Here is a 60,948-nt window from a genome sequence, read left to right on the forward strand (position 1 = left end):
GGGTATGGAAACGAACCTGGGTCTAGGGTTAGGTCTAGATTTACCCAAACTTGGACCTCACCCTACTTGTGACCGAGCAACTCGTGTGGAATGGGTATAATAAGACTACAGGTTGTGCCTCCACCACTACGCCTACAAATTGTTCGACCAACCGACTTCATTATAGAGGTGTCTAATAGTAAAATTGCATCCATCATGACACTGACATTATATAGGTGTTTAATAATGTCCCGAATAATAAAAATTGAAGCATTAAAACTATGATCCTTCCCAAGGACAGAACCATGACTGCAACAAGCAGGAGCCCAGCCTACATCTCCTCCTCGCAGGTGCGGAACCATAGGACGGCGCTTGCGGTGCGATTCCTTGGCTAAGCAGGGCACGAGGGTCCATGAAAGGGAGCATCGCCATTACTGAAGCTCCCATGGGACTCAGACCCGAACACGGAACAACCATTAGAGGCAGGGTCTACCCCCAGCCGAGCTCAACCCGAAAAAAGAAGAGGCTCCTGGACAGCCTCAGATCTTACATCTTGATGGCTCCTCGACCTCAGGGGGTAGCGGCGTATGCCTCGCCCATGTCAGCCCGGAAGAAATCTATGGGAGCCACGAAAGCTACAATGATGCCCCGGAGCCGAGCTCAGGGCGCCGTGCAGTTCGCGCCCAAGTTAAAGCCTACAAAGATCTACAATGTCAAAAGGCATCAAAACTCACGACGATCTTCTACCGAAAAGATATCCTGCAAAACTATAGTAAAAATTAAACAGGGTTCCGAGCTCAGAGGCTTGAAGCAGACCTGATGTCCGACCTCGACGCCTAAAGTGCGCCAGCAGTCGAGCTCGAAAGCAGTGAGCTCTTCATTGACTTTGCAACACTCTTATCCTAAGTCTAAATTGGAAGCAATTCCCAAGCACTAAAATCCAACACAAGACGAAAGGCAAGAAGAGCTCAAACACTTGGAGAAAAAGTCTACTTTATTGATGTTAAAAGGCTAAAGGCTGAGTACAAAAGATACTGACCTTGAGGTCGGATTGAATACAGAAGAGGTCTGTTACAAAAGAGGCCTAAATGGCCGACCTCACAAGTATGACAAAGAAGAAAAAAAAAAGAAAACAAAGGGCCATGCTTATACGGCTGGGGCGACCTTAGTCCCGACCTCGGCAGCAGCTTCAACTCCAATTCCAGTGGCTTCCTCAGTGATATCTTCATCCATTACGTCGGCAGCGGGCTCGCGCACCTCAACGAGCTCGTTCTCTTCAGTAGCGACCGCTGCCTTGGCGGCCTCAGACAGAAGCGAACAAAGGCTGCTGAAGTCAACCTCGGGGTAGAGTCGCTGTGCTTGATCGCGACAGTTCTCAAATTCCAGGATTAGGCCATCAGTGGCCTCCTCTGCCAGCTCGTCCGGATATGCCTCGGACTGGCGGTAACTCTGGACAGCCTCCCAGACCTGCTCCTTGGCCGACCTAGAGGGCAGCTCAGCTTCGTGCTTCTGGCCGGCCAATGCAACCTCGAGCTCAAAAATGCGACCTTTGGTGGTTTGGAGTGCTGAACAAGCTCGGTTGCGCTCGAGCTCCACCTCCAGAATCCGGGCGAGCCTGACCTCGATCTGAGCTTCGTCCATCTTCGCCCTCTCCTCGGCCTCTTGCTGCCGTTGCTTGGCAGACGTCGCCTAGGCCTCGGCCTCTTGCTTCCGTTGCTTGGCGGCCTCCACCTTCGACCAAGACGACCTCGACCGATCCCGGAAGTTGGACGCAGCGTTCACCAACATGTCAATCATATGAAGGTGCTGACGTAAGAAACAAAATAGTAGCCGAGGCCAAACACTTAGAAAAATATAAAAACAAGAGTGTGACATCACTTACCATGACTCCAGCAGAGTATGCTTGATCGACAAAGCCTTCGAACCCCAATTGCTCCAGCCATGATCGATCGACTGGAAGCATGGCGCTGCGAAAGACCTTGCGAGCGACATCGCTAGATTTGAGGGCCAAATCGTCCTCGAATAGTTGATTCTCGAATAGGAACGATGTCCTCTTTGGCTCGGAGGAGCAGGGTCAGTTCTTGAAGAGCTCGGGACCCTAGAAGAGCTCGGGACCCCAGAAGGGCTCGGGACCATAGAAGAGCTCGAGGCCCCGGACAAGGTCAGAACCCTAGAAGAAGCCGGGATGCCGAGCCCACTCCCCGGCTTTGGACCCGATCTCCACAACTGGACAACCTTGCGGGCCTTCCGTGTGTCGCTGCCAGGCGTTGCAACCACCTGCTCCACCGCGACCCCTCCTTCAGCTCCTCCTTCAGACGGTGGGGGATGCTTGGCTTCACGAGCAGGCTCGTTCCGCGTGACATCGGAGAAAGATGCGGCCCTCGGCCTCTTCGACCTCGGCTCAGGCCGAGCTCCACCCGAGGTGCCCACCTTCCTATAATACCGAGCCATCAAGGTCTCGTCACTAAAGACCATTCCTGCAATTTCTGACAGCAAGAACTCAAATAAGAGTCAAGTATGAGAAAAAAAAAGAAAAAGAAAGAAAAATGACCATGTCGCCCTTACCCTCGGGATGAGCCGAGCTCAGGCCGATGTTCAACAAAACTTCCTCACTGAGTAGGTCGGGAAGCTTCACCATTCTACCCAGCCCGAGCAGCCCGTCTAAAATCTCCTGCTCGGACTGCGACGGCTTGGGCGCTCTATTCTTCATTGTGGCTGGCGACGAGTCTTAGGTCGGGTAAAACCCCCCATGATCGCTCGAAAGTAATGAAGAAGAATTTGTTCTTCCACCCATGAATGGAGGAAGGGGCACCTCGGAAGAGTATGCGGCCTCCTCGAAAGAAGAAGTACCACCATTCTTTATCTGCAGGGCTAACCTTTAGCACAAAGCAGCCCCGGAAGACTTTCACCGAGGTGGAGAAACTGTGAGCTAGGCAAAGCGAAAGAAAGCTTATAATCATTTTCTAGGAGTTCGGAGCGAGTTGCGCAGGAACGAGGTGATAAGTTGCCAGAATCTCGTTCACAAACCCATGGAGAGGAAACCTCAGACTAGCTCGGAGCGTCTCCACATATGCTCCAATCCGGCCTCGAGTAGGGTCGGTCACCCGAGCCCCCGGCCCCGGAAGCTCAAGAATGAACTTGCGTGGGAAGAAGAATCGAGCCCAGCTCCTCTTCGGTCAGGCTCGAGCTAATTCTGCTCGAACCATGGCTTAGCCCGACCTCGGCCTCCCCTGCATCTGGAGAAGCCCGAACCCGGGATGGACCCACGCTGGGATCAGAAGCTCTCGAAGGCGAGTCCATTGCAATCAAGGGCTTCGCCTCGCTCACAGAAAATTAAAGAGAGAAGGATGAACTCTCTGAGAGCGACTGAGAAGGGAAGAGAACACCTACCTAAGGCTCCATCGGAGAAGATAACCGGAAAGAGAGCAAGATTGCCAGAAACCGAGGATGGGGGAGAGAAATCCGCAGCAAAGCATCAAGAATGCTCGAGGAAGAGCTTGAAGACGTTGATGGCGGCCGGGAAGAAGAAGAGTGAGAGCAATGGAGATTAAATGAGGGCCCTAGGGCCTCCCCAAGGCCTTATATAGCCTACCTCAATGGCTCTGATCGGCCTGCCCTAATGGTGGAGTGGCCAGATCATGTCACATAGCCAATCCGAAAGCTTCCTCCGTAAATCTTCTCGGATCGCGGCGTTAAAGGCAAAGGTCATCATGATAACCGCTTCGGGAGATGGGGCATTAATGATTGGCCCCTCGCATTCTGTCAGGTAACGCCTCGAAAAGGGGCGCGCACACAATGCATTAAAAAGCCCCCTCTACCACTTCTGCCTAGAATGACGTGGCAGCTTGAACCACTCAAACTCAGCTCAAGAAACTCGGCTCGGAAGCCATTAGCTCCAATAAAATGAGAGGTACACCCTACTCCTTCACGAACATGTGGCTGTAGCACAGGACGATCCACAGCTCGACTACTTCCTTCGCTCGAGCCCAAAGAACGACTTGAACTTGGAAGTCAAGGGAAAAATGATGGGAGGTAAAATGGATCGTCCTATTCCGGCATGGAGTCACCCAATTCCAACTGAGTAGACCGCAGAGCCGAGTAGGCTGAAGAGGCAGGCCTCGGCCCCGCCAAGAGCCAGGCAGACCTCGGCCCCGCCAAGAGTTAGGCCGACCTCGACCAGAAGCCAGGCCGATCTCAGCTCGCCAAAGGCCGAGCCGACCTCGCCAAACATATGTCGCAACCTCAAAAGCCTTGCTGACCTTGCCCGTAGCCGTACCTACGTGCACACCTATGCCCGCACGTGTGGCCAAACATCTCAGCCTGGCCAGCCCCCTTTTACGAGCTATTGCTTGCTGGCCACGCCACGATATGCAAACCAAGGGTCATACCCTGCCACACCTATCAAGGGCCATATCCCACCACACCTGTCAACACACGTCATCTCCAGCTATTGGCCAGTCGGTCACATCTCAGCCCAAGATTTCAGGTAATGGCCGTCACCCTCGCCCTATAAAAAAGGGGTAGAAAAAGGCCCTCGATAAGCTTTCTAAGGCTTCCTAAAGCTTTTGCAAGCTGCTACAAGCTATTTTGAGCTACAAAAGGCCATGAATGGCACTTAGAAAGCTCTCCTCTCTACAAAAAGGCCCAGCTAACTTAGCCATCGGAGGGCCTTTGCCGGAATCCCCGGCCAAGGCTTTGTGCAGGTACGCCGGAGCGCAGGAAGGTGGCCATCTTTCTCCTTTTCGGCCGGTGTCTTCTCGAAGGTACCCCGAGCCACCGGAGGCAGCCCTCTTTCTCCATCTCGGCTAGCGTCTCCTCGGCTCCCTTCCGGCATGGTCACCCTCAGGCTAGATTTCAACTACAACAGTAATCATACTCGCTAGTTAATACTTCATGCAACTGAAATAAGCATGCAAAATTTTTGAAAGTTGAGTAGGCTCGAGGTTGGAACTAGGTTATGAATAGACCCGACCCAATCCGAATGACCTATTAGATCAAAAATTGTAGCCATGGATTCGATTCAATCTGATTCGATTTTTTATTGTATTAGATTTGAGTCTAATATTAAAATTTGAATAAAAAATTAAATTAGGTCGAGAGCACTTATGATTTGGCCTGACTCGACCTATCTGCGCTTTTAAATTTGGTGGGCTAGCGGCCAGAGGCAAGTTGGTGATAGACGGTGAAGTAGTTATATATTTTATTTAGACCTTTGTTGGAAATTGGAATTTGTGCTTGAGAGGAAAAGACAAACTGAGACATCTTTAGATAGTGACATGACGTGCTGGATGAATGTCTATTTGGTGGGGCGTTCTTGTAAGGAAGCGGCGATCATCAATTACTTGCTCTTGGAATCCTATTGTTGGGTCAATTACCTCCATGGTTGGTGGGGCTGTGATCTTTAATTACTTTTTTTTAAAAAACAGTTTTGGAATAAATACAGCCCCCTTGTTTGTTTGTTTTGTTTTTTTTTTGAATTAAAATATACATACATACATCATGAGTATGGATACATTCAATAGAATCGATAAACAAAGATCCCAGAATGTACCAGATATGTCCTCCTCTCCAACCCATAGGGTGTCTCCTGAGTGGCTCGCTACATATGCCGCTACCTAGGCCGCCGCTCCGTTAGCCTTATAATATACATGCATAGCTTGAAATGTAACACTCTCCTTCACCATCAACAACGAAATATCATGGAGCAAGGGATGAACTCCTCCATCACTGCTCGGGCCCTTCCGGATGTAGCTGATCACCGTGGCCGAATCACCCTCCAAGATTATGGAGTTCGCTTGAAGCATATGCCGCGCATAACGCAATTCCATCCAAACCGCCCATAACTCTACTCCTGAAACCGAGGTGTCGAAGAGCTGACGCCCCCTGTGCCACCACACTCGAGCTCGGGGCCTTGATGACAAAACCAACCCCTCCTCTCTACCTCCATTCAGAAGGTAGAGAAAACTCAGGGGTGGGAGCTCCCAGGTGAAGTAAATCGTATGAGGAGCTGCCGAAGCAATATGGAGGCCCTAGGTATCCCGAGCTGTCAAAGGTCTGTGGTCTAAATCTGCATGGATAATCTCTGCCACCTGTGCCCGAGCCCGCTCCTTCACGAATCGTGGGGACGGACCTCTTCGAGATTTACTTCATTCTTGCCAAATACCCTAGCATTCTTGGCCATCCATACCTGATAAGCTATGCAAGACGCCGTAATAGCCACACGACGCATCTAGGGGGTACCCAACTAGTGCCGAACCTCCTCGAGAAAGCGATCCCTCCGGCTCCAAGTATTCTCTGGGATCCCGAATAGCCTCAATATCTCCCTCGTCCACATACACTGATATAGTACATGATCAACCGACTTATCTACCTCACAATTCAGGCACAAGGGAGGGATGTCAACCCCACGTCTGCTATCAACATATCACGCAACTGGTTAGATACTGATCTATAAAGGCTGCAGGATCCTGATGATCCTCCTCATATCTCCTAGGATCGGATGGAAATCTGAAATGATCAGCTTACCGGCTGATAACCGTCCGAACGAATTATATTGGATGCATGACTCCATAAACCACGCCTTCTCAGGCTACCCTCATATCCATAAGGAACTGTTGGGGGAATACGGTTTTCCCCCAGTAATACAATAACCCTACCACCGGAAGACTACGCAGTCGACGACCCCGGACGACTGAGGTCGGCGCCCGACCCCAGAACGTCCGATCCCGGATCATCCGACCTAGAGGACTTCCGACCTCAAAGGCTTGTCTTTGTCGACCACCTGCCGCGGCCGTACCTCTCCGAGGTCCGGCCAAGGGCCATATCCTGCCACTGCCCCAGCATTTATTACACATGATCCCGGCGAATCCCCAGTTCACGCAACAATTAATGTGAATCTCCGGCCTACGCAACAATTAATGTGAATCTCCGGCCTACGCAACAATTAATGCGCGTGGCTCCTTTCATCTACGGATCCTCAGTTCTCCACGGCAAATCAGCTCGGCAGAGTCCTGTCCACCATGATAAGTCTGACCCCAGCCTCACCGCCGACATCAATGCAATGATTCACCCGATCACGTGACGGCTCAGGTCGTACGACGGCCTTACCTTCGACATCAGTGTAATTATTTACTTGTCTGTGCACCAGATCAAGCAATGTGCCGAGCTGTACGACGGCCTTGTCCGGTCACATCGCAGGTAAACCCCCCCTATAAAAGGGAACCGTGCTTCTCAAGGGCAGAGGGGGGGGAACAGAGAGAGAGAGAGAGAGAAAAAACACTACTGCTCCCATTTTCTTTGAACACTATTTTGCCCCCTCTGACTTAAGCATCGGAGGGCCGGCGCCGGAAGACCCGGCCACCGGCTTTTCTGCAGGCACCCCGACAGAGGACGCCGCCCGCCGACGCATCACCACTCCCTCGCATCCGCCGACAGCTCCCCCTCCTCGACGGACGATCGCCCCCGGGTCCAATTTCCAGCAACAGTTGGCGCTAGAGGAAGGGCCCGAGTTGCGATCATGAAGTTGAGAAGTAAGGGAGCCTCCAACAGCTCCCGGCGTCCCCCACAGAGTCCTGGACATTCCGTCCAGAATTCACCTGCTCCGGCTGACCCGGTTCTTCAGGTCCAGCCGGAGCAATTCAATGCCCTGGTGTAGCAAGTCCAGGCCCTGGCGGCTGCCGTCCAAGGCCTGCGGCGTGAGGAGGCCTTACCAACGCTCCCCCCGCAGGCCCAGATCTTGCCGGAGTCCCCTCCCAACGGTCCGGTCCCCCAGGGCCAGAATCTTCATGGCTCTTCAAGGGCCAACAATGAAGGGCGGACCTCCCCCCGGAGAGAGCTGCCTGGGGAAGGTCCCAACGGAAGACCCCAACCCTCTGAAGTCGAATCTGCCCCAGACCACCGTGAGCCGGAGCAAACCACGGTGACGGTTCCTCGGGTTGGGAGCTCGACAGGAAAGTCGAGCACTTGGAGCGCCAGATTGAAGCGCTCCACAGCAAGAAGGCAAGACAGGAGGGGGATTTTGAGTTCACCACCAAGTCCCCCTTCTCCCGCCAGATCGAGGATGAGCCGGTCCCCTTGAGGTTCAAAATGCCTCAAGTGGAGCCCTACAGTGGAGTCACCGACCCCCTCGATCACTTGGAGAGTTACCGTGCTCTTATGGCCCTACAAGGATCCTCGGAGGTTGTGCTTTGTAAGGCCTTCCCGGCGACTCTTCGAGGGACAGCTCGACTCTGGTTTTCCGGGCTAAAGCCGAGCACGATATCTTCCTTCGAGCAACTCGGCAGGCAGTTTGCCACCAATTTTGCTGCCAGCCGACGCCAACGGCGGACGTCAGATTCCCTCCTGGATATCAAGCAGAAGGAGGGGGAGTCCCTCAAGGAGTACCTGGACCACTTTACCGCCGCCACATGGGAAGTCCGCGAGCTGGACCAGTCCATAGCCATGTCGGCCCTAAAGACTGGGGCCCGCTCTTATCGATTCCTCTTTTCTATCGAGAAGAGCTTTCCGGCCGACTTCACCGAGATGCTGGCCCGAGCTCGGAAGTACGCTAAGGCCGAAGAGGCAATTGCCTCTAGGCGAGGCGCAATCGAGCCCGCCTCAAGAAGGCAGAAGAAACGCCGCGAGGAGCGCGGCCGCCAAAGAAGCCAATCCCCTCACCGAGAGAAGAACCTCCCGCGACTGAGAAGCCCGCCTCGACAGCGGGGGCAACCTCAGCGGAGGACCTCACCACGACCAAGGTCCCCACCACGGCCTCGGACATACCCGGGGAGGTACGAAAATTACACCCCTGTCAACGCCCCCCGGGCAGAAATTTTGATGGAGATCGAAGGCCGGGATTTCTTCCGACCTCCGCCTCCCATGCGGGATACGGGATTCCCGCGCAACCCCAGGAAGTACTGCCGCTTCCACCGAGACAATGGACATGACACGGAGGAATGTATTCAGCTCCGAGACAAGATTGAGGCGCTTATTCGCCGCGGGGTGCTCAATCGGTTCGTCCGGAACCGACGCGAAGAAAGGAGGCCAGCGAAAAACGCAGCACCATCAGAAAATTCGGGTGACAACAGGCCTATCGCCGGCACCATCAATGTAATCGGAGAAGCCTCGGCAGGAGGATCAGCCAAAGAAATTTCCCCGAAGCGCCCGCGTATTGCTGAAGTCATCTCGTTCTCGGACGAGGATTTGGAAGGGGTTGAGACCCCTCACAATGACGCTGTGGTCATCTCCATGATTGTCAATAAATTCGATGTAAAACGTGTCCTAGTTGACAATGGAAATTCAGCCAACGTTTTGTACTATCATGCCTACCAAAAAATGAGGTTACCAGAAGGACAACTTCGAAAAATTAATGCCCCACTAGTCGGGTTTACCGGAGACTCAGTCCCGGTCGAGGGCGAGGTCGGCTTTCTTGTTACGGTCGGCCTCGCTCCTCGAGAAAGCACTGTGAGGACGGACTTTCTTGTGGTCCGTCTATCCTCAGTCTACAATGCCATCCTGGGGCGACCGGGGCTAAATGCCCTCCGAGCTGTGGTCTCGACCCGACATCTGCTAATGCGATTCCCCACCAACCAAGGGGTAGGCGAAGCCCGCGGGGATCAGCTGGTTGCCAAGCAGTGCTACATGGCGGCTCATAGAGTGAAGCAGCCGACCGAGGCGCCGGCTCAGGCAACGGGTCCCTCGTTACCCATAGAAACCCTGGATGCAAGGGATAATCCCTGGAAGAAGCAAGTAGAGCCTGGTGAGCTTCTTGTTCAAGTTCCCCTACGAAAAAATTTTCCCGGGCTAACTGTGCAGGTCGGCTCCGGCCTTGGCGTCCACGAGAGGGATCACCTCATCAGCTTCCTGCGGGACAATGCTGATGTCTTCGCCTGGTCGCCCGCTGACGTACCAGAAATTGACCCTGAGGTCATGGTCCATGTTGGACATACTCGGCCGCTGTGCGGGCCATACCCGCGGGGTCCCTGAGCAGCACAGGGAGGGTCACTGTCAGCATGTCCTGCCGCCTGCCAACGGCGATGGCTTGGTTAGTAGGTGGGTTATACCTGAGGGGTCCCTGAACCCATGGCGAGGCCAGGTCGGAGTCCGGGGTTGGGCGAGGCCTTGGTCGGAGTCGACTCGTGGCGCTGCCTTTGGTGGGGTTTAAGGAAATAGAGTTGCGCCTTCACTAACACCGGTCGGTTTTGGTGTAATGGTAGCGCTTGATCCTGACAACTGGTATCAGAGCCAGAGGTCTCGAGTTCGAAACCCAGGCATCGCGTTGGGGGGGGGAATGTTGGACATACTCGGCCGCTGTGCGGGCCATACCCGCGGGGTCCCTGAGCAGCACAGGGAGGGTCACTGTCAGCATGTCCTGCCGCCTGCCAACGGCGATGGCCTGGTTAGTAGGTGGGTTATACTTGAGGGGTCCCTGAACCCATGGCGAGGCCAGGTCGGAGTCCGGGGTTGGGCGAGGCCTTGGTCGGAGTCGACTCGTGGCGCTGCCTTTGGTGGGGTTTAAGGAAATAGAGTTGCGCCTTTACTAACACCGGTCGGTTTTGGTGTAATGGTAGCGCTTGATCCTGACAGTCCATCGACTCCAGGTGAAGCCGACCAGCAGACCTGTGAAGCAGAAAAAGAGGGGCTCCGCCCCGGAACGACAACGAGCTGCAGCCGAGGAAGTAGACAAACTCCTCGAAGCCGGCTTCATCCGGGAGGTCTCCTACCCTGATTGGCTCGCCAACATAGTCCTTGTAAAGAAGGCCAATGGAAAATGGCGCATGTGCGTGGATTACACTGACCTGAACAAGGCCTGTCCGAAGGATAGTTTTCCCCTTCCAAGCATAGACCAGCTCGTGGACTCTACCTCAGGACATCAACTGCTGACATTCATGGACGCCTTCTCCGGATACAATCAGATCCGGATGGCGCCAGAAGATGAGGAGAAGACGACCTTCATCATCGACAAGGGCACCTATTGCTACAAGGTGATGCCTTTCGGTTTGAAGAATGCTGGAGCCACGTATCAGAGGCTGGTCAGCCAAATATTTGAGGACCAGATCGGCCGAAATATGGAGGTCTACGTGGACGACATGCTGGTGAAAAGCCAAGTGGCGGAGCACGATGTGGCCGATCTCAACGAAACATTCTCCAAGCTCAGGAGGTACCGAATGAAACTCAACCCAGCAAAATGCGCCTTCGGAGTCACCTCTGGCAAATTCCTGGGCTTCATAGTGACCCAGCGTGGAGTTGAAGCCAACCCCGAGAAAATTCGGGCGCTGCAGGAGATGACGCCCCCAAAGACAGTCAAAGAAGTGCAGCGACTCACTGGACGGGTCGCCGCCTTGGGGAGGTTCATCTCCCGATCGGCCGAGCGCTGTCTCCCCTTCTTCAAGATCCTTAAGCGGCCAAAGGACTTTCTGTGGTCAGAAGAATGCCAGCGGGCCTTTGAAGAGCTCAGACGCCTTCTGGCCTCTCTCCCGCTGCTCACCAAGCCTCAGCGGGGCGAGGTCTACTTATACTTGGCCGTTTCCCCGACCGCAGTAAGCTCAGTCCTGGTCCGGGAAGAGGACAAGCTCCAAAAGCCAGTCTACTACATCAGCCGGGTCCTCAGGGATCCTGAGACCCGATATTCTAAACTTGAGAAGACAATTTTTGCCCTTATCATCTCGGCTCGGAGACTTCGCCCTTATTTTCAAGCACATACAATAGTCATACTGACCGACCAGCCTATGAAGCAAATATTGCAGAGGTCGGATCATGCAGGGAGGATCGCCAAGTGGGCGGTAGAGCTCGGAGAATTCGACCTCGAATATCGGCCCAGGCCGGCCATCAAAGCTCAAGTTCTCGCCGACTTCCTTGTGGAATGTACCTTGCCGGACGACCCTGAGCCACCATCTGCGCCTATGGACGGAACCCCGAAGCAACCGTGGGTTCTATATTCGGACGGGTCTTCAGCTTCGGGGGGTAGCGGGGCTGGATTAATCCTCACCAGCCCAGACGGAGTGGTGGCCGAGCAAGCCTTCCGCCTCGAGTTTCCGGCCTCAAACAACGAGGCGGAGTACGAGGCGCTTATTGCTGGGCTTAAATTGGCAAAAGAACTGAAAGTGGAAGATTTGAAGGCCTTCAGCGATTCCCAGCTGATAGTGAGCCAAGTCCAGGGGGACTTTGAAGCGAAAGAGCCATCAATGCAAAAGTATCTTCAAAAAGTGCGGGAACTTACGTCCGCCCTAGGCTCTTTCAACATCCAGCACATTCTCAGAGCGGAGAATCTCAGGGCGGACCTGTTATCCAAGCTAGCGACTTCCCGCATGAGCGAGCTTTCTAAGGAGACGACGCTCGAATATCTTCGGACACCCAGCACGGAGGAACCCGAACCCACCATGTGCATCGACTTCGAGCCGAGCTGGATCGACGGGCTCGTCCGTTATCTCCGGGATGGAACCCTCCCTCAAGATGAGATTGAGGCTCGCCAGATCAGGCGTCAAGCTCCACGGTATGTCCTATACGAAAATAGGCTTTATCGTCGATCATTCACTTCTCCCCTCCTCAGATGTCTCCGTCCCTCTGAGGCGGACTATGCCCTCCGAGAAGTCTACGAAGGAATTTGCGGAAATCACCTGGGAGGTCGGGCGTTAGCCCATATGATCCTACGACAAGGATATTACTGGCCCACGCTCCAGAAGGATGCGACGGACTTCGTTCGGAGGTGCGATCGGTGCCAACGGAACGCCAACATCCAACGCCGACCTTCGGCCCTGCTAACCTCAATCACCGCCCCCTGGCCGTTTGCCCAGTGGGGAATCGACATCCTGGGACCCTTCCCTCTGGCCACCGGACAAAGGAAATTTCTGGTCGTCTCCATCGACTACTTCACCAAATGGGTCGAAGCTGAACCTGTGGCCCGGATCACCGAGCATAAGATGCGGGACTTCGTGTGGAAGTCCATTATCTGTAGATTTGGACTCCCCCATATCCTTATATCCGACAATGGCCGGCAGTTCGACAACGTCCACTTCAGAGAATTTTGCTCTGAGCTCGGCATCGACCACCGCTTCACCTCGGTCGCCCATCCCCAGATAAACGGGGAAACTGAGGTAACAAATCGTACAATTTTGCAGGGACTCAAGGCCAGGCTTGATCGGTCCAAAGGACAGTGGGTCGAGGACCTGTACAACGTCCTCTGGGCTTACCGGACTACGTTCCGATTGCCCACCGGCGAGACCCCCTTTAACCTGGCGTACGGCACGGAGGCTGTCATCCCACTGGAAATCGGCCTCCCCTCTCCAAGAGTGGAGCATTATGACCCTGGCTCCAACTTTTCTCGGCTCAGAAACAACCTGGACCTCGTCGAAGAGACACGAGAGGTCGCTCGGGTCCGTATGGCAAGATACCAACAGAAAACGGCCCAATACTACAACTCTAGGGTCAAGCCCAAGCTCTTCAAAGTAGGGGACCTCGTCCTCAGGAGGGCCGAGGCTTCTCAGCCAACTGAGCAGGGAAAGCTCGCCCCAAATTGGGAAGGGCCGTATCAAATCGCCCGAGTACAACGACCCGGGGCATACAAGTTGAAATTCCTCGAAGGGACTCCCATTCCGCGAAGCTGGAATTCCGAGAATCTACGAATGTACTACCAATGAAACCCCTAGGGGTTCAAGACAATCCAAAACGCGGACTCGGTCTCCTTTTTACATATGATCCGACCATTCCAATAATTATGATTATTTCTTCTAACGTCGGGTCGTTTGTGATCCTCAGATTCCTCGGCCAAGGTCGGGAGGCCTCGAGGCTCGACCGTAGAGTTCAAAACTCCCTCGGCCTCGGGAAGTGTAGCAGGACAGTGAAGCATCGACCTGGCGCACGATCCCTCGACTAAGGTCGGGATGCCCCGAGGGTTGACCGTAGAGTCCCAAACTCCCTCGACCTCGGGAAGCGTCGCAGGTCGGTAGCGCGTTCCCAGACCCACCGACCTGGCGCACGATCCCTCGACTAAGGTCGGGATGCCCCGAGGGTCGACCGTAGAGTTCCAAACTCCCTCGACCTCGGGAAGCGTCGCAGGTCGGTAGCGCGTTCATTTAACACCCATTCACACGCGCAAGGTGCAGCATCAACCTGAACGCGGAGAGGATTTAATCCAAATTAGAATGAGACATTCTTCTGGTTTCATTCGGAAAAGGAAGAGACAGACCCACCGACCTGGCGCACGATCCCTCGACTAAGGTCGGGATGCCCCGAGGGTCGACCGTAGAGTCCCAAACTCCCTCGACCTCGGGAAGCGTCGCAGGTCGGTAGCGCGTTCCCAGACCCACCGACCTGGTGCACGATCCCTCGGCTAAGGTCGGGATGCCCCGAGGGTCGACCGTAGAGTCCCAAACTCCCTCGACCTCGGGAAGCGTCGCAGGTCGGTAGCGCGTTCCCAGACCCACCGACCTGGCGCACGATCCCTCGACTAAGGTCGGGATGCCCCGAGGGTCAACCGTAGAGTCCCAAACTCCCTCGACCTCGGGAAGCGTCGCAGGTCGGTAGCGCGTTCCCAGACCCACCGACCTGGCGCACGATCCCTCGACTAAGGTCGAGATGCCCCGAGGGTCGACCGTAAAGTCCCAAACTCCCTCGACCTCGGAAAGCGTCGCAGGTCGGTAGCGCGTTCCCAGACCCACCGACCTGGCGCACGATCCTTCGACTAAGGTCGAGATGCCCCGAGGGTCGACCGTAGAGTCCCAAACTCCCCCGACCTCGGGAAGCGTCGCAGGTCGATAGCACGTTCCCGGACCCATCGACCTGGTGCACGACCTCCTGACTAAGATCGGATGCCCCGAGGTTCGACCGTAGGGTCCCAAGCTCCCTCGACCTCGGGAAGAGTCGCAGATTGATGGAGCATCTCCAAACCCCCTCAACCTCGGCGGGCGCCATAGGGCTCATGAGAAGCCCGAGCTCCTCAAAAGTCAAAGAATGACTCCGGAAGTTGGCGAGGAAATAAGGCCACCTACTCTGATACGAGGGGCGCAATTTTGGAGACACAAAAGGTACGTCCTATTTGATGCTCGCCTTGTTATATTTATCTACGTATTGACAGTGAAACCCCGATTGAAATCGGGACCTTAATCTGGCCAAGGTCGGATTACTTCTACAAGTCGGTGTAAGATTAATCTCCCGTTGACCTTGTGCATGCTTCGTCTACCGACGATCTCCACCACAACTCATATAAACCCTTATGGGCAAGGGCCAAATTCAGCCCCCATGCCCAGACTCCGATGTCAACTTGTGAAGATAACCTCAAAGGCCGAGGTGTTCCTTACAGGCCCCAACCCCGCTCGCCTGAATCTCGGCAGAGTCCGAGGGCAATGACTATGAAAAACCTGGCGACGATGTGACTATTGGCCTAAGCTCCCCTTTGGGGGACAACTTTCTTACGGGCCTGCGCCCCAAGAGCCAGGCTCAAAAGCTTGGCCGAGCACCTCGGTAGCGACCTATGTAGGTCTAGCGCGGCCCCACTTGGGGGCCCGAAGCCCGAACCCGGTGCCATGAGAACCTAAAAGCCAAACTTGGCAACCTCTGCGACCTACGAATCCGAGCTACAAGACTTGGTGAAATTTTCTAAAGTCTAAGCTCGGAGCCCCCCCTAGCTAGCGTAATCAGAGTTCGGACACTTATACACACCAGAAGAAAGGTAAGACATGGCCAAAGAACATGTCTTTATTAATATTATCCGAAGGCTCGGATACGAAGTCGAGAGTCGGCAGAAGTACCGACCTCGTTTGCGAGTGAAAAAGACAGAGAAGAAGAATAAATGTAGAAGTGAAAGAAAAAGCTTTCATTGATGAAACGCCAAAAAGCTAAGTACAAAACTAGAGGCCGGCCTTTTACAAAGTTGTAGGCCGACCTAGTTTACATTGAACATAGAAAAAACCGAAGTCCTAAGAGGCGGCGGCTTCATTAGCATTGCCCTCGTCGTCTACAGGAATGACCTGCGGGTCTTCAGTAGGCGCGGGCTCAGGGTCTGCAGCGGGCGCGGGCTCAGGGTCTGTGGCGGGGGCCTCGGCTGGTGCCGCGGGAACAACCTCGCTGGTTTCACGAGGTATGGCCTCCGCCCTCGCCGGTTCAGCTGCCACGGCTTCGACCTCAGCAAGGTCCTCCTCGGACATGAGGGCAGCGGGGATATCGTCGTCGTCGTCGTCGGAGCCGTACCCGAACCTCATCCTCGGACGGACCGTCGAGAGGTCGAACTGGGGGCATATCCGGGCTATCTACTTCCGGAAGTTGTCAAAGCCCCGGAGGAACCCGTCCACAGTCTCCTCCTCTAACATATCGCGGAACTCTTCTGACTCCTTGAAGAGTTCCACGGCGTTCTCGGCCCGCTCGAGCGCCCTCTTCTCCCGGGCCTCGAGCTGCTCGATCTTGAGGCGGAAGACCCCAGCCTCGTACTTCAGACCCGCGACCTCGGACTGGGCCTCCCCCAGGCGCGCCTCCGAGGCACGCAGGGCCGATTTCGTCAATGAATGGGCGGCCCTCTCCTCTTCGAGCACCTCGACCATGGCGAGTCGCCCGGCCTCGGTGGCTTCCCTTCGCGCTTCGGCTTCGGCCAGCGCGGCCTCCAGCTCAGCGACCCTCTTCTTGGCCGGCTCCAACTGCCGGCTGAGTCGTCGAGTCTCCGCCTGACAACTTTGGGCAATAAACACCAGGGAGTCGACTTCATGGATACGCTGCAAAAGAGGAAAAAAGAAGAAGAAAGCAACTATAAGTAAAAAGCAGGCAGTGTATGCATAAGTTAGTAGCCAATGAGAGGTTAAGGCAATAGCTCACCCGAACAGTATTACAGTAGGTACTGTCGACGATCTCTTCCAGCGACGCCCTCCGGAACTCGGCCCGGTCCGCTGGAAGCATGGCGTGCCGACATACCGCGCGCGGTATCGGCATCGTGGAAGGCCGAGCTCCCCTCAAGGATTGGGGACCCCGGCTCGGCTGACCTCCCCGCCTGATCCCTCGGGGAGCTCGGCTCGCCCGAGCTGGGGACCTCGGGGCCCCTGCTCGGCCCGGGCTCTGAAGGCCGCAGTCGGATCACCATCGGTCCTCCCCGCTGGGCGACAGGGGTAGGACGGAGTGGGGGTGCCGAGCCCGCATCGCCGGTATCTGGCGCCCGTCTTCGGGCGCCCGCAGAGACCCCCGCCTCCGGGCCTCCCGTCCCGGCCGAGGTGGAAGCAGCGGCCGACTTCGACTTCTTCCGGGGCTGAGGAATGGCCCTGCCGGCCTCGGCCTCCCGCCTCTTCAGCCGAGAAAAGAGGGATGTGCTGCTAGTCGGCATGTGGGGGATGTCTGAAACTAAAATTTTTTTTCGAGTGTCAGACCAGTGTTAGCGAAAAGAAGAAATAGATAAAAATAGGACGAGACAACTATTCTTACCCTCGGGGCGCGCCGAGCTCAAGCCCACGCTCGCCAAGGCGCCCTCCCGTAGGAGCTCGGTTAGGTTGAATCCTTTCCCGAGGGCCCGTAGGGAGTCCAAGACCCTCAGCTCCCTCCCCGAGGGATCGGAGAGCCTGTTGAGAGTCTTCAACCGAGGATGCCCCCACCTCGGGTTGAACCCCCACGGCACCTCGGATGCAAGAAAGAAAAATTTCCCCTTCCACTCATGAATAGAGGAAGGGGCACCCTGGAAGAGCGACATACCGCCCCGAAAGGCGAAGTATAGCCACTCTGCATCCGCCGGATTTTTCTTTAATAAAAAACACCGGTGGAAAATGCTCACCGAGATCGGAATCCCGTGCGCGAGGCACAAGGACAAGAACCCGATGATAGTTCTCCACGAGTTCGGAGCAAGCTGTGCTGGGACGAGTTGATACTCCACCAGCAAGTTGTTCACGAACTCGTGAACAGGGAACCGCAGGCCGGCCCAGAGCGTCTCGCGGTAAATCGCGATCCGACCTGGGGGCGGCCGCGTCACCCTGTCTTCCGGCCCTGCAGTTTCGAGACGAAACCCGGGCTAGAAGAAGAACCGGGAGCGGATTAACTCCAGCTCCTCCCTCGATAAGCTTGACCCTACCTCCTCCGGACCAAGACCCATTTTTTCAGAAAATTGAAGTAAACTAAAAGATGAGAGGAGTAGGTAGGAGAAGAAGGGAAACCCTAAATAACACGGGGCAAGAACCTACGGAAAGAGTCGCCGGAAACCGCTCCGGGGACCGTCGGCAAAGTATCGTTGGGAGAGAGAATGGAGGTAGGGACGACAAAAGCAAAGCGCGACCAAATAGGACTATTAGGGCAGACTCGAGGGGCTTATATAGACCCCCCTGACGGCCCGAATTGGCGGGCTTAGTTTTCATCCCCCGTCCAGATTGCGCCAGGTGTCAACCTCGGAACCCGAAGCACCGCATTCACTCCGGATCAATATCCCGGGTACGCAACCGAGGCGCCGTCCCATCGGATCTCACGGCCTCATCATAGGCCCACTAAACCGGATCACCTTAAAAGACGAGCGGACATCACCTCCGCTCCCTTCATTTAATAAGCCTCAGGGACACGTGGAGCGCCGAGATAACCCCAGCCTCCCAGATTGTTATTCCGCCAATACGAAATCAGAAACGTCCGACCTCAGATCATGCCACGTGCTCATTTCGAAGCGCGAAACGGCGTGCCTATTTAAGGAGGCGGTTTCGATTATAAGGTCGAGGCGCCACCTCATCGGGCCCAGGGAGCCTCGTTATGAGCTCGCCGTACAAAGCGATCTCGGAGACCTAAAGGGCGTAATCATCATCATGGCTGCTTCGAGATACGTAAGGGTGCAGACCTCGTCATAAGTCCGCTATATAAAGCGATCTCGACGGGCCAAAGGGCGCAGCCCACGCCATAACTACCTCGAAATGCCTAAGGGCGCGGACCTCATCATAAATCCACCACATGAAGCGACCTCGAAGGTTCAAAAGGCGCGGACTTCGTTACAGAAGCTTTAGGGGTGCGGGCGTGATCCCCTTCGACCTCGATAACCACGATAACAACTTCTACTTCCCACGTCCGAGCCTGCAGCTCGAACTCGGAAGTCGGGGGGTAGTGTTGGGGGAATACGGTTTTCCCCCAGTAATACAATAACCCTGCCACCGGAAGACTACGCAGTCGACGACCCCGGACGACTGAGGTCGGCGCCCGACCCTAGAACGTCCGATCCCGGATCATCCGACCTAGAGGACTTCCGACCTCAAAGGCTTGTCTTTGTCGACCACCTGCCGCGGCCGTACCTCTCCGAGGTCCGGCCAAGGGCCATATCCTGCCACTGCCCCAGCATTTATTACACATGATCCCGGCGAATCCCCAGTTCACGCAACAATTAATGTGAATCTCCGGCCTACGCAACAATTAATGTGAATCTCCGGCCTACGCAACAATTAATGCGCGTGGCTCCTTTCATCTACGGATCCTCAGTTCTCCACGGCAAATCAGCTCGGCAGAGTCCTGTCCGCCATGATAAGTCTGACCCCAGCCTCACCGCCGACATCAATGCAATGATTCACCCGATCGCGTGACGGCTCAGGTCGTACGACGGCCTTACCTCCGACATCAGTGTAATTATTTACTTGTCCGTGCACCAGATCAAGCAATGTGCCGAGCTGTACGACGGCCTTGTCCGGTCACATCGCAGGTAAACCCCCCCTATAAAAGGGAACCGTGCTTCTCAAGGGCAGAGGGGGGGGAACAGAGAGAGAGAGAGAAAAAACACTACTGCTCTCATTTTCTTTGAACACTATTTTGCCCCCTCTGACTTAAGCATCGGAGGGCCGGCGCCAGAAGACCCGGCCACCGGCTTTTCTGCAGGCACCCCGACAGAGGACGCCGCCCGCCGACGCATCACCACTCCCTCGCGTCCGCCGACAGCTCCCCCTCCTCGACGGACGATCGCCCCCGGATCCAATTTCCAGCAACAGGAACCATATATAATATCATATGGCATCCAAATCATGAATCTCGGCCCACCGTTTGCACCATCGTTGCCATCGATTACTGCCTCTTGGAATCCTAGTGTTGGGCATCCTTAGGGTCAGAGTAGTAGCTAAAGTTTGGCCACTTTGGCTTCACTTGGATTATTCCTAAGCTGGTTACAGAATGCCAATTTTTTAAGGATTTTTGAAGAGAAGGGTTAATTGTCTCCAAAGAGAGAAGTATGCTTTAAAAGTAAGTTGCGGTGCTTTTATTATTTAATAAAGTTTTTCTATTCTCTACTGCATAAGTTTTTCTGCAAGTGCTCTCTTGCTGCTTGTTCTTGAAGTCTTGGAAATTGGAAAGTCGTCCTACATAGGATCATGCAGTTTTACAACCATGACAAAAATAATTGCGTCACACTTCAGCGGGGATGCAGCATGCCAATACCACCGGGCATTTAGAACAACTCATATATATGAGGGTAACTCCAACTCTCTTTTCTTTTCTTTCTTTCTTTCTTTCTTTTATTTTTGATTATGAGTTGGCATAACTTAATAATATGTAGTCATACTTAATCTCATCTTTCAGTCTCTCATATTTCATTGTACGAATGCCTTATTTTATACATACTTATATTGATTTTGTACACAATTAGCACACTTTATATTATTGAGAAAGATTAGACAAAACTAATCACTTTGATTAACTCTAATCACTTTCATCAATCACAGCACATTTTATGCCCACATGTTTCTTTTTATCTACCTAGTCGAAGGATTGAAAGATAAAAAGCATCATAATAAGAGGTAGAAATATACAAATCACAAGGAAGATGAAGGTAGAAAGTGACCTCTCCGATATGTCAAGGAAAACACAAAACTTGTTCAACTATGACGACTCATTTCAAATCCATGGAACATTTCATCCCGATATCTCTTGGCCTTGTGATGGTAGAGCATCCAAAGAGGGTCCCCTCAAACAATAGCAGGCAAAGACAAAAGACAAACCGGAAAATGAAAACAGGTCGAAGGGGATGAGCACAGGAAGCGACTGCAATGGCAAGCGGCCTTGGGAAGTAACAACAGCCATATAATGTATGTTTGCGTAAGCCTTCATAATATCTTACTAATATTTGTGGATCATTCTCTGTGATTTAGACGCCACCAAGAATCTCTCTCGCTGCAGTCATTTTTTTTACAATATCTCCCGTATGCATTCGTTCTTTGGGTAATTTGTTGGAACATTGGAGACCAATGCTAATCACTGAAATTAAGCACTCTTTTATCCTGTGTTGTTTAGTGCACCTCTGTTGTATGCCATTGATAATTTCATACTCCTCTCGTATCAACTGCGGATCTACGATGTTCATAATTTGACTAGGAAAAGCCATCTCAACAAATCGATGAAGATCTAGGCTTTCATTGAAGGTCGCATCAGTGGGTCTCTTTCCGGTAAACATCTCCAAGAGAAGTATTCCGTAGCTGTACACATCTCCTCGAGTCGATACTTGGCTTCCCAAACCATACTCTGATATATGTTTGCACAAAGACAACGGCAAAAACATAGTTAAACATTCACGATAAATCGATCCACAAACAAAACAAAGCAGTGGATCAGAAGGTAGAAATATGTTGTACTATAATGAATGAGCCAGACTAGCTTATCTGTCTTTAGCTGATCATTATTAGTCTATATTAGCCTACGTAGGAAGAAAATGAGAAAGAAAAGAATTTGTACATGGAAGTCTCACCTGGAGCGATGTATCCAACCGATCCTTTTATCGCCGCCAAGCTAGCAGATATGGAGAATGAGTTAATAGATTCAGAGAGAAACTTCGCCAGCCCGAAATCACTCACACGGGCAGTCATGTCACCATCCAGAAGAATGTTGCTCGGCTTGAGATCACAATGCACGATTGGTACCGGGCTGTGATGATGAAGGTAATCCAGTGCAGAAGCCACGTCCATGGCTATGCTCACTCTCTGCTCTAAATTCAAATTCCTCATCGGGCATTGTTCATTCACTTCCGGATGCAGCCATCGTTCCAAGCTTCCATTATCCATAAATTCAAGAAGCAATGCTTTGAAATCATTACCTCTAAAATCAACACTAGAGCATGCAGTTATGATTTTGACCAGGTTCCGGTGTCGGATGCTTCTCAAGGCCTCACATTCAGCTATGAAACTCCTTGAAGCCCCCTGCTGCTGAAGGTTCAGTATCTTTACAGCAACCATCTTTATATCATCCCAATCCATGACCCCTTTATATACAGAACCGAAACTCCCAACACCAATCAGATTTGCTGAAGAGAACCCACCAGTTGCTCTGACCAATTCGGCGTAAGAGACTCTAATATGTTCTGTTCTGATGGCTGCCATGGATGGACGTCTCATTCTTGTCTTTCGAATCTGGTAAAGTAACACGAAGAAGAGAATCAGAGTCAAGCCTAGAACTCCACTGGTAGCTGCGATGATCACCGCCAAGATAGCAGCTTTGTGTTTCTTCCCATGGGGTTGGGTAGAGGGGCAGGGTGGCAGGTGCAGTTCTTGGATTCCACCACAGATTTTTCGATTTCCAATAAGTGAAAATGCGCTCATATTTGCAAAGACCCCACGTAGCGGAACCTCACCTTCAAGGTCGTTGAAAGAGAGATTCAGAAACTGGAGCGAGTGAAACATTTGAAGATATTCTGGTACATGCCCAGACAGGTTGTTGCTTGAGAGGTCCAGAAATTGAAGGCCCTTTAGATTGGCCAGTGATTTCGGGATGACCCCTTCAAAAAAATTACCGCTCATATTAAGGTTTACGAGGACCACGCATTCGTCAATGTTATCAGGGATTTTGCCATACAATCTGTTCTTAGAAACATCGAGGCTATTGAGATTTATCAGGTTGCCAATTTCTGAAGGTAAGAACCCTTGTAATGCGTTGTGTGATACGTCTAGGAGTTGGGATAGAGAAGACAGGCTAAGAATCTCTATGGGTATAGGGCCTGTAAGCTGATTGTAGGAGAGATCTAGTAACTGCAAGTTCTTGCAGTTTCCAAGGTGGGTTGGAATGCTTCCACTCAATTTATTTCCTTGCAGCTGGAGCCTATACAATTGACTGATGTTTCCGAGTGAAGGTGGAATTTGGCCGAAGAAATTGTTGTAAGCCATATGCAGCTCTCCCAGTGCATTAATATTTCCAAGAGATTCAGGAATATTACCTGTGAGAAGGTTTCCACCCATGGCAAGTGCTATCAGCTTTTTTAGGTTCCCCATATTTGAAGGCAGGCTTCCAGATATCTGGTTATTCCAAAAAACAAGGACCTGGATTTCTGTGGAGAGGTTGGAAATGGAATTGGGTAAGACACCAGAGAGATTGTTGTTGCCGATATTGAGCATTGTCAATTTGCTGCAGTTGGTTAGAGCAGTGAGGAAGCTCCAATCGTCGGCCTCCTTGGCTACTAGTTGGTTGTCGAAAAGCTCCAGAAGTGACAGGTTCTGTAAGGTTCCAAGGTTGCGAGGGATTTTTCCCTGGAGAATGTTTTGTAGTAACCGAATTGAAACCAGTCCAGAAGCATTGGATAATGAAGAAGGAATATGTCCGGTGAAGTGATTGCCGGCCATCTCGAGATTTATGAGGCGGGGAAGAGTGCTACCTATGTCAGATGGTATGGTCCCTCTGAGACTGTTGAAGCTCACATTCAAGACACGGATGCTTGAGAGATTGTAGAGACAGGGAGGAATCATGCCTGATAACTGGTTTTGTTGTACATCGAGGGCAGCAAGAGAGGGAAGACGGCATAATGAAGATGGAATGCCTCCTGACAGAGGGTTCAATCCAAGAAAAAGCCTGGTGACGGAGGTCAGGTTCGCTACCCAAGGTGGGATGCCGCCCGTAATCATGTTGTGCGACAAGTCGAGGTTGTCCAAAGAGGAGAGGTTGGCCAAAGATGTTGGCATGGCTCCCGTAAGATTATTCGTTTGGAGGACCAAGTCAATGAGCTGATGTAGTGATCCCAACTCATGGGGCACTTGTCCGTTGAGGAGGTTCTTACCTAGGTCAAGCGAAATCAGATGTCTGCAGTTGCCAAGACTGGATGGAATTTGTCCGTGTAGAGAATTCACGCTTAGGTTCAGAAGTCGCAGTCGATGCAAATGGCCGAGTTCTTGAGGGATGGATCCGTCGAGTTTGTTCTCTTGGAGACTCAGTCTTCTGAGGAAGGTGAGATTGGCTACGGATGGTGATATGGTTCCGGCCAGGCCAAGGGAAGGTAAGTCCAGAGCAATGACCCTCTCAGGGTGACGACTACCACATGTGACGCCTTGCCACTGGCAGAAATGAAGCGACTTGTTGTCCCAGGAGGACAGAGCCCCATATGGAACATCATATATACTGGACCTGAATGAAATGAGAGCTGAGTGGTCGCTTACGCTTTTGCTGTTGTTCCCGGCCAAGGAGGTTGCAGTGCTGGCGGTGATAGCAGGAGATTGGGGAGATGAGAGCACAAAAGGACAGAAGAGCAGAAGAGTTGCGCGCATGAGAGAGGACCACCTAGATGCCCTCTGCGAGTTGGAGAGATATCCCATGTGCGCTCCTGGGAAGTCGAGAGGAAAACAATGAACAATATAGCTTGGTTGGAGGCTTTGGATGAAACTTTCCAAGAGCATGCAACTTTATAGTAGTTTTTCTGGGCTGGTTTGGAGTCGTCTCCATTTAGACAGACTTGACTTGGGTCCACGTCAGAATATTCTAGTCCCACATCGCTTCGAGGAAGAAGCTGCATTGAGCAGCTGTTGGAAAGTCTTTAGACTTGCTGGGAAATAATTTATTAGAGCTGATACCAGCGACGAGAGATCGAAGCTGGTCGTCAAGACTTGCTATCGACGCATCAATTATTGTAGACTAGCCCTCCGGAGTTGACTTGTATTACAGGATAATCTCTCAATTTTTCAAAATTATGTAACTAAAAAAATAATTACAGAGAAAAATAAATTTTACCATATTTGGTTAGTAAAAAAAATATTTTAAAAAGTGGTATTAGAAAAAGATTATTATAATTGGTTTTATATAAGAATATTGCTAAATTTCTAGTGGTGCCTTTAAATAAACAACTCAGATGGTAATATTTTTTTCTAAATCCATTTGTTGACCATTTATAGCCCACTTACATAAATATTATCAAGATTGGCCATTTCTAATATTAAAATATATTTACATGAGTTGATAAAAATTTTAGAATCAATTATACATATATTAAAAAGTATAATTCTTATTATAAATAAATTTTAGTATTTTTTTGGTATATAAATAAATATTTAATTATTAATAAACTATAATTTAGATTTATTGATGATTAATAAATATTTGTTAATTAATTAATAATAATAATTATTTATTAATAATAAATATTAATTATATTAATAAAATTAATATAATATTAATATAATATAAGTTAGAGTATTTTAATCCAGAAATAATATTTTCAGATTACCCCCATTCGGTAACCCAAAATGGATAAACAAATACCACTTCTTGGTGGTATTTGTTTTACCTTCTCTATTAAAAAATAAAAGTATGACCTACTATTTATTTTATTATCTTTCTCATCCATTTTTTTACCAAATATGATAATTTGATATATAATTTTTTTTTTTTTCATGCTAGATTACCCAAGTCAAACATGTCGGCAGTGGCACGGATCTCGAATGGAGGCGCATGGAGGGGCTCGCCAATTGAGTGGAAGGGCTCTAAAAACGCCGTAGCAGAGGCCAAGACAGCACCAAAACAACAAGCGAGGAGCAAAGTGGGCACGTCGTGGTAGGCGGGGCATGGATGACCACCTTCGCACCGCCCATGAACAGCATCGTGTCGTTGATCGGCGGCACACCCGCTGCCTTTGGATTCCCTGCCGACTTCAGGCTGCAAATAAGAAACAAATCCTTCCAACGTGAGTTGCCGAGTTTTATTATTCAGTCCCCTCGTCTCAGACTCCTAAGTTTAGACCAAAAATTAAAACCAGACGTAGAAGACTCCTAAGTTCAGCATTGAAAAATATATGAATGAATGGATCCTCTAGTTGAAACACGAATTGCAGAATATCCTGATTCATGACAGTAAGACTATTAGACACCACCTAGCCTTACTTGTCTAATCTTGCCAAGGGATTGTGCTATGCACAATTGTCCCATGTCGCTTCAAGAAAGAAGCTTTGTTGCACAATTGTTCCCACTTTTGCCTTGAATGCAATGCAAAAAAGTTTTTAGACTTGCTGTGGAATAATTTGTAAGAGCTGGTACCAGCCATGAGAGATCGAATTAGCTGGTCCTCAAGACTTGTTATCAACTCATCATTTATGGTAGACTCGCCCTCCAATATCAACATTAGGTTGACTTGTATTACAGCATAATCTGACAATTTCTCAAAATTAATTATCTAAAAAATACTTGCGGAGAAAAATAAATTTTACTACATTTAGTTAGTAGAAAAATTACTATAAAAAATAACATTTGAAAAAGATTGTTATGTTTGGTTGTAGGCTTGGTATTAACCGGAAAGCTGCAGCAGCCGGAGGAAGCGGGTGGAAGATTTTTTTTTTTTGTTGTTGAATTGTGCCCCCGGTAAACAAGACTTGGTAGTTCTCCTCCTGGGCACATCGCGTGAACATTCTTGGACTACCGTTTGCAGGCGGTAGTGCAACGCGAGCGCAAATCTCCGTTGCCAGGAGGTGAAGGGACGTTAATCTTGTTTTTTTTTGCTAAAATTTTTTTTTTTGGCTAAAGGGGACGTTAATCTTTTTTATTATGCATGTTTTACACGGAGGACCTCGTAGCAGAAAAGATAAATTACTCTTACCCCCTTTTTTTTTCCGATTATGGGCTTGACTACAACTTAAGAAAGTTTAGGCGAAGCCTGATTACTTTTATTAAGCCTAATAACCTTCATTAATCACACTTTCTCATCTAATACATGCTTGTGCCTTGTTCTCTGCATAGCTCGAGGATTAAAAGATAAGGAGCTGATACATGAGATCTGAAAATAAGTTTCAGCCAAGAAATCTTCCATCAAGGCAAACGTAGAAAATGATCTTTCCTATTTGCTGAGGAAAATAAAGAGTTCAAGAATGCTAGGATCCATTTCAAACATATGGCCCGCTATACTGTGACCAGGGCGGTCACTCCTACCTGTAAACCTGTTATTGCAGCACATGTATGCACAATAATTGGGCATGAATTATTAAAGAACTAAAGGAAGAAGCAGTACCCTTGCCTGGTCAAGCACCATTTTCAATGCACAGTCTTGTCCTGTAGTTGAATTGCATCCATTCTTTCAAATTTGAATTTTTTGATGTCTCAAATATGTACTCAGGCACTTGGAACGTTTCATGATAACATTTGGATATTTTATACCATGAAATCGTGATGCCTTTATAGTTACATATTTCTTTCTAACACTCAAATACATATTTATAGTGACATTTTATTTCTAACACTGAATCAACAGACCACCTACTACTGAATTGCGCATTCTCGCAACCTATATGCGTTGGTGTGGTCCCTTGTCACGTGGGACTTGCATCATTTAAAAAAAAAAAAAAAAAGATGGTAGTTTCAAACGGCCTGGCTTAAGAGTGCGGTAATCACCAAAAACCAAGAAACGGGCCGGTAGAAACAATGAAAAAAAAATCAAGAAGAAAATTGAGAAGAAGGAGAGAGAGAAAAAAAAATACTACTTTTGGTTCGATAGTTGATTTTATCTATATTTAGCTAAAATTTTAGTATATTATTTTCGATATTAAGAGCTACAGATTGAATGGTATGGATCTTTGAAAAATTTTCTCTATTGATTATTTCAAATATCAACACTTGATGAGATTTATTCTCTATTTTACTATTTATTGTTTAAATTCGTTCTTGCCCAAAATTAAATCTTATTGATGTCTAGAGAAGACCTATTATAATCCTATTATTCTAAATAGTGGAAGATTTTAGCTGGATTAGGTTCCGTAATTTTTTTTCCTTCATATCGAAGGGTTTTCTATATAATAAATTGTATTGTCTCTTGTTTGTGGATTGCTTAATATTTTGCTTGATAATTACTGATGTAAAGATTATTCTTACTTGGTGAGTGATATCCCATTTAATTACACGAAAATAAAGAGGGAGAAAAAGTTTGCGGCACCATTATTTCTTGATTATATTTTTCTAACAATATAGAGGAAGGTCACTCAAACTCTTTGATTGCTGGTTTTCAGGACACTATGAACAAACTTTGGATTGACTGGAGAAAGGGCCTACCAAAAACAATGAAATCACCATGGGACTGCCTTGTTTCAGTGGTAAGCTAGTGCATTTTGAAAGAGCGATGTTGTTTGTTTGGAAGGTAGCCTAGGATTGTCTGCCCACCAGAGGAGTGTTGGCTTAGAGGGGTGTGAGTTTCGCCCCAAGCTGCGGGATCTGTTAAGAGGAGGAGTCTATATTCCATGTCTTGTTCGGCTGCTAGCAGGCTGCTCTGATTTGGGAGTGCGCATCAGGTTCTTCTGATCTATGTCGGGGGCGGGCGTCGTTCGAGGATTTTTTGAACTTCCTGGTGGAGTCCTCATGACGGCCCGACCGGCTGGAGTAGGAGATTAGGGCGGCTTATCTGGCTTACTACTGCTGGCTGGATAGGAACGCCCGGTCTTTGAGGACAGAGGAGCGCACCCATGTGCGGTGGTGGATAGGGCCCTACGTCATGCGGCAGAGGTCCTTGACATTTTTGCATCGTCGTCCCTTAAGTTGATTAGGAAAATCTGGGGCTCTCACTTCGCTCTTGTAGCATCCAGGATTACGCTCGTCTCCTGGGAGCCTCCACCCCCTATCTTTCTCAAGGTAAACTTCAATGGCAGTGTCACGGCGGGTGGATGCAGCGACGCCGGGTTTGTTATCAGGGACCAGCAGGCCAGATTAGTGGTGGCTGGGGGCTGGCACATCTTCGACCAGACTGTCGTCGGGATCGAGGTCAGAATCGCTTGAGAGGGTGTTTCCTATGCGAGACGGGTGCTGGGTGCGGATCACATCATCCTTGAGCGAGATGCTGCCATGGTGATCGAGGAGATTCTAAGTTTCGGGCAGTTTGGCTAGGAGATTCGATTGATCTACGATATTCGCCGTCTCCTAGGTAAATATGCTGCATACTGGGCTACTCATGTGTACAGGGAGGCCAACTGTGCTGTGAACTAGGTGGTTTTCTATGTAGCCAATCATTTTGGAAGTGTTATCTGGGAAGTCACGACTCCATCCCGTCTCCTTTGCATTTTCTGCTTCTTTCTGACTCTATGGGCTACACTCACACCCGTTGTGTGTGAGGTGCTGATGTACCAAAAAAAAAAAAAGAAAGAAAGTGCGCAAGGGCAGCCACTCTCGATTCGAAGCAAACTGCCATGGCAAAGTTCTCAACCAAAGTATTTTCCTCTTAGAGAGTTGGACTTCCATTCTCTTAGAAGGAAAAAGAAAGGTATTTCACACTTGCTGGAAAAGATCAAACCAGTTATTGCAGAGGTGACTAACTAGAAAAGCAGGATAGTTATCTTCAATAGGTCGCCATCTTTACTGGTGGAAATGTTTCTGAAGGTTTTCTGTGGATGGTTGATGGGGCTCTCTCAAAGCACATCTTCCACTCTTTTCTTCCTAAGATTTTTTTTTGCAAACCAAAGGTGTCCTAAGATTTAAACTGGTATTCTATTCACGCGCCTTTGATGAATGGAGGTAAAATTGAAAGTGTTGCCGTTTCCGTACCCAGGCGATCATATAGCTTCATGTGGGCCAACCGATGCTATGGAGTAATATTTCTGTTCTTATGCCAGTTGTTTTGAAGTCACCAAGCATGGCAAATTGACTCTCCAGTATCAACATCAGGTTGGCTTGTATTGACCAGCAAGTCGCATATCCCGGAACGAAACTTTTGTTCATTGTCCCCCAGAGATGTAGAGTTGTCGACGGTGATCGGAGAAAGTTGGCACGGTCAATTAGTTATTAAAGCTCTTCTCTCTCTGTACAGGAAAAAACGTGCGGAAGACTTCGTTTTTTTTTTCTTTTCTCGTTCACCCAGTATTCAAGTCTCGGTACTCCTCTTTCCTGGGTACATCGTGCGAAAATTCTTCGACTGTGTGTAGGTGGCAATGCAGCATGAGTGCAACTCTCTGTTGCCTGGATGGGGAACGGATGTAAATCTTGGTGCATGCACAAGATTATTTGCCAGCCGGGTTGGTCGTCCAAGAGTACGTAAAATGCTTGATTGTGTGAACAATAAAGCCACCTCTTTTGAATACTCTCCGCAGAGATGGATTTTACTTTTTATATCGGACCCATCGTAGACCTTTTTCTGTTTTTAACTAAAAATTATTGGTTGCGTTGCCGTAAAATTTTGACCCGAGGTTGAGAAGTTATTCGGCTCAATTCGAGGTTGGCGATGACCAAACTAAGTGAGATCGGATGAAACCGAAGCAAATATGAACGGATCACCTTCGAAACTAATCTGCAAGAAGTCTACTTGCTAGAAAATTTCAGGCAGAGCATCTTCCGACACTGAAGTCAAAATAATAGAGCAACGGTATGGAAGGAAAAAAATTTATAAAGAAAAATCTCCAAAAGAGCTTAACTAAAGATTCTCGGGCCACCCTTTAAATAGGGTAGAATATCGATCCGTTATCTGATTTAGCGCAACGTATCTTAAGCATAAAGTAACAGTTGGTTGCATGTTAACAACATGGTAACTGTCATGCATGAGTATGATAAAACTGCAATTACGCTGATCGCGCATTGATTGCAGTATCGCTATGACTACTGATCTTTATTACACTACAGGAAAAGTCGATTTTACCGATGCTTTTTTGCCGACACTTTTCACAAGCGTCGGCAATTTTTGGTCTAGCGTCAAAATTTGCCAACGCTTGTTACAAGCGTCGGCAAAAAACGACGCTAATAAGCGTTGGGGTAGTCGCCGGCTTAAGACGACGCTAAAAAGCGTCGCCGGAAATCGCATTGTTATTCCGTCCCCCGCATGAATATACTTGGAAGAGCACCAATTGGAGAGTCTGAGATTGCCTCCTTCCCCCCCGCTGTTCACAGTCTTTTAGCAAACTCCCCAATCAATCGCCTCCAGCGCCGCGCCCCTACGACATGTCTATAAATCTTTCTTCCTTCCCCTTCTCTCCCACGTCTCCTCCTCCTCTTTCTCCTGCCCCCCCTCTTCTCCCTTCTTCTTCTTGTGCTCTGTCTTGGGTTGCAAGAAGCCCCTGCTTCTCGCGAGAAGCGCGGCGTCTCGCCGTATGCCAAAAGAAGCGGAGGAGAGCGGCGGTCTTGGTGTCGGCGTCGGCGAGGAAGATGACGATAGAAGAGATAAAGGAACAGGAGGTCGAGGAAGCGCCGCCGCTGTTGAAGGATGCCGAGGCCAACTCCAGGCCTCGACGCATTGCTCTCTTCGTCGAGCCCTCTCCCTTCGCGTCCGTATTTCCGCCCTCCCTCTTTCTTTGATTTTTTTTTCTTTGATGCTTGATGACTGCTGCTGTGCTGGAAATATACTGCTGGAGGAGCTGCTGGTGATGTGCCAGGTGGAGACGGCGGCGGGGCTGGCGGAGATCGAGGCGATCGCCGGCGTCGAGGGGGTCGACGTGGTGCAGATGGAGCCGCTGGATCTGAGCGCGAGGATGGGATCCTAGGAATCGGAAGGTGAGGGATGCGATGAAGGATATCATATGAAGATGAGAAGGATATCTGTGGGATCCTAGGAATCGGGCGGAGAATGTGAAGATGCACTACAAGAAAATGTGTGTTCGTTTAATGCTTTCTGAAGAGATCTCGCTTGTTACTTGCCCTCCAGATTATGTATATAATAAGTTTACAAGGTCAATTTTCTAAACCAATTGGCTATCTTGGATTCTGAACAAAACACTTGAAAATACTAATGAGATTTCATGAACAGGCCTTCTAGTGTTCTTGAAGGAGCTTATGTTCAGTGGGAAATTGAGCTACTTGGCTTTGAAATGCCTAAGGTAATGAAGCTTCTTAAGTGCTCCAAACATCTGGAACTTTTATGTATTGTGGTCCTTCCCTCTGTTATGCTAAAAAAAAAAAAGGGGGATTCTTGTGAATTTTGAATTGATTGTTTTAAATTGCTTAGAACCTCTAATATGTGCTTTGATCATCTTCAGATTCTTTTGACAGAGGAAATCTCTAGGTCTCCGCGTGAGCTGAAGGTACTCACTAGGTTCTCATTTACATATTGATTCCTTCCAGTTTCAGCTCTTGGCTACATCCGAATTTTAGCACACCTATTATTTTGTTTAGGGATGTTGCACTCTTGCAAGGGATCGTTTCAAAAGCCTTGAGAAACGGGGTTTACTTGTCCCAAAAGCTAAAAGGAGCAGGTTTGTATTGATTGGCTATTGTGTCTTCTGCTCCTGATCGCCCCATGCAACATGTAGTCTTATCTCTATAATTTCCAAATGGGAAACAAACACTAATTAACACATACCACACCAATAATCTTTTCTTCAACGTACAGTATCTAGTGTGTTTGCCATAAATTTTTTTTTCAGAAAAAAGAACTTAGTGCGCCTATTTGCTTATTTACTGATGTCAATTTTTTATCAGGTATTTTCATCTAATTGTTGCATTTTGTTTACCACGCAGAAAGAAGTAGACATTGTTTATGGCCGGATCACATGGAATACAGTGGATATGCAATGGAGGGGCCTGCTCAAGTGAAGCATGAGATTTTGGTTCTTACCTTCTCGGTCAATGTAATATCTGATTTCCTTCCTGAGTACTGTTAGAAGCAATATGCAACAGTGGATGGTGGAATTTGAGTACGCTTCAGGTCTGATGAAAATTTACATTCGTATTTTTATTTTTTTTTAAAAAATAGCAATCCCGACGCTTTAAAGCGTTAGTAAATAAAAGTTGTGGCACGCCTACGCCGACGCTTTAAAGTGTCGGCCCGAATACATGTACCGACGCTTTAAAGCGTCGGCGAAAATCCAAAACTGGGCACGCTTTGGGCTTTCCTGACACTTTAAAGCGTCGGCGAATATGGTTTTTGCCGACGCTTTTATTAGCGTCGACAAAGCCCTGTTTTTGCTGACGCTTTCTCTTAGCGTCGGCAAAAACCGGACCCATGCCCACCTGCCCGACGTCTGACCCACGCTTTGGGGTGCGTGGGCTAGAAATTCGCGGACGCTTAAAAGCGTCGGTAGAGACCAAAAAAATCGCCGGAAGATATTCTTTCTTTTGTAGTGAACAGATGGAACGGTCTTTGAGGTAGAGGACCTTGAAGTTAGTTTAAGATTAGTTTGCCGATCCAAACCTTAACAGGCAATTGTGATTGCTCATGGCCCAATCCAAGCCGTAGGCGGTGCCCTCCCTCTTTGAGAAACAAGGCCCGCGGGAAGGAGCCTCAGATGTGAAGAGTTGGATCAACCATGCGCCTGGTGGGGCGTTCTTGTAAAGAGGCCTTAAGCATCAATTACTTGTTCTTGGAATCCTTGGGTTGGGTCAATTATCTCCTTGATGGAGCCTTGATCTTTAATTACCTATTTTTTTAAGGCACGATTACAGGGCTTTACAATAAATATAGCTCCCAACATCTACAGTTAAACATATTTCGCGATTGAGTTGATACTTCTCAATCAGATCCCCAATAACTGAATTTAAGTGTTTAGCAATATAGAAGACTATCCAGTTCACTGCATTGTTCAGCTTCCTATAAATATAGTGTGAAGACTCGAATTGGGCCCGTTCTAGGGCCCAACAGACTGAAGTCGGCAAGGGGTGCCGACTTCAGCTGGGTCATCGTGGGGGTGACCACGATGACCACGCCGGCCGAACGGCCAGCGAAATCACCGCACCACCCCCTCTTCCCCTCTCTCCCTCTCTCTCTCTCCCTCTTTCTCTCCTCTGAGAGCCTCATCCGAGCCCCATCCCTCCCCACCCCTCTAAAAATTTAAGCTTTTTCCTCTTCCGCCGGAGCCACTGTTGTCGCCGGAGCCGCCATCGCCGCCGGAGAACCCACTCGTCGAAGACCGGAGGTGAGCAAGACAACATAGATCTATTTTTTTTATGAATTTAAAGGAGAGAAACGATGGAAAATCAGTGGGTTTTACTTCCCCTGTTTTGGGGAATTTTCTTTGTGAGATTCGGCCGGCCGACGGCGGCCGGCCGGGGTCAATCCGGCCGAGATGAGTTCGGCCGGAGGTGGCGAACGGGGGTCGGGCTTCCTAGCCCCGACCTCCCTCTCTTTCTTCCTTTTCTTCTTCTCCTTCTTCTCTTCTTCTTCCCGTCTTTCGCCGCCCGTGAAGGTGGGATGGCCGACGGCGGCTGGCCGAGCGCCGCCGACGGCGGCTGGCCGAGCGCCGCCGCCGAGGGCCACGGTCGGCCGCCGAGGGCCGACCGGAGCCACCAGCCACCCCCCCCTTCTTCCTTTCCCTCTTCTTCTTCTTCTTCTTCTTCTTCTCTTCCTTCTTTCTTCTTCTCTTCTTCTTCTTCTTCTTTATTCGGCCTGGGTGTTTTTCCTCGCTTTGAAATCCGTGCTTTATTTGGGAACCAAATCTTGAACCGGGTTTATATTGTGAACCGGTTCCACCTATTTCATGAATGGATTTTGTTATGGTCTGATCAGACCTGGTTTGGTTTGGGCTAGAGAACTGTTCTTGGGCTGAGTTGGGCCTGATTGGATCTGTGGGTTGGTTTGGATTGGGCCCGAAATCTGATCTGAACCTGTTATCTGGTTTGGTTCAATGGGGCCTAATCTGTGTTGGGCCACAATTGACTTGGGTTTAAAGGGTTCTGATTTTAGGGTCTATGTTTGATCTTAGGGGCCCATTCTTGGATCCATGAACTTAGGAGTTTAAGGGTTTGAAAAATTGTTTAAATTATGTTTCTTAGTTAATTAAATAATTAATATTTATGTTTAACCAGGGGTTCGTGAATCTGTGGCAGGGATTTTTAAGCGATCCCAGGTAGGTGACCTATTGCTTTAAAGTAGAATTTTAACATGTATCTTGCATATATGGATGTTATGATTTATTATTGGCATTATGTATTAGAATTAAAATTAAGTATTTAATTTCATAAACTGTTATGTACTTTACTATTGGGAGTATGATCATGACTTGATTTGGAAAGTTGATTATTGATTTTTAAAATCCGCGTGACTATAGTCTAGGCCCCGCCAATGGGATGATACGTTGGCCCTGTCGACTTGTACTGAGGAACTAGTTCCGACACCGCGACCACCGGTGATAGAATAGTGGCGGCACAGGGGTGCGTTTTGCTCTTCGGAGCGGCTCAGTGGAGCGTGAGTTTGGCACCAAGGGGTGCGGCACAGTGGTGCGTTGGCTCAGTGGAGCGGCTCTTCGGAGAGTTGTATTGGCACTTCGGTGTAACCATGCCACTGGGTGATGTGGCCGTAGTCATGCGGTGGAGTTATTTTGAGTCTCGGATCGGGTTTACGGATTGTCGTGTGAATTTTTGGATTCATGAGTTTTAGCTGCTTTTTATATGCATCATGACATGTTATATGACGACTTTATTGCATGATGTTGCCTACTGAGCTGTTAGCTCACTCCTACTATTTACATTTTTTACAGGTGATGATATGTGACTATGGGGATTACGGGGTGGAGTGATCATGATGTAGTTAGCTAGTAGATATTGACTTTTTCTTTTGACTTATGTATATATGGACATTTGAATTGAAAGTTGGAATTTATCTTTGTTTAGCTATTGATGTGGAATCTGATTCATCTGCCTTGCGTGCCTGCGGGGTCCGCCCTGCAGGTGCGCGGCGTCTGCTCGTGCCCCGGGCCCCGGGTTCGGGGCGTGACAGATTTATTGGTATCAGAGCATAGGTTAAAGATCACTAGGGACATTAAAACAAAATCATAATAAATATAATAATAAATAATAATAATTAAAAAAAAAACTTAGGAATATAGGGACACATGTGAAGAAATGAGAGTGGGGTAGAAAATCTTATGGGTCGGTGAACCTAGCACTGATGATGTGTATTCGGAAAAAAAAAAAAAAAAAACTTAAGAATATAGGGACACATGTAAAGAAATGAGAGTGGGGTAGAAAATCTTATGGGTGGATGGATCCAACACTAATGATGTGTTATTTAAAAAAAAAAAAAGAAAAGAAAAGAAAGGGAATATAGGGATACATGTGAAAAAATGATAGTGGAGTAGAAAATTTTACAGTGGATGGATCTAACCCTGATGTTGTGTTATTTGTGTATGTATCAGCATGCCGCCCCGCCGTGCACGTGTGGCACCTCGCCGCCTGATCGAGACTATCGGGAGTGATCCAGCCACTTTTCATCCGACTGAGAGAGTCCAGGAGGATGAGGCTGATCAGACAGTACTGGATGGACCAGATCATGGCCAGGAGAGCAGGATGGGAGGTCCGACCCAGGTGATGGAGCTGATCAGAGAGGTTGTTGGGTTAGTCCGACAGCAGAGGGGACCACAGCAGCTATTTCCCTCTGCTAGTTCTTCAGATCAGGGGAGGAGTATAGCAGAGTTCAGGAAGTTAGCTCCTCCGGCCTTCAAGGAAACTACCGATCCCCAAGAGGCCGAATGTTGGATAGATGAGATGGAGAAGGCCTTCAGGGCCATGGGTTGTACTGAGGAGGAGAAGATCAGATTTGCCACCTATATGCTTCAGGACCGGGCTCATCATTGGTGGGAGTCTGTAGAGAGGACCATGATGCAGGATGCAGGATCTGTGACCTGGCCGGGATTCCGCATGGCCTTCTACTCCAAGTATTTTCCTTCCAGTCGTATCAAGGAGCTGGAGAGGGAGTTTCTGAGCCTCTCTCAAGGGAGTATGACTGTGGAGGACTATGAGGCTGAGTTTGATCGGTTGTCCCGTTTTGCACCATCTCTTGTCCAAGACCCTAAATCTAGGATGAGTAGATTTGAGGAAGGACTGAGGCCTCGCCTGCGTCAGGGTTTAGCTGCTGTTCACTCGACTGATTATGATGACCTAGTTGACAGAGCTAAAAATATGGAGATCATCTGGAAGGAGACACAGGATGCTCAGAAAGGGAAGTCGAAGAGGACCAGGGACTTTGATTCTGACGGTGAGCGGCATCTGCGCCGACCTATGCAGTTCCGTCCAGGAGCAGGGCAGCGAGTTCCATATGGGAGGACTGTATCGGATTGCAGGGGGATATCAGGAGTGTGCTTCAAGTGTGGCCAGACTGGACATAGAGCTGTTGAGTGTCGTCAGACACGACCTGGTATTGGAGCATGTTTCAGGTGTGGTCAGCAGGGCCACCGGATAGCTGAGTGCCCTCAGACTCAGACTTTTTCTGGAGTTTGTTTTGGGTGTGGTCAGCCGGGTCACAGGATTTCCAGTTGTCCTCGTACTAGATCCGCACAGAGGCCACCGACTTCTGTAGCTCCTCAACGACAGACTTCCTTCACTCCAGTACAGGCTACCCAGTCAGCTGTCCCCAGGCAGCAAAGGGGAGGAGGATCTCGTACCCAGGGACGAGTTTATGCACTGACCCAGCAGGATGCTCAGGCATCCAACACTGTAGTGACAGGTACACTGTTGGTATCTTCCACTTATGCTTATGTGTTATTTGATTCTGGTGCTACGCATTCTTTTATCTCATCTTCATATGTGCATAAGTGCGATTTACACTACTCTTCCTTAGAGAGGAAATTATGTATTAGTACTCCAGCTGGGGGTACGATGACAGTTAGTCAGATCTGCATTTCCTGTCCAGTACTAGTTGAGGGTAGAGATTTGAGAGCTAATTTGATTGTTATGAATTTACGTGACTTTGATGTAATCCTGGGTATGGATTGGTTGGCTGCATACCACGCTACCATAGACTGTTTTCTGAAGAGGGTGACTTTCCGGATCCCGGGTACTGATGAGTTCAGTTTTATGGGTGATGACTGGGGTGTCTCTTCTCAGGTAGTGTCTGCTATGCAGGGCATAAGATCTCTTAGAAAGGAGTTTCCCATCTTTATGGCCGCAATTGCAGATTCTGAGCAGTCTGAACAGAGAATTGAGGATATACCAGTAGTCAGTGAGTACCCTGATGTCTTTCCTGATGATCTGCCTGGCTTACCTCCTGATAGAGATGTCGAGTTTGCTATTGATATAATCCCTGGTACTGCACCTTTGTCTAAAGCTCCTTATAGAATGGCCCCTGCTGAACTAAAGGAGCTGAAGGACCAATTACAGGAGCTATTGGATCTAGGTTTCATTCGACCTAGTGTCTCTCCTTGGGGTGCTCCAGTATTATTTGTCAGAAATAAAGATGGTAGCATGAGACTGTGTATTGATTACCGGGAAATTAATAAAGTGACTATTAAGAATAGGTACCCTCTACCCCGGATTGATGATTTATTTGACCAGCTTCAGGGTGCTCAGGTATTTTCCAAGATTGATCTTCGATCTGGATATCATCAGCTGAGGATAAAAGAGTCTGACATAGCCAAGACTGCCTTCCGTACCAGGTATGGACACTATGAGTTCCTTGTGATGCCTTTTGGTTTGACTAATGCACCAGCAGCGTTTATGGACCTGATGAACAGAGTATTTAAGCCTTTTCTGGATAAATTTGTCATAATATTTATTGATGATATTCTGATATATTCAAGGAATCAGGCAGAGCATGAGCATCACTTGAAGATTGTTTTGGAGACTCTGAGGCAGAATCAGTTGTATGGTAAATTAAAGAAATGTGAATTTTGGTTGGACAGGGTGATGTTTTTGGGGCATGTTATCTCTAAGGATGGAATTATGGTTGCCCCAAAGAAGATTGAAGCTGTGGTTGATTGGAGCAGACCGAGTAATGTGTCTGAGATTCGCAGCTTCCTTGGACTAGCCGGTTATTACAGAAGGTTTGTGGAGGGCTTCTCTAGTATTGCCGGACCCCTGACTCGACTCACTCGCAAAGGAGTGAAGTTTGAATGGTCGGATCAGTGTGAGAAGAGCTTCAAGGAATTGAAACACCGTCTAGTATCAGCACCTATTCTGACCCTACCAGTCACCGGTACTGATTTTACCATTTACAGTGATGCTTCCAAGAAGGGTTTGGGTTGTGTATTAATGCAGAATGAAAAAGTTATTGCTTATGCCTCCCGACAGCTCAAGCCCTATGAAGAGAATTATCCCACTCATGATCTTGAACTTGCAGCTGTAGTGTTTGCCTTAAAGATCTGGAGACATTATTTGTATGGAGAGACATGCCAGGTATTCACTGATCACAAAAGTCTGAAATATCTCTTCACTCAGAAAGAGCTGAACATGAGACAGAGAAGGTGGCTGGAATTGCTGAAGGATTATGATTTATCTATACATTATCACCCTGGGAAGGCAAATGTGGTAGCAGATGCTCTAAGTAGAAAATCTTCAGGAAATGTTGCAGCCTTGATTACTACTCAGAGAAATATCTTGGAGGATCTGAGGAGGGCAGAAATAGAGGTATATCTGCAGGATACTACCTTGAAGTTGGCAAACTTGCGAGTCTAGCCTACACTCATTGACAGAATTAAGGCAGCGCAAGTGGATGACTCTCGGCTCCAGAAGATCAAGAAAGATGTTGAGTCTGGATCTCAGCCTGATTTTCATATACATGAGGATGGCTCATTGAGGTTCATGGGCAGAGTTTGTGTTCCAGATGATCCTAGACTGAAGAAGAAAATTTTAGAGGAGGCTCACAGTACGGGATATACAGTGCATCCTGGTAGTACAAAAATGTATAGGGATCTGAAAGTTGTGTTCTGGTGGAACAATATGAAGAGAGAGATTGCCCAGTTTGTATCTCAATGCTTAACTTGTCAGCAAGTTAAGATTGAGCATCAGAGACCAGCTGGTATGCTTCAGCCCCTGCCGATCCCAGAGTGGAAGTGGGAGCATATTACTATGGATTTTGTGTCAGGGTTACCTCGTACCCTCAGAGGTAATGATTCAGTCTGGGTGATTGTAGACAGATTGACCAAATCAGCACATTTCCTAGCATTTAAGACTGGGATGACACTAGAGAGATTTGCAGAGTTGTACATTGAGCAGATCGTGCCGCTGCATGGAGTTCCAGTATCTATAGTGTCTGACAGAGACTCCCGATTTGTGGCTCATTTCTGGGGCAGTTTGCACAAAGCTTTGGGGACCACTCTTAGCTTCAGTACAGCTTTTCATCCACAGACAGATGGGCAGTCCGAGAGGACCATTCAGATTCTAGAGGATATGCTGAGAGCCTGTTCTATTGATATGAGGGGTTCTTGGGATCATCATTTGTCGTTGGTAGAGTTTGCTTATAATAATAGCTACCAGGCAAGTATTCAGATGGCTCCTTATGAGGCGTTGTATGGTAGGAAGTGTAGATCACCTATCTGTTGGGATGATGTGGGGGAGAGGAAAATTCTGGGTCCAGAAATTATTCAGCAGATAGTGGAGAAGGTTCAGCTGATCAGAGAACGACTTCGGGCAGCTCAGAGCAGACAGAAGAGTTATGCTGATATCAGGAGGCGGGATCTGGAATTCCAAATCGGAGATCATGTTTTTCTCAGAGTGTCCCCTTCTAAAGGGGTAATGCGATTTGGAGTTCGGGGTAAGCTCAGCCCGAGATATGTGGGACCATTCGAGATTCTCGAGAGAGTTGGAGCTGTTGCTTATAAGCTGGCACTTCCACCTGCTTTATCGGGGGTCCATTCTGTTTTCCATGTCTCTATGTTGAGAAGGTATATTGCTGATCCAAGTCATGTGATTGAAGTAGCACCTTTACAGCTCCGTGCAGATCTTTCTTATGTTGAGCAGCCTATCCGTATAGTGGATAGGAAGGACCAAGTTTTGAGGAGGCGCACGATTCCTTATGTAAAGGTGCAGTGGAGCAATCACAGTGAGAGAGAAGCTACTTGGAAGCTGGAGGAGGAGATGAGAGAGAAGTTTTCTGTCTTGTTCTCGGATTGAGGTATGTTTTAATTTCGAGGATGAAATTTTTTTTTAGTTGGTTAGAGTGTGAAGACTCGAATTGGGCCCGTTCTAGGGCCCAACAGACTGAAGTCGGCAAGGGGTGCCGACTTCAGCTGGGTCATCGTGGGGGTGACCACGATGACCACGCCGGCCGAACGGCCAGCGAAATCACCGCACCACCCCCTCTTCCCCTCTCTCCCTCTCTCTCTCTCCCTCTTTCTCTCCTCTGAGAGCCTCATCCGAGCCCCATCCCTCCCCACCCCTCTAAAAATTTAAGCTTTTTCCTCTTCCGCCGGAGCCACTGTCGTCGCCGGAGCCGCCATCGCCGCCGGAGAACCCACTCGTCGAAGACCGGAGGTGAGCAAAACAACATAGATCTATATTTTTTATGAATTTAAAGGAGAGAAACGATGGGAAATCAGTGGGTTTTACTTCCCCTGTTTTGGGGAATTTTCTTTGTGAGATTCGGCCGGCCGACGGCGGCCGGCCGGGGTCAATCCGGCCGAGATGAGTTCGGCCGGAGGTGGCGAACGGGGGTCGGGCTTCCTAGCCCCGACCTCCCTCTCTTTCTTCCTTTTCTTCTTCTCCTTCTTCTCTTCTTCTTCCCGTCTTTCGCCGCCCGTGAAGGTGGGATGGCCGACGGCGGCTGGCCGAGCGCCGCCGCCGAGGGCCACGGTCGGCCGCCGAGGGCCGACCGGAGCCACCAGCCACCCCCCCCCCCTTCTTCCTTTCCCTCTTCTTCTTCTTCTTGTTCTTCTTCTCTTCCTTCTTTCTTCTTCTCTTCTTCTTCTTCTTCTTCTTTATTCGGCCTGGGTGTTTTTCCTCGCTTTGAAATCCGTGCTTTATTTGGGAACCAGATCTTGAACCGGGTTTATATTGTGAACCGGTTCCACCTATTTCATGAATGGATTTTGTTATGGTCTGATCAGACCTGGTTTGGTTTGGGCTAGAGAACTGTTCTTGGGCTGAGTTGGGCCTGATTGGATCTGTGGGCTGGTTTGGATTGGGCCCGAAATCTGATCTGAACCTGTTATCTGGTTTGGTTCAATTGGGCCTAATCTGTGTTGGGCCACAATTGACTTGGGTTTAAAGGGTTCTGATTTTAGAGTCTATGTTTGATCTTAGGGGCCCATTCTTGGATCCATGAACTTAGGAGTTTAAGGGTGTGAAAAATTGTTTAAATTATGTTTCTTAGTTAATTAAATAATTAATATTTATGTTTAACCAGGGGTTCGTGAATTTGTGGCAGGGATTTTTAAGCGATCCCAGGTAGGTGACCTATTGTTTTAAAGTAGAATTTTAACATGTATCTTGCATATATGGATGTTATGATTTATTATTGGCATTATGTATTAGAATTAAAATTAAGTATTTAATTTCATAAACTATTATGTACTTTACTATTGGGAGTATGATCATGACTTGATTTGGAAAGTTGATTATTGATTTTTAAAATTCGCGTGACTATAGTCTAGGCCCCGCCAATGGGATGATACGTTGGCCCTGTCGACTTATACTGAGGAACTAGTTCCGACACCGCGACCACCGGTGATAGAATAGTGGCGGCACAGGGGTGCGTTTTGCTCTTCGGAGCGGCTCAGTGGAGCGTGAGTTTGGCACCAGGGGGTGCGGCACAGTGGTGCGTTGGCTCAGTGGAGCGGCTCTTCGGAGAGTTGTATTGGCACTTCGGTGTAACCATGCCACTGGGTGATGTGGCCGTAGTCATGCGGTGGAGTTATTTTGAGTCTCGGATCGGGTTTACGGATTGTCGTGTGAATTTTTGGATTCATGAGTTTTAGCTGCTTTTTATATGCATCATGACATGTTATATGACGACTTTATTGCATGATGTTGCCTACTGAGCTGTTAGCTCACTCCTACTATTTACATTTTTTACAGGTGATGATATGTGACTATGGGGATTACGGGGTGGAGTGATCATGATGTAGTTAGCTAGTAGATATTGACTTTTTCTTTTGACTTATGTATATATGGACATTTGAATTGAAAGTTGGAATTTATCTTTGTTTAGCTATTGATGTGGAATCTGATTCATCTGCCTTGCGTGCCTGCGGGGTCCGCCCTGCAGGTGCGCGGCGTCTGCTCGCGCCCCGGGCCCCGGGTTCGGGGCGTGACATATAGATAACCTTAAAAGATTGCAGGATACTAATGATCCTCCTTATGTCCTCTAGAATAGTGTAGAAATCCTCAACATAGATTTCCTGATCAATTAACTAGCTGATAACCATCCAAGAGTCCTTACTAAGAATTATATTGGAGGCCTTTAGTATAATGACTGCATAAACCAAATCCTCCCGGGCTCCCTTCATCTCCACAAGAGGGACCACAATATCATATAGATGGCATTAAGGTTGACAGTATTATCCCGAATCGTTCGATTTGAGATGTATCGAGCCGTATCAAAAGCCATCCGATACGATTCCGACTTTTGGATCAAGAAACCAGCGAGGGAAAGGGAGAGGAAGAAAGAAAGAGAGAAAAATAGAGAGAGAAAGGAGGAAAAGGGAGAGGGAGAAAGGGAGAGAGTGAAAGGGAGATGGTAGCGGAGACTTAAAGAGACAGAGGGAGGGGGAGAGAGAGCTTTCGAAGCCCTCTCTCCTCCTCATTGCCCGAATATAGCCTTTATTGTGAATAGGGATGCAAATGGGTCGGGTCGGGTCGGGTCCTAAGTGACCCCAACCCGACCCGATTTTTTTTTCGGGTCCTAATTTTGGACTTGACCTGACCCGGTTGAAGATCGAGTCGCATCGGGTCAGGTCGGGTCCGGATCAGGTCTGGGTCCGAGTCGGATCGGGTTTGGGTCCGAGTCGGATCGGGTTCGGATCCAAATCGGGTCCATTTTCTTTGTGCTTTTGGGAAAGAATTTAGGCAAATCTAATTTGGTCATACCACAATTATGAGGTGCTGGGTGACCCATAAACTTGAAGGACTTGCAATTGACCTCCAGTCAGAGCAAATGACCCGTGACTTACTAACTAACTCGGTCTACAAGCCAAATTTCATATCACACTTTTTTATCTATATGACTGATTGGACGGAACTTGGTGTCTCGCAACTCCCCTCTCACGAGGGCAAAAAAAATCCCAGACCTTCCAAAATCCAATTCCATTGCAGAAAACTGGCACATGACCCATATTCAGTTCAGTGTTCCCTCACTTTCTCCCTTCAAAACTTAAAAGAAACAAAAACCAAAAAATAGAAGGAAAAAAAATAAAACCAGCTACCGAGACACCAGAGTTATCAACAGTGTAATAGATCGAGAGAGAATCCCGATGGGCCGAGGTTCCTTTGGATTCTATGAACCTATGCTTGTTGCTATCCTTCCACGCTCGAACCTGGCCTACTCCCCTTAGGGCTCTCTCTCTCTCTCTCTCTCTCTCTCTCTCTCTGGGTTCATTTGGATCGGGTCGGATCCATTCGGTAAACCCAGATCTGATACAAAAAATGATTCGGGTTCAATTTTCGGACCCGACCCGGACCCACGGATCCTAAAATTTGGATCGGATCGGGTCTATGCGGGTCGGGTCAGGTCAGAATGCGGGTCGACCCGACCCATTTGTAGCCTTAATTGTGAAACGAAATAGAGGCTTCGGCCCATATAGAGAGTGCCAACTTTTCCTATTACTTTTTTTAAAAAAATAAGTATTTTTGAAGAGATGGGTTAGTTGTCCTTAAAGAAAGAATTTTGATTCAAAAGTAAGTTGTAATACTTTTATTATTTACAAAAGTTTTATATTCTCTCCAGTATAATTTTCCTACAAGTGTTCTGTTGATTTTCAACTGGGTCCAAACTTTTCATGGCCTTGCATGAGGAAAGAGTCTCCGGAAGGCCGCCATGAGCCCATTCCACGGGAGACTGAGGAATCGACTTATAAACGTCGGCTATAGTATTTAATTTTTTTAAAAAAAATTGTTTAAAATTATACCCTTTCTTTTTTCACCTCTATTGTGAAGTTCAGGAACTTGCCGCTCCCCAAAATACTTCTTGTACTGCCAGGCAATTATCAACCCCTTCTGCAGCACAAGAAACCACACTACAAGGCCAATCAACTAGCCACTTTAAAATAAAAATAAAAAAAAGGAGAAAGATCGCAACTTTGTCCTTTGCATCAGGAGAAGAACTGGGAGAGAAGAAAAGACTGTGAGCGGAGAGAATACTGTCGAGGTCCGGGATGCCGGAGGAGATGAAGGCGGCGCCGCTGGGGCCGAGCTTGACGCCGGGAACGGGAGGCGAGGCTGGGGCGGCGGAGGGGGAGGAGGGATTGCGAGAGAAGCTACTGCTGGTTCGTATGGGCCGGGGATTTGGGTCTTTGGCCGTCGCTATGCTTTCTCGGTGGTTTCTTCTTCATGCTTTTGGTCCTTTTTTAACAGAACGGAGTTCACCGTGAGGGCATTGCAGGCAGCGAAACAGATCCCGTAGCTTGCCAGGGCGGGGTGGCATCAGGCTCGTTTTTAGGGAAATAGATCCCGCAGTTTTTTCTTTAAAGAAAAAAAAAGAAGAAAAAGTGAAAGTAAAAGAGAAAAAATAAGAAAAGGAGAAGGAGAAGCAGGATTTGTACCATTCTTGGAGGGCTTGGAATCTTCAAGGATTCCAGTTCGAGTGGCCATGGCTGCTTTTCCCTAGATCACATGAGAAGTGGTGAGAGTGGAGGGTTTCAGGAGAGGGAAGACATTAGGAGGCGGTGGATTGATGTCGGCGCTAGAGGGAGGAGGAGAGGAGAGAAGATGAGGAGTTTACAAAAACTAGGGCATCAATCGAGAGGGGGCTGAGCGTCGTCGATTCCGAAGCTTTTCCGACGCTTTTTAGAAGCGTCGGTAAAGTTTGATACGGAACCAAAATTTTCCGACGCTTCTTTCTAGCGTCGGAAAAAAAGCGTCGGAAAATCTTCCTTTTCTTATAGTGTATGAAATTAATTTTGATTTCAACATCAATGGAATTGTTCCCAAGATCAAGCAACTGAAGCGTCGACCAAGTTTAAAATGAAATTGCTAATGGAATGATAAAATTGTTTGGGTGTGGCCATGGAAGTTATCACGGATGACACTCCTGAGAATCCATTGAAAGATATATCCAGGTGGACTAGACCCAAAATGTTTCTAATTCCCACATCAAGCTCTCCTAAGAAGGTGTAGCGGCTCGAATCCAGGACCTCTAGCTGCAATAGATGGAACGGTCTTTTAGGTATAGGACCTTGAAATTAGTTAGGGAAAGGAAATAAGATAAGTTTGCTGCTCCAAACCTTGAAGAGGCAATGGTGAATCCTGGGCTTATGGCTCAAGCCAAGCCGTGGGCGGTGCCCTCCCTCTTCGAGAAACAAGGGCCGCGAGCGGGAGGCCCAGACGTGAAGAGTTGGATCAACTGTATGCTTGGTGGGGCGTTCTTGTAAAGAGGCCGCAAGCATCAATTACTTCTTGTTGGAATCCTTGCGTTGGGACAATTATCTCCTTGATGGAGCCTTGATCTTTAATTACCTTTTTTTTTTAAGGCTTTATAATAAATATAGCTCCTAATGTCTGCAGTTAAATATATCTCTCAATTGAGTAGATACTTCTCAATCAGATCCCAAATAACTGAATTTAAGTGTCTAGCAATATAGAAAACTACCCAGTTCGCTATATTGTTCACATTTCTGTAAATATAGATAGCCTTAAAAGATTGCAGGACGATAATGATCCTCCTTATGTCCTCCAACATAGTATGGAAATCCTCAACATAAATTTGCTGATCAACTAACCAGCTGATAACCATCCGAGAGTCCCTACCAAGAATTACATTGGAGGCAATGACTGCATAAACCAAATCCTCCCAAGCTCCCCTCATCTTCGCAAGAGGGACTACAATATCATATAGATTGCATCAAGGTCGACGGTATTGTCCCGAATAGTCCGAATTGAGGTGTATCGAACTGTATCAAAAGCAGGACCGGCTCAGGCCTTAGGCGACTGAGGCGGTCGCCTAAGGCCCCCGACCCATGGAACCACAGCATAGTTTTTTTTTTTATTTTATTTTATTTTATAAGCCGGGATGGAAGTCTGGAACTCCTTGAGTCCTTGACACCCACCCATGACCCAGCGGACCGTAGCCTTCTGCGGCTCTGCCTTTCCCTTTCCCATCCGTCGCCGGTCTCCGATGGGCGATGGCTAGAGCCTAGAGTGACACTGTGACAGTCGTAGCTGGGCGCTGGGCAGTAGGCGAGGCGACGGCTACCAGAGCACCAGTACCGGGCTGCAACGGGTTATGGGTATTTCCTCCCTCCTTCGGACCTTCTCTCCCCCCTTCTCAGTTCTCCCAAATCCCAATCCCCCGTTCTCCAGTTTTCGGCAGACTCGCACCGTCGCACGCTCGCAGTCGCAGCACCGCTCCATCTGTCCTCGTCGACTCCGACGACTCGTCGTCCTCGGCTCCTCCGAGGCTCCGACCTCCGGCCTCCGGGCTCCGGGCCTCCGGCCTCCTCGCCTCCTCGGCTAGTCGGCTCCGCTCTAAAGTCCACCATCCTCGGTGGCTCGGTGGCTCGGTCCTCCTCCTCCCGTCCTCCGGCTCCAAGAAGGCAGAACCCGCCGGCCGGATCTCCTCTCCAGACTCCAGCTCTTGGACCGCCGGCTGGATCTCCTCTCCTGGCCGATGCCCGACGTCGCCGTCCTCGACTCCTCACTCCTTAGTCCTCCAACCTTCGGGCTTTAGCCGACGGAAGACCCGGTGAGTGGCTAGCCGCCGGCCGGATCTCCTCTGAGAGGAGACTGAGGAGTCCTCTCCAGATTCCAGCTCTCCTCATCGTCCTCGGATCCTCCGATCTCCGGGCTCCGCCGCTCCGGCCTCCTCCGCTCCTCGGCACTCGGCAGTCGGCAGCTCGGCTCACTCCAAGCCCACCGTCCACTGTGAGTCTGTGTCTCTGTGAGTCTGTCTCTGTGACACACTGACACTGCGTCACAGTGGACGCCGTCACTGCCCAGCCCACCGTCCTCTGTCAGTCCGTTGGACCGTGAGCATCCAATTTCCCACTGAAATTACTGAATCACTGTCACTGATCCCAATTCCCGGTGAGAATCTAATCCACCGTCCTCCTCTGTTAGCTCCTAAACTAGTTTACTTTACTAATTAATCTTTTGATCCAATTAATTTTTATTTAGTCAAGTTAAATTGATTTTTTTTTGGATCCAAATGTAGGTTGGTTGTGACTTCGGCGGTTTGGCCTCTTCTCGCCGTCGAGTTCGGCACTATTCGGCTTCTTCTCGACACAATTAAGTTCGGCACTACTTGTCGGACCCGAGTTTGTTTTTCTTGACACAATCAAGTTTTTTATATTTTGATTTATTTGTGGTGTTTTTTTAATTGCTTAGTTTGATAATATTATTTATAGATTAAAATGTCTAATAGAAAATATGACTGTGGGTATGAAAAACTCAAAAAAAAAAGAAAAATCGAAAAACTCATTCAATCTCAAAAAGGAGCTCTAGATAGATTTGTTGTTACAAACAAACAAAACACCACATTAAATTCAACTCAGGAATTAGCAACAGAACAGACATCCGAAATGGAGTTAAAAAATGAGATTACTAGTGAAACAATATCTAATGAAGAGCACAATGAAGAATCAGATAGAGATAAGATAAACAAGAAAAAAGATTGTGAAACTAGTTCTATTTCTACAAATTTTTATGATCCTGGTCAATGGAAAAATATTGATGCAAAATTTAGAGATCTAATGGTGGAAAGAGGTCCAATTAGAGATTATGATTTTCATTTTCCTAAGAATGAAAATAATAGACACTTCTCTACGATATATTACATTCGTAAGTTACCTAATGGTGAAAAATATGATAGAAGATGGTTAGTGTATTCGAAAGATTTGGATAGAGTATATTATTTTTGTTGTAAATTATTTAATTCAAAGCCTAGCATGAGTCAATTAGTCAATGAAGGAAGTAGAGATTGAAAAAATCTAGGTCTCAAGCTTAAAAGTCATGAAACAACTAATGAACATATCATTAGCATGAATAGGTGGATTGATTTAGAAGTGAGATTGTTAAAAAATAATACAATTGATAAAAGTCTTCAAGAACAAATAAACCAAGAGAAGGATCATTGGAAAAAAGTTCTATTGAGAATTATTGCTGTCGTAAAAAATCTTGCAAAAAATAATTTAGCATTTCGAGGAAAGAATGAAAAGATCTATCAAAGTAATAACGGAAATTTTCTAAGTTTTATTGAAATGATTGCAGAATTTGATCCAGTAATGCAAGAACATATTCGACGCATTCAACATGGTGAAATTCACAATCATTATTTAGGTCATAATATTCAAAATGAATTGATTCAATTATTAGCATCTGAAATTAAAGCTATAATAATTAAAAAGATTAAAGAAGCAAAATACTTTTCTATAATACTTGATTGCACTCCTGATGCAAGCCATTAGGAACAAATGACCCTAGTTTTAAGATGTATAGATACTTCAACAAGTCCAGTAAAAGTAGAAGAATATTTTTTAGAATTTTTAGAAGTAGATGATACATCTGGAAAGAGTCTTTTTAATGAACTTATAAATATAATAGAAAAACATAAACTTGAGGTTAATGATATAAGAGGACAAGAGTATGACAACGGATCTAATATGAAAGAAAAACATCAAGGTGTACAAAGGAGATTATTAGATATAAATCCTAGAGCGTTTTACACACCATGTGGATGTCATAACTTAAATTTAGTGTTATGTGATATTGCTAACTCATGTCCTAAGGCTATATCTTTTTTTGGAGTGATACAACGAATTTATACCTTATTTTCTTCTTCTACAAAACGATGGAAAATTTTACAAAATAATATATCCACATTAACTCTTAAACCCTTGTCACAAACACGTTGGGAAAGTCGTATTGAAAGTGTCAAAGCAATTAAAAACCAAGCTCCTAAAATAAGAGATGCCTTAGTTCAATTAGCGGAAACTAGTAAAGATCCTAAAACAAAGAGTGAAGCCACATGTTTAGCTACATATGAGATTGAAAATTTTGAATTTTTATTAGGCATGAATATTTGGTACGATATATTGTTTGCTGTTAACTCAGTTAGTAAGATTTTACAATCTGAAGACATGCATATTGATGTTGCTATAGATCAATTAAAAGGTCTTCTTTCTTATTTAAAAAGTTATAGGGGAAATGGATTCATGAATGCTTTGAATTCATCTAAAGAAATTGCAAATGAAATGGAAATAGAACCTATATTTCGTAAAAAACGTGTGATCCGTAGAAAAAAATATTTTGATGAAAATAATGATGATGAGATAACAAGATCAGCTGAAGAATCTTTTAGAATTGATTACTTTTTATATATAGTAGATCAAGCTTTTTCAATTCAAAATAGATTTGAACAATTTACCATATATGAAAATATTTTTGGTTTTTTGTTTAATTTTAGAAAGTTAAAATCTTTGAATGAAGATGATTTGAAAAAGTGTTGTCTTAATCTTGAAAACTTTTTAAAGCATGGTGAATATTCTGATATTGATGGTATTGATCTGTTTTCAGAGTTAAAAATTTTAAAAGAATTTTTACAAACAGAAACTAGTACCCCTATTGATATTTTAAGTTTTATAAAAAAAACAGATTCTTTTCCAAATGCATGCATTGCATATAGAATATTATTAACAATACCTGTAACAGTTGCTTCTGCTGAAAGAAGTTTTTCAAAATTAAAATTGATAAAATCTTATTTGCGATCAACTATATCACAAGAAAGATTAAATGGATTAGCTATATTATCGATTGAAAATAGTATTTTAATGGATCTTGAGTATAAAAGTTTAATTAGTAATTTTGCTTCTCAAAAAGCTAGACGAATTATTTTTAAATAAAAATTTTAAAATATTTTTATATTTATTAAAAAAAATTTATTATTTAAATAATAATCAAAAAGGCCTCTTTTAATGAGTTCGCCTTAGGCCCCCAAATGTATTGGGCTGCCCCTGATCAAAAGCCATCCGAAATGATTCCGACCTTTGGATCGAGAAACCAGGGAGGGAGAGGGAGAGGAAGAAAGAAAGTGTAATACCCCTAAAAAAAAAAAAAAAAAAAAAAGAGAGAGAGAGAGGGGTGGACGGGCCGGCCCGAAAAGACCGGGCCCATCCACCATATACGATCGTGCCTAGGGCACGATCGTGGGAGAAGAAACCAAAAAAAAAAAGGGGGGGGGAGGCGGCGGCGTCCGGCGTGAGGTCGATCGCCGGAGGAGACAAGCACCGGAGAGGAGATCCGGCCGGCCGCAAAGCGACCTCTTCCCTTCGTGAAGACTCCTCACAAATCGGGCGAAGAAGCTTGGGGATCCGAAGGTCTTCCTCTCCGATTTTGTCGCCGGAAAGGCCGCCGGAGCACCCCCATCGGACCGAGGTAAGCGTGAATCCTTCCCTTGCGTTTCATTTGCTAGCTTTTCGGGCGGTGTTGATGGGGATTTGGCCGGTGAGATCGTCGGAGAAGGATCCGAAACAGGGGTACCCTGTTTCGGCTTCTCTTTTCGGATCTTGCCGCCGGCCGCCGGTCGCCGGGATTGGCCGAGGTCCATGACGGTGGGGTGGTCGGGATATGGGAGATTTGGAGTAGGGCTCTAGGGCTTTGGTTGGAGATGGGAGATGGCGGATCCGAGGCCTTCCTCGTGATCCCGTCCTCTCCTCCTCTTTCCCCCGTCGGTTGGCCACCGGTGACGACGGCGGCGGCGGCGTGGGCCACCGTGGCTGCCGTCGGGTGGGGGGGGAAGCCGAGCCACCATCACGGTGGCCTTTCCGTGGAAGAAATGGAGGAAGGGGGAGGGGACAGTGTCGGTTTTGGGGGAAGAAGAAGAAGAAGGAGAAGAACTTTTCTTCTCTTCCTCTCTTGGTCGGCCACCATCGCCGGTGACAGTAACAGTAGCGGCCGGCGACGGTCCGACCAGTGGTGGCTGAGGGTTGGGCAGGTGGCGATTGTTGCCCTTGAATCAAAGAGATTTGAGGAAGGGAGATGTATTCCCAACCATGAAAAGAGAGGGATCATCCCTTTCTTTTGGTTTCTTCATCGGGACCGGCCATCATCGCCGGCATGGCAGCGGCCACGGCCGGCGACGACATAGGCCGGTGGTACAAGGGTGGGAGTCGGGCCACCCCGACTGCCCTAGATTTGGAGGGATTGAGATGTTTGGGGACCTGGTGATGGACCCCATAGTAGATATGAATTATGGTTTAGAATATTTAAATATTAAATGATTTAGTTTGTGATTTGTAATTGATGTTGTAGAGGAAGAGTCGGCGGAGCCAGGAGATTTCGATCAGGGGACTCAGCACCCCAGCGCGTAGGTTGTGATTCGGACCGTGTTTGAGTCAGTCTACAATTTCGGTAAGAATCCTTGTACGCCAATCCTACATGATATACATATTTTTGCACTATATATGTTTGATATGCTATGATCCAGACAAAGCAAAATAGTTTTATATTTAATTATATTTTGATCGTGTTGGCTTGTGGTTGGTAGTGTGATGGATGCTTGTATGTGTATAACTTATACCTGCATAATTGAATTTATGGATGTGGTGGTATGGACTAACCATGTTATAGTGATTGCCCTGTCACGGGCCGGAAACGTGACCATGGTTAGTCTAGGCCGGAAATAAAGTAAATAAAAGGGATTGATGTGTGGATGTGAAATTGATTAAATGAACATTGACTTTGGGCCGTCTCGTTATTATGGGTTTGCCCGTCACAGGCTCTAAGTGTGACACTATTGATTTGCCCGTCACAGGCTCTAAGTGTGACAATGTTGGTTTGCCCGTCACAGGCTGTAAGTGTGACACTATTGGTTGCCCGTCACAGGCTCTAAGTGTGACAATGTTGGTTTGCCCGTCACAGGCTCTAAGTGTGACAATGTTGGTTTGCCCGTCACAGGCTCTAAGTGTGACACTATTGGTTTGCCCTGTCACGGGCTGGAAACGTGACCGGGATTTGGCCCAAAGTCGGAAAGATAATTGATCCGGATCAAGTTAATATAGAATGGAAAGAAAAAGCATTGAAAACATTAATGACGATTTATGAGCTATCGTATGCTATATCATTCTTGCGTGGTTGGACTTTCATTGATATTTGACGTACATACTTATATTGATTATTTGAGCCTTTTGATAGCCGGTTTATGATTTCATGAAATGTGCATCGATTTGTCGTGGCTTTCAAATTCATATTATTATTGTGTTGGTATGGATGTGTAGGGATTCTTACTGGGCTGTAAAGCTCACCCCCTTTTCTTCTTTTTCTTTACCAGAGTTGCAGGATGCATAGTTTTGGATTGGATGGGCGCAGAGTGCGAGCACCAGAGTCATTAGTTAGTTAGTTGTTTATCCTTCTTTGATGTCGATGAACATTTGAAGAGCTCGTAATTGAACTAATTTGTTTATTTGGACATGTCGGATTTGTCTATTTGAATTTCTAAATTAGTTGTGGATTTATTGGAATTTTTGTTAATCATAGGCCTTGCATGATCTTTAGGGCACTGCTCTAGGGCTCATGCGGCCGGTCGCGTACCGGACCCGGGTGCTGGGTTCGGGGCGTGACAGAAAGAGAGAAAAATAGAGAGAATAGCAGAAAGCAACAGCAGGCCCAGACAAAAGGCAAAAACCAAAAACTGAAAACAGGTCGAAGGGAATGAGCACAGAAAGCAACAGCAAAAACAAGCGGCTTAGGAAGTAACAGCAGCTACATATTAATGTATGTTTACGTAAGCCTTCATAAGATCTAACTAATATTTGTGGACCATTCTCTATGACTTTAGACCCGGCCAAGTGTCTGCCTCGCTGCAGTCATTTTTTTAACAATATCTCCCGTATGCATTCGTTCTTTGGGCAATTTGCTGGAACATTGTAGCCCAATGTTGATCACTGAAACTAAGCACTCTTGTATCCTGTCTTGTTTAGTGCACCTTTGTTGTATGTCATCGATAATTTCATACTCTTCCTCTCGTATCAACTGCGGATCTACGATGTTCATAATTTGAGTAGGAAAAGCCATCTCAACAAATCGCTGAAGATCTAGACTCTCATTGAAAGCTTCATCAGTGGGTCTCCTTCCCGTAAACATCTCCAAGAGAAGTATTCCATAGCTGTACACATCTCCTTGAGTCGATACTTGGCTTCCCAAACCGTACTCTGATATATGTTTGCACAAAGACAACGGCAAAAACATAGTTAAACATTCAAGATAAATCACTCCACAAACAAAACAAAGAAGTGGATCATTTCTCTATGCCACCGAAAGATTATATTAGAAGCATAAATTCAAATCAAAAGGTAGAAATATGTTGTACTATAATGAATGAACCAGATTAGCCTATCTGTCTTTAGCTGCTCATTATTAGTCTATATTAGCCTACGTAGGAAGAAACTGAGAAGTAGAAACATTTGTGCATGGATTCTCACCTGGAGCGATGTATCCAACCGATCCTTTTATCGCCGCCAAGCTTGTAGATATGGAGAATGAGTTGGTAGATTCAGAGAGAAACTTCGCCAGCCCGAAGTCACTCACACGGGCGGTCATGTCCCCGTCCAGAAGAATGTTGCTTGGCTTGAGATCACAATGCACGATTGGCACTGGGCTGTGATGATGAAGGTAATCCAGTGCAGAAGCCACGTCGATGGCTATGCTCACTCTCTGTTCTAAAATCAAATTCCTCGTCGGGCATTGCTCATTTACTTCCGGATGCAGCCATCGTTCCAAGCTACCATTCTCCATAAATTCAAGAACCAGTGCTTTGAAATCATTACCTCTAAAATCAACACTAGAGCATGCAGTTATGATTTTGACCAGGTTCCGGTGTCGGATTCTTCTCAAGGCCTCACATTCAGCTATGAAACTCCTTGAAGCTCCCTGCTGCTGAAGGTTCAGTATCTTTACGGCAACCATCTTTATATCATCCCAATCCATGACCCCTTTATATACAGAACCGAAACTCCCAACACCAATCAGATTTGCTGAAGAGAACCCATCAGTTGCTCTGACCAATTCGGCATAAGAGACTCTAACATGTTCTGTTCTCATGGCCGCCATGGACGAACATCTCGTTCTTGTCTTTCGAGTCCGGTAAAGTAACACGAAGAAGAGAATCAGAGTCACACCTAGAACTCCACTGGAAACTGCGATGATCACCACCAAAATAGCAGCTTTGTGTTTTTTCCCATGGGGTTGGGTAGAGGGGCAGGGTGGCAGGTGCAGTTCATGGATTCCACCACAGATCTTTCGATTTCCAATAAGTGAAAATGCGCTCATATTTGTGAAGACCCCACCTAGCGGAACCTCGCCTTCAAGGTTGTTGAAAGAGAGATTCAGAAACTGGAGGGAGTGAAACATTTGGAGATATTCTGGTATATGCCCCGACAGTTTGTTGCTTGAGAGGTCCAGAAATTGAAGGCCCTTTAGATTGCCCAACGATGTCGGGATGATCCCCTCAAAAAAATTACCACTCATGTTAAGGTTTACGAGGACCACGCATTTGCCAATGCTATCAGGGATTTCGCCATACAATCTGTTGTCAGAAACATCGAGGATATTGACATTTATCAGGTTGCCAATTTCTGAAGGTAAGAACCCTTGTAATGTGTTGTGTGATACGTCTAAGAGTTCGGATAGAGAAGACAGGCTAAGAATCTCCATGGGTATAGGGCCTGTAAGCTGATTGTAGGAGAGTTCTAAATACTGCAAGTTCTTGCAGTTTCCAAGGTGGGTTGGAATGCTTCCGCTCAATATGTTTGCTCCCAGAGAGAACCAATTCAATCGACTAATGTTTCCCATTGAAGGAGGAATTTGGCCGGAGAAATTGTTGTAAGACATATCCAGTAAATGCAGTGCATTAAGATTTCCAAGAGAGGCAGCAATGTTACCAGTGAGAAGGTTTGCATTCATGTAAAGTACAGCCAGGTTTTTCAGATTCCCTATATCTGAAGGCAGGCTTCCAGATATCTGGTTTTGCGAAAAATCGAGGATCTGGATATCTGTGGAGAGGTTGGAAATGGAATTGGGTAAGACACCAGAGAGGTTATTGTTGGCGATCGCAAGTAATCTCAATTTGCTGCAGTTGGTTAGAGCAGTGAGGAAGCTCCAATCGTCGGCCTCCTTGGCTGCTAGTTGGTTCCCGGAAAGTTCCAGGACCGACAGGTTCTGTAAGGTTCCAAGGTTACGAGGGATTTTTCCATGGAGATTGTTCATTTCGAACTGTATGCTAAGCAGTCCAGAAGCATTGGATAATGAAGAAGGGATAAGTCCGGTGAAGTGATTGCCAATGAGGAATCATGCCTGATAATTGATTGTCTGCTACATCGAAGACAGCAAGGGAGGGCAGACGGCATAATGAAATTGGAATGCCCCCCGACAGAGCATTGCTTTCAAGATTAAACATGGTAACGGAGGTCAGGTTCGCTGCCCAAGGTGGGATGCCGCCCGTAATCATGTTGTGCGACAACTCGAGGTAGTCCAAAGAGGAGAGGTTGGCCAAAGATGTTGGCATGGCTCCCGTAAGACTATTCGTTTTGAGGACCAAGTCAATGAGCCGAGGAAGTGATCCCAACTCATGGGGCACTTGTCCGCTGAGGAGGTTGTCACCCAAGTGAATCCAACTCAGATGTCTGCAGTTACCAACACTGGATGGAATTTGTCCTTGTAGAGAATTTACGCTTAGGTTGAGAAGTCGCAGTCGATGCAAATGGCCGAGCTCTTGAGGGATGGATCCGTTGAGTTTGTTCTCTTGGAGACTCAGTCTTCTGAGGAAGGTGAGGTTGGCTACGGATGGTGATATGGTTCCGGCCAGGCCAAGGGAGTGTAAGTCCAGAGCAATGACCCTTTCAGGGTGCCGACTACCACAGGTGACGCCTTGCCACCGGCAGAAATGAAGCGACTTGTTGTCCCAAGAGGACAGAGCCCCATATGGATCATCATATATACTGGACCTGAATGAAATGAGAGCCAAGTGGTCGCTTACGCTTTTGTTGTTGTTGCCCACCAAGGAGGTAGTAGTGCTGGTGGTGACAGCAGGAGATTGGGGATATGAAAGCACGAAAGGACACAAGAGTAGAAGTGTTGCACGCATGAGAGAGGACCACCAAGAGCATTCCCTCTGTGAGTTGGATAGATATCCCATGAGCGCTACTTGGAAGTCGAGAGGAAAACAATGAACAATATAGCTTGGCGGAGGCTTTGGATGACCTTCCAAGAGCATGCAGGCTTTATAGCTAGTCGGATTTCTTGGCTGGGTGATATCTGGAGGAGTCTCCATTTAGTGCCGACTCTTGGGTGGTGGGTCTCAAGAGAAGAAACTAAGGTTTGTTTGGTTGGGTACGTTAGATTATGAGATAATCTGACAATTTCTAAAAATTATTTATCCATAATGTGTGGGAGCTGATAAGCCCTTAAGAGATCGAAGCTGGTTTTCTTTCAAGACTTGTTACCCATTCGTCGAGTATCAACATCAGGCTGACTGGTATTGACTGGAAAGTTGGAGCACCCGAAACAAGCGTGTGGAAGGCGTTTTTTTCATTGTTCCGCCGCTGAACAAGACTCGGTACTTCCCTTCCGGGCCACATCGCAGAAGAATTCCTGAACTACTGTTTGCGGGCGGGCAGCGGTGCAACATGAGTGCAAATCTTAGTTGCCTGGGAAGTGAAGGGATGTTAATCTTCTTGATTAAGATATGCATGTCTTGCACGGAGGACTGCCTCAGTCATAGCAGAAAAGATTGAAGGAAGACTGAAACAAATGGAGAATGATCTAGATGCGGACTTGATCAAGTCTGAGAAGGACATTAGCGTTGTCGTCTTGGACACGCGTCGGAGTCAGATTTGTCATTTTCAACAATTTGACCGGCTGATATTATTATTTTAACGTTCTATACGCTGTGAAACCTCAAAAGGACGCTATCCCCTTCCCTACGTTTCAACGATTTGAGCCGTTGATATCGGCCTCACACAACGACGACTGCCCGCACGAAATTCACACGTGGCAACGGTCTAGAACGTTGAACAGTCAGCTGAACCCACTCGCAAACACCCGGAAATTGTTGCTTTTCATGTGGTGCAACAATACTCGTAATGCTTTCCCAATGTGAATTCTGTAAGTGTATTGTGCATTACAGAGTATAGATATTTCTACACTGCTCACAATTAAACCATGATAGGAGGAGTTATTGGAAGCTAGCACTCGATCTCCCTATCAAGATAATTTGCAAGATCCAAATAATACAAGAATTTCTTGTTGGTGCAGCTTTCCAAAAGTCAAAAGCAAATTCAACTTCAATCCTACTAAAGGCTTTTCTATAGGTGAGATTCCCACTAAAAGAGTTCGATCCCCATTGATATCTAGTGGTACTTTCTTCTACAACTCAAATTGCAATGATCATTTTGGGCAAGAATTTCCTGTCCAGTTATATTACACTTAAAACCATTAGACGCATATCTTGCATTTGAGAACTTTAAGTATAAGCCTCTAAGTACGTAGAACAAAGACCCTAGCCTTCTTCTTGTTCTTCTTCTTCCTCCTCCTCCCCTTCTCTTCTTCCTGCGTCTCTATAACCTCTTCTTCCTTCTTCCTCTTTTGTTTTTCCTTCTTCTCCTCTTTTCCTGCAGTTGTGCTGCATCAATATGCCTTGTTATGACAAATGCAAAGCTTCTCTTCTATGTGCCCTGCTATGGGACACTCCAAACTATAGTAGATATCATGAAATATCCTTGGGACCATGACTTCAAAGATTCTTGTAACAGCAGTTCAATTATGTTGGGAGATGATCCACAGGACTGTTTAATATGCTGCAATACTTCCATCCAATATTAAATACTGACGGAATTTTTTGTATATGGAATAAACATGAAATTTTTACTGTCAAGGACACATATGCTATTCTGATAAATGGGGCCAACTGATCTCCTGTTGCATCTTTTGCTTGGAAAACATATCCTTAGAAATTGGGTTATCCTTAGAAAAACTCCATACAGTTGATAAACTTTGAAACAAAAAATTGTTTGGCCCTTCCATCTTTGTGCTTTGCAAAAAATGATGATGAATTTTTGGATCGTTTGTTTCTTAATTGCCCTTTCTCAGCCAGCATCTGGAAACAGTTTTAATGTTGGCTCAACTTACCCAGTTTACCATGCAAGGTTTTAGCCTATGGACAACTTGGAGACAGCAAATTATCAAGAAAAAGATGGGCGAATTAGTTGGGATACCTGAGGATCCCTGGGCTAGTGTGGAAGGAGAAAATTTGTAGAGAAGCATCCAAATTAGCTTACCTGAGGATCCTAGGGCCACCACTTTACCTAGGGTAGAATACCGATATGTTACTTGATTTGGTGCGACGTGCCTTAACTGTTAAGTAACAATTGGCAGCATGCTAACAAAATTCCTCAGCCACAAGGGGTTAGAACCTTTGGGAGCAAATTTTATAATGGTAAGAACCCATTTAGTAACTTTGTATTCCATCCTCCGGTATCTTCTCTCCTTGATAGTTCATTATTAGAAAGAGGGTAGTCAAGTTCCAGCACTCCCAAAATGCTCCCAATTTTTCTATGATATTGAAAAAATTATACTTTGAAAGTGAGACATGGGAGAGGGCCAGTAGGTTTTTGAAGGAGCTTGTTGGAATTTAGCCATAAAGGTTATTTTCAACTGGGTCCAAACTTTTCATGGCCTTGCATGAGGAAAGAGTCTCCGGAAGACCGCCATGAGCCCATTCCACGAGAGACTGAGGAATTGGAGATGAACCAATTCTGTGAAATTAATTTTGATTTCACCATCAATGGAATTGTTCCCAAGATCAAGCAACTGAAGCGTCGACCAAGATTAGAATGAAATTGGTAATGGAATGATAAAATTGTTTGGGTGTGGCCATGCACTACTAAAGAAGAAATAACTCCCGGCGCTTTTTTTTGTCTCTACCGACGCTTATAAGCGTCGGCGAATTCCCAGCCCACGCGTCCCAAAGCGTGGGTCAGACGTCGGGCAGGTGGGCGTGGGTACGGTTTTTGCCGACGCTAAGAGAAAGCGTCGGCAAAAACAGGGATTTGCCGACGCTAATGAAAGCGTCGGCCAAAAGTTCTTTCCCGACGCTTTAAAGCGTCGATAAAGCCTAATCCTGATTGTGTTTTCGCCAACGCTTTAAAGCGTCGGGAAACCTGTTTTTACCGACGCTTTAAAGCGTCGATAAAGACCAAGTTTTCGCCGACGCTTTAAAGCGTCGGCAAAGCTCTTTTGGCCGACGCTTTAAAGTGTTGGGATTGCTATTTTTTTTAAAAAAATAAATCTTGATGGAATAATGTGAGCAGGACCTGCTGAGGCTTTAAAGCGTCGGCAAATCTCTTTTGGCCGACGCTTTAAAGCGTCGGGATTGCTATTTTTTAAAAAAAAATTAAATCTTGATGGAATAATTTGAGCATGACCTGCTGGAAAGAAGATGATCATAATTGTTCTTCAGTTTCCTGTCAAACCTGGAAAAAGGGGGGAAATAATTATAACATAAGAATCTTATCAGATAGCATTCTATTTAATCATCAAGTCAAGAAAACATAAAGACAATAAGGAAAATTGAGTGGCTCAACTACTTATGAAGATGTAAAAATATCCAACAAGAAAAATGAAGCCTAAGTTCAGGAGAATTCGACCAACCATATATGAACATTAATCACCGGAACTCCCACTAATTTGTCCAGCTTCTTAAAGTATGAAATTTCCCTCCACTCTTGAGGCAAAAGAAGCTTCAAGATATCAACTGATGCAACAGAGTAAAAAGTCATGGTGGGCACAAGCAAAAATACAATTCATTCATTAGGGATCACTGCAGGATAAGTTTATACCAGGAGTGGCAATAACATAAACACCGCCACTGATAATATTTCCTTGGGTTCAAGCGTCGCCGCCGCCGCCAGACACCGGACCGAGCCTCCCCCGGCCGAGATCCGCCACTCCCGTCGACTGCCGGTAAGCCCTCTTCCCTTAGTGCTCTCCGATCGTAGCCGATGCATGCCTTCCTCCCTTGGTTTTGGCCCCATGAACCGAGACCATTCTCGGTTGCTTCTTCACGCCGGGAGCCGCAGCGGCCGCCGGCCGCCACCATGATCGGCTGGCC

At 47.3% G+C, this 60,948-nt stretch overlaps 3 protein-coding genes and 1 long non-coding RNA gene across 9 annotated transcripts; 1 reads left to right on the plus strand and 3 right to left on the minus strand.

Moving 5' to 3' along the window:
* Nucleotides 1-20,536: 20,536 nt before the first annotated feature.
* On the minus strand, nt 20,537-24,493 carry LOC103700035 (uncharacterized). Its single transcript, XM_039114812.3, has 2 exons — nt 21,608-24,493; nt 20,537-21,384 (listed from the first exon to the last, which is right to left on the minus strand). Exons 1-2 carry the CDS (start codon nt 24,429-24,431, stop codon nt 21,011-21,013), a joined length of 3,198 nt encoding a protein of 1,065 aa, XP_038970740.3. The 5' UTR covers nt 24,432-24,493; the 3' UTR covers nt 20,537-21,010.
* Nucleotides 24,494-30,863: 6,370 nt separating this feature from the next.
* Nucleotides 30,864-48,021, plus strand: LOC149751132 (uncharacterized). Of its 6 annotated transcripts, XM_089927657.1 has the most exons (8): nt 30,864-31,324; nt 31,433-31,726; nt 31,804-31,873; nt 32,033-32,077; nt 32,169-32,248; nt 32,514-32,700; nt 34,797-34,837; nt 36,125-39,380. In XM_089927657.1, exon 8 carries the CDS (start codon nt 36,126-36,128, stop codon nt 39,375-39,377), a length of 3,252 nt encoding a protein of 1,083 aa, XP_089783783.1. In that variant the 5' UTR covers nt 30,864-31,324; nt 31,433-31,726; nt 31,804-31,873; nt 32,033-32,077; nt 32,169-32,248; nt 32,514-32,700; nt 34,797-34,837; nt 36,125; the 3' UTR covers nt 39,378-39,380. The 6 variants fall into 6 exon arrangements, 3 of the variants coding, with proteins under 3 accessions (XP_089783783.1, XP_089783784.1, XP_089783782.1); XM_089927658.1 differs by having other exon boundaries at nt 30,866-31,726; nt 32,046-32,077; XR_016398600.1 differs by lacking the exon at nt 36,125-39,380 and adding an exon at nt 35,468-35,846 and having other exon boundaries at nt 30,884-31,726.
* Nucleotides 48,022-52,760: 4,739 nt separating this feature from the next.
* LOC148699754 (receptor kinase-like protein Xa21) lies at nt 52,761-56,147 on the minus strand. Its single transcript, XM_088713084.2, has 2 exons — nt 54,266-56,147; nt 52,761-53,995 (listed from the first exon to the last, which is right to left on the minus strand). The coding sequence occupies exons 1-2, from the start codon at nt 56,046-56,048 to the stop codon at nt 53,619-53,621; spliced, it is 2,160 nt and encodes a 719-aa protein (XP_088569210.2). The 5' UTR covers nt 56,049-56,147; the 3' UTR covers nt 52,761-53,618.
* A 3,575-nt stretch (nt 56,148-59,722) lies between these two features.
* Nucleotides 59,723-60,725, minus strand: LOC120110909 (uncharacterized). The gene is made up of 3 exons (XR_016398790.1): nt 60,677-60,725; nt 60,489-60,591; nt 59,723-60,310 (listed from the first exon to the last, which is right to left on the minus strand). It is a non-coding gene; the product is annotated as an uncharacterized LOC120110909 (long non-coding RNA).
* Between the last annotated feature and the right edge of the window lie 223 nt (nt 60,726-60,948).

This window comes from Phoenix dactylifera, chromosome 16, assembly GCF_051530095.1.
Source record: "Phoenix dactylifera cultivar Ajwa chromosome 16, Ajwa_hap1_PhDact_Kaust_v1.1, whole genome shotgun sequence".
NCBI classification, from domain to species: domain Eukaryota; kingdom Viridiplantae; phylum Streptophyta; class Magnoliopsida; order Arecales; family Arecaceae; genus Phoenix; species Phoenix dactylifera.

Excerpts from the sequence above, each read along its gene's own strand:
- LOC103700035 (XM_039114812.3), bottom strand. The coding sequence starts at position 24,431 with ATGGGATATCTCTCCAACTCGCAGAGGGCATCTAGGTGGTCCTCTCTC. Across the intron at positions 21,385-21,607 it reads GGTTGGATACATCGCTCCAG|AGTATGGTTTGGGAAGCCAA; the intron begins GTGAGACTTCCA and ends AACATATATCAG.
- LOC149751132 (XM_089927657.1), top strand. The coding sequence starts at position 36,126 with ATGCCGCCCCGCCGTGCACGTGTGGCACCTCGCCGCCTGATCGAGACT.
- LOC148699754 (XM_088713084.2), bottom strand. The coding sequence starts at position 56,048 with ATGAACAATCTCCATGGAAAAATCCCTCGTAACCTTGGAACCTTACAG. Across the intron at positions 53,996-54,265 it reads GGTTGGATACATCGCTCCAG|AGTACGGTTTGGGAAGCCAA; the intron begins GTGAGAATCCAT and ends AACATATATCAG.